The 71,729-nt window shown below is 39.2% G+C and overlaps 5 protein-coding genes and 1 pseudogene across 7 annotated transcripts in view; 2 read left to right on the top strand and 4 right to left on the bottom strand.

Moving 5' to 3' along the window:
• LOC116250414 (putative kinase-like protein TMKL1) overlaps positions 1-230 on the bottom strand; it is a 1,947-nt gene extending 1,717 nt beyond the window's left edge. The window contains exon 1 of the mRNA XM_031624038.1: positions 1-230. This exon is cut by the window's left edge and continues 1,717 nt beyond it. Within this exon, the coding sequence (XP_031479898.1) occupies positions 1-230 (230 nt within the window).
• Positions 231-9,601: 9,371 nt separating this feature from the next.
• On the bottom strand, positions 9,602-11,309 carry LOC116251101 (transcription factor MYB36-like). Its single transcript, XM_031625176.1, has 3 exons — positions 11,095-11,309; positions 10,541-10,670; positions 9,602-10,401 (listed from the first exon to the last, which is right to left on the bottom strand). Exons 1-3 carry the CDS (start codon positions 11,228-11,230, stop codon positions 9,657-9,659), a joined length of 1,011 nt encoding a protein of 336 aa, XP_031481036.1. The 5' UTR covers positions 11,231-11,309; the 3' UTR covers positions 9,602-9,656.
• Positions 11,310-30,603: 19,294 nt separating this feature from the next.
• On the bottom strand, positions 30,604-42,671 carry LOC116250137 (uncharacterized). 3 transcript variants are annotated; one of them, XM_031623572.2, is made up of 10 exons: positions 42,458-42,671; positions 39,458-42,335; positions 39,255-39,341; positions 39,034-39,186; positions 37,713-37,876; positions 37,460-37,607; positions 33,589-33,711; positions 32,890-32,977; positions 31,065-31,495; positions 30,604-30,945 (listed from the first exon to the last, which is right to left on the bottom strand). In XM_031623572.2, exons 2-9 carry the CDS (start codon positions 42,056-42,058, stop codon positions 31,329-31,331), a joined length of 3,531 nt encoding a protein of 1,176 aa, XP_031479432.1. In that variant the 5' UTR covers positions 42,059-42,335; positions 42,458-42,671; the 3' UTR covers positions 30,604-30,945; positions 31,065-31,328. The 3 variants fall into 3 exon arrangements, with proteins under 3 accessions (XP_031479432.1, XP_031479433.1, XP_031479434.1); XM_031623573.2 differs by having other exon boundaries at positions 39,458-42,296; XM_031623574.2 differs by having other exon boundaries at positions 39,458-42,249.
• Positions 42,672-47,158: 4,487 nt separating this feature from the next.
• Positions 47,159-52,907, top strand: LOC116250798 (26S proteasome regulatory subunit 4 homolog A). The gene is made up of 6 exons (XM_031624734.2): positions 47,159-47,733; positions 50,646-50,891; positions 51,023-51,192; positions 51,296-51,512; positions 51,662-51,802; positions 52,651-52,907. Exons 1-6 carry the CDS (start codon positions 47,257-47,259, stop codon positions 52,732-52,734), a joined length of 1,335 nt encoding a protein of 444 aa, XP_031480594.1. The 5' UTR covers positions 47,159-47,256; the 3' UTR covers positions 52,735-52,907.
• A 6,177-nt stretch (positions 52,908-59,084) lies between these two features.
• On the top strand, positions 59,085-59,219 carry LOC126409967 (U4 spliceosomal RNA; annotated as a pseudogene).
• Positions 59,220-64,800: 5,581 nt separating this feature from the next.
• LOC116251600 (F-box protein AFR-like) lies at positions 64,801-66,509 on the bottom strand. The gene has a single exon (XM_031625960.2). The coding sequence runs from the start codon at positions 66,301-66,303 to the stop codon at positions 65,218-65,220; it is 1,086 nt and encodes a 361-aa protein (XP_031481820.1). The 5' UTR covers positions 66,304-66,509; the 3' UTR covers positions 64,801-65,217.
• Between the last annotated feature and the right edge of the window lie 5,220 nt (positions 66,510-71,729).

The raw sequence follows: 71,729 nt of genomic DNA, 5'->3' as shown, positions 1-71,729 counted from the left end.
GAAGATGACTGGCAATCAAGAATGGTTCCATTCTGATTCAGCCATTGGATTCCTCTCCATTCGCAGAAAGGAAAAGAGAGATTCCATGTGGACAGCAGAAGGTTCTGTCCACCACCAGTTTTTCCTTCCAAAATTTCCTTTATCTGAAATAGCAATTGTGGGTCACTGGAAAATTGAGCAGATGCATGGGAGAGAAAGAACAAGGAGAGGAAGAAGACAGAGGTAGCCATGGATCAATGAATGATGAATGGATGGGTGGTAGTGAAGAAGAAGATGAGGCTGATGCACAGATGTGATGACAACATGAGCAGGAGCTTCCTAGAGATTAGGAAGGTAAAGTCTTCTGTCAAACTGAGGATTTGAGGTTCTGTTGAGCTCTTTTGGCAGCAAGAAACGTAAAGGAGGAAGCAGGGACTGATTGAGAAGACAGGCTCGAATTGTTTTTTCCCCTGTGAAGCAACAGTGGCACCCCATTAAAATCTCTCAGAGCCATCTCTGAGGCTGGTCAGCCAGAATCAAGGGGCTGGCTATCTTCGCTCTACCTTCCCCCCCCCCCCCCCCCCCCCCTTTTGGTCGTTTACTACTTGAATCATTCCTTCGCTCCTAGTCGTCGCAGAAGATAGGTGATATCATTTTCTAAACACAGCATTCTGGTTAACTTTTCTGGGGCAAAAGATGGCAACAACTTTTTCAAATCGTTTGACAAGCCTCAAACTAGGGGCAGCTATGGTTGCTTCTTTTTCGAGTTTGCTCTCCTGCTTTAATGAAGCTAAAAGTTGTTTTCACCACCATAGCCTGCAACTGGTGCATGCTTACAACTGTCAGTATGGTATCACGGAGGGTGAGGAGGGGGCCCCTCCTGAAAATCTACGGTGGCGGTCGGTGTTGCTTCTCTAGGCGCTCGCATGAGCTGTGGCCTGAAGTTGTGAACCGGCTAAACGGGATCACATGTCCACCAGAACATGAACCCAATGCTAGTCTAGGAGTTCCTAGATTGTTTAGCTGATTGATAGAAATGCAGGCCATCTTCAAGAACGTTCCGATCCTGTCCGATCAATCTTTGTCCTTCCCCATCGTATGTAATAATGTATTTGATTTAGGAAAGTTCTTCGAGAAATGCCAATTAATAAAGAAAACGGGCAACCCTTGTTCCAATACAAGTTCATACTAACAAACGATGAACCGGGACAGGACAGGTGATCTTGTACACACCCATTTTGTCTTGAAGGTCGAAGGAGGGCAAGGGACCACCCAAGAATGAATAATTTCTGAGTTCCATAAATTCTCATAGGCAGTGCAAAGGAAACAATTGCAATTAAACCCTGGCAACCAACTGCTTCCCGATTCATGTCTTTTAGATATGCTCTCAACTTCCCATTAAAAAGGAGAATGATCTCTACCAGATGCATTATTTAGATGTCAGTGGTCAGCCATTAATGTTTGTTCCCTTTTGGGATTTTGGTGCAGTAACTTAACAGTAGGGCTGCACAACGAGTCGAGCCAGCTCGGGCTCGACTCGAACTCGCCCGGTTAAACTTGGCTCGAGCTCGACTCGTTTATAAACGAGTCGAGTTCGAGCTTACAATGAAACTCGAATGAGTAAACGAGTCGAGTTCGAGTTTTAAGAACTCGACTCGTTTATACTCGACTCGACTCGTTTATACTCGATGAGTAAACAAATTTCATCCCACGTCATGAAATTTACTAGATATTTTAAAAAGAAGGATCATATTTTATTTAGACGAGCTAATCGAGTTAATCGAGTCGAGCTCGAGCTCGACTTTATTTAATCGAGTCAAGCTCGAGCTTGTGTTAGGTAGCTCGACTCGAGTTCGAGTCGAGTTCGAGCTCGAGCTCGTTGAGTCGAGTCGAGCTCGAGCTGGGCAAGCTCGAGCTCGACTCGGCTCGTGTGCAGCCCTACTTAACAGGCACCCGTTGATGTTAATGCCCATGCAGCGACGGTCGGTGCTGCATGCTTAGTCTCTAATACATAACACACCTTGTCATGTCAATGCATCATATTATCTCTCCTTTTATAATAGGGTAAGTAAAACTCGTATATATCAATGCCCGTTTTCAGAGAAAATATTGCTTACTATATTTCATGTATCTTTACAACTTCAGCATCCAAGTTGTGCTTCCTTACCTAACTCTGGACTTATCGTATCAAGATTTCTCCTTCAAGTTGAGTGGGACATTTCTAGCCGTGGAATTAGCATCCTAATCACTTAATTAACTATAAGGAGATAATGAAAAACGCGTGCGTGGAAAAATATCACGTCCCCAATTAACTTTTTTCGCCGAAATTTTCGCTTTCACAGGCTTATATATTTATTTTTACATTGAAAAATTTTAGAATAAATTTTTTCATTTACATGTTAATGTCTATTAAAAATTTTAAATTTATTGCCAGTATTTCTTAACCAAAAATTTCTAATTCCGCCCTTACCATAACATGCCCTGTAACGATAAAAAAAGAAGGCTTCAAATTAAAAAAAACATGCATTTTCAAACTCTTCAATGCTATTCCTTTCAAACAACATGTATAATTTTCTAATATCTGCGTTTATGTCATTCAACCTGACTACGAGCAGAGGAGTTTTGGCCTATATGGCAGATGCCAGTGAACATCGGGGTTCCGATAAGAAATAAATAAAACAAAAACTGCCGGAATCTGTGATCTCGGAAAAAAATGTGAGCACTTAGATCATAATTTTTCAAAATTTTACTGGATTTGCATAGAAAACTGGCCGCTCCTGTTTTCTTCTTCTTCTAGGCTCTAGCTGTAGGAAGTTGGTAGATTTCTTAATCAACAAGCCGGCTCGATGTTGTCTGTGTCTAGTCTAGACTAGGCTCCCCATGAGCTAGGTTCCGGCCGCTCAAGTCCGGCTGAGCTACGCTGACCTTGGCCTCGTGGGTGCAGTAAATGGTTGAAAAAAATTACTTTGCTCCTGCGATGGTAAAAAATAAGTAGTTGATACCAAACACTATGCAGCAAGTTGGCATTTCTACAGGACAAATCTGTCCTCACTTTTTCTGTTTGGCTTCTATCCGGGCAGCCATTTGTCCTCAAGTTCGTAAGATTTTTTTATCTCGACATGCTTTATTATCGTCATCACGTTTAACTACACTGAGAGTAAGATCATCTGGCATGTTAGCGATGATGATCTTAAAAAATGAAGATGTAGAAAGAGTGATTAGGAAAGATGTCACAGCGCTGGCTTAGCTCAAAAGGGTTACATTCACTGAATAGAGTCACACTATTTTTCTTGTTCGATTGTGAACCATAAAATTGACACAATTTTTACTACCACAAATAGTCAGAAACTCATTTACAAGACAGTATTAGCAAGAATCTTAAGGATGAAAAATTAGAATATCATATCATTTAACCCAAAATTCCCTGATACTTTCCATTTTTCGTAAGTTCAACGTTCTACCAGATAAAGTCCAATGAGAAAAACTCCTGTCAAGTCGAGAATTTAACTTTAACGCATGGATTGAGGAACTAGAATATCCCACATTGATGAGTAGATTTTTCTTCTTTCTTCAAAGTGACCGGGAAAGCCGCCGCCGGCCGGCACCGGCTCCCCTCTCCTTCTTTCCTTCCTTTCTGCATCGAAGGTCCAAGGTTGCGTTGAGGCCTAGAATGGAGATGGCGTACTATGAACTTGGTGCTGCGATTGTAGTAACAGTTTGTCCCATAAATTGAGGCTTGAAAAGTATGTCAATCACCATGAACGTTATAGAAAAAACCCGCAGCTAAGAGCTGGTACACGGTAAAAATGTCCTTGAAAGTCTTAATTTGTAAGCCAACAACAATGTCATTGTCAAATTTTTGTAGCTCCTACGCAGTGAAATTTTCTACACTCAATTTCCACATATGAGCACAAGATTTGAAGAGGGGCTTCATTTGAATCTGCACCTCGTGTCGTCAGATTCTGCTTTAATTTAGATTTGGATCTATGCTTTTGGCCGGACCTGATTCAGATCAATATGAAACTCAACATGAAAAGGATTCTTCCCACCCAATCTTCGGGCCCAGACTCAACGGTATCATATCAGATGGAGTCCAAAATTGCATCCATATTTGGAGTTAATGCGGGTTGGAAAATTTGAACCGGACCTGTTGTGGTCCAGGCTTGATTTGTTGGACCCATTATTACTCGTACCAATCAAAGCGGGTAGCCACATTTCGGATATTTCCAAAGGAATATTGTACAGAAGAAACAAAAGGTAAATCGTTTTACAGTATTACGGCATCCGCTGCTATTCAGATCTGGATTCAGATAGCGGATTGAGAACTATCGAGTTCACTCAAGTGAACTCGAACTCTGCTCGATTAACTAATTGAGTCGACTGGTCAACTCGAGCTCGACTCGTTTAATTAATGAAGCATTAATTAATGAAGCAGCTCGTTTAACTTGCGAGTCGAGCTTAAATGAGTCGAGTTCGAGTAACTTGACTAGTTGTGCACCCCTATGCACGGCTACCCGGTTCAAATCCTTGGCAAATCAAATCACCGGCGAGAATTCTAAGTTCCTCGGCCCAGGTCCTTGAAGCCGGACAAGAGAAAATTGAGCATAGGCCATGGCCCCGTTAAAATATATATTTTTTAATAATTTAAATGTCAATTAAAAAAATCATTCATCTTATATAAAAATTATAAAAAGTATGTTTTGCCTCTTTGATTTGAAACAATATTTGGCCTCTCTTATTTTTTTCTCCCATGCACGATGGGCAAGATAATAACTTAAAAGATGACACTTTTTTTTTTAATTTTACATGTAATTTTTTTAAAAAAAAATTGAAGTGGGATCAGAGCCCATACGGCCCCCTTGGCTCCGCCCCTGCTCGTCAGGCAATCAATCCGACACAGGAACAAAGAAACTTGATCATGAAGGGCTTCGGATCATTGGCTTGGCTAAGCAATTCAAATCGTCAAGATCTCATCGTCTCCTGAATCTCGCGACTTCTTTACATTTTTAGATCATTTAGAAAAATCTGTATCAAAGCAAAAGTAGATATGAAAATGTGAATGATGTAAGGAAAGTGAAAGAAACAGCTTCTTATGTTAGAACAGACGGTTTTGTTTGTGACAACAACCAATGACCTTTTTATGGATATATACAACTTGAGAGTACCATACCCGAGTCGCGATTTAATTGTGTAACGGAGATCTAGATCCATTACTATGAATGTCGTACATCACCCAGCCCGAAAATATTGAAGGCAATACAGATCAATCTTACCACTTTGATAAAGCTAGCTAGCTAGCTAGTTCGAATTAGAAATCCGGCAGCCCGTCCCTCATCTCATGATCCATGTGATATTGTTAGATCTTATTTCGCTTTTGTGGATCGGGTTTGAGCCTGAAATTTTATTTACCCGAATGCTAACCAACAAAAGGGATTTGAACACTAAATTAACTTGGATTCGAGTTGGCAACCCGACCTCATTTTTCCGGGGCAACCACCCAGCAACAGTTCTCCGGAAAATCTATATATCCAAGTCATCAAAAACTAGGTCCAAGTAATTATGCTGGTCGGGTCTGAGCTTCGAAGTTTTCCAGAGGTTCTGAAATATTTGTGCTCTAATTCGCTTTATCTTTGAAAGTATTTACATTTAAACACTGTTTTGATTGCTGGGAGGTAGCTAGAGAAAATAAAACGATGATGCCTATCATCCGAACAAGATTAAACTGGTAATCATCACACAAACAAACCCACATTCATAAGAAACCATAACAAAAAATATCAGCATAAATGGCTTGTATCAACTTGAAACCTGACCCAAATTGCACTCAAATTTAACTGTCTATTATTTGCACCGGGCACTATTGTTGGCTGTTGTTACGATCGATATATATATATATATATATAAAGTATCTTAGGAATAGTTTGGAAGCAAAAATATTCTATGAGTGTCCCAATAACTGCCCAAAGATTAGGGCAGATTCATAAAATATTAGTTCTAATGTTCCATGAACCACACACTCACGGAATGTCTTTCCTACCAAATGATCCTTGTGGCGCCACATTTACCAGTTCTTTCGGTTGATGCTTTAAAGGTTTCAATGCCTTAGTTTGGTTGATTTTACAAAACAGAATTTAGACAAAGCAAAATCTAAAAATTAAGGATTGGTTAATTCGTTCGTGCCTAGTAGATGTCACTTAGGTGCCAAAAGAAAAAAAAAAAACAGTAATGGAGGATATTTTATGTGGACCAAGTGAGCTAAAAATGGGCAGAATCGAGGAAGACGGCCATGGCATTGTTAGCTGTTTACAGTTTGACGTAGCATTTGGTTGAGTAGGAATGACTTGTTCTATCGAGGAGCTCGGCAACCTTTCGTTGTTTCATGTTACTTTGTACTGGTTCCAATATCCGGTTGGAGTACTACTTTACTAATATTAATCAATATTTCTCTCACTTGCACACGACCATAGCTTCGATTTCCCTAAGAGTTGCAATAGTAGTATCTTTGCATGTATTTAGAAACCATTGCAAGTGGAACTCGTTTTCCCTATTTGAATTACTGTAGAGAAATTAAAGGAAACACTTCAAATTCCAGGCTTCTTATAACACTTTAAACTCCAACTCTCCACCTGTCACCACAATCACAATGCAAATAAAGCAATCCTTGTAACGTGCCATATATATGACGAGTAAACAATATCTGTAGAGAATAATCTCCTTTCTGTGGTCTCCTGCTCGTGAAAGATATATTCTTCAACTTTTGAACACATATACTCAAGTTCTTGAGAGAAACTTATGATCTATCTTTCTTCTATGTAGAAGCATAAACGGAGAGACGGTTCGCATCTCCCCTGGCAGGCGAACAGCCTTAATTCGGATTGGTTCAGACTACCAGCTTTAGCGGATCTTACTTGTTTTCACTGTGTACATATAGACAAACCCAGAAATGGTCCGACCTATCTAAGCTAACAAGTTGGGGCTCCAGTACCGGGCCAGGGAATTGAGCTGAACATCGTTAGGTATTTGGAGGGCGAGAACTCAATACTGGCTGTGCTTCTCTCTCAGGATAAACTGGTGATCTCCTTATCCTAGATAACTTATCCAAGAAAAGGAAAAGAAAGAGAGAGAGAGACACACACACACACACAAGACGGGAGAAATGGACCTAAGACGACGCAAAGTAATGGACAGGGGGGGGGGGAGAATATTGTCGCAGCTAGCAACAATGTAAGCTGTGATCATCATAATTTTTTCCTTACGTATGTACTAGCACATCGTTGATGTGAAATTTTGGCTTCTATTTCCCTTGAGTATGATGCCGATTCATCTTTGACATTGGTAAAATTTGCATCCAAAAGCTGAAGTTCTCACATGCATGTACCATGAAATTTTTTAACTACGTACATACTAGATATGAAATACTTAGAAATTTGAGACCAATTCTCTTTATGATCTTCAATTCTCAAGTAAGAAACGCATACTCTAAGTGAGGAATAATGATGCATGATGTGTTGTTAAAACCGGTCAGTTACGTGCATGCTCAAATGGGTGAGCATGCCTGCCATGAGAAGGTATAAGAGCACTGCCACATTTCCTTGGCATCCTGGCGAGGATTTTAGTTTCTTTCTGTCAAAGTAATAGACCATAAGGGATTTCCACTAGCTTTCTCACACATTAGGTTTCATTTGCCTGTGCAAGATCAGGTTATACATTGGAATTGAAAAGAATGACAGTCTTGCTTTTATTGCTTTTCAATCTAGGTTTCCTTTTGGGATCTTAGTTTTTCTATTTCTAGATCTAGAAAATGCATATCACTTTTTCTTTATCAAGCATGCATGTGCAAAGGCTCATGGAAAAGTGATACTGTCAATTCATGCAAAGCAACACTATTTTCTACACAAAAGATATATACCACCTTGTGCAGGAACAAATGAGAAAGTACTTGTACCAGATTATTGAGGGAGAGACCCCGTTACTCGACCTGTAGAGGTAGAAACCCTGTCAAAACTTTTGTAAATTCAGATTCCATGCACAGTCAACCTGATAGAAGTGAAAATAAGTGAAACATTTAGTCTTCTTCATTAAAACGAAGAAATAAATGATTAAATGAGAAGCAGCCAATTAAGAATCAAGAAAGCTTCAGTCCGGTAAAGGAAGTTCGTCGTCGTCATCTTTCAACTCTAGCATCCACTCTTCTAACAATATAACCCTGTATTTTTCTAAAATACAGGTCCAATCTTGATACCTTGATTGATTAAGGAAATTATACACTGGTATGTCAGGTTCAAGAATCGTTTCGTTTAATTAAAAAATTAGATAAATTGGCAGTTAAAGTTATATGGTGCAAGTCAGAGTTCCGCACAGTCCCATCTTCTTGAGCAAGTGGGTCAGAGACAAACAGCATTTTAGCTCTTAGATTTGTCCGAAGCTGAACACTTTGTAGAGCTAACATAAAGAGATCTATCTCAATGGAGGAAAGTCGATGGTTTTTAAGGGCAGAAGTTTGTTGTATGTCGAACTATCAAAATTAACCAAGAATTTATCACGAATTTGTAGACCTGAAGTGTTTCTTGTAACTTTGAGAGATTGGAGCAAACCTATCAGCCGCAATACTAGTCCTATTTGTGTAGATTCAAAAGGGCACACTCTTAGTCCACATGCTTGTCTCTTGGCAATAATTTCAATTCCTAGGTACCTACTTTCTATGATAACCGTAAAAGTAACCACACGGTAAGTAGGAAACTACCAGATGCATCATTATTTTTAAGCAATTTTAGAGAGCAGACTGACATGAAAAATGGAAATTTGGAAATTTCTGTCTAACATTTAGTTGTTATATGGTGGAAAGGAATATCACCGCTTAAGTACCAAATCAATTTAGACAAAGGTAACAAATACTGATCACGAAAAGATGAAAATACTGAACAGTATTTTATGCAAACTGCGATTCCTTGTTCAATTAGCTAAACTCCAATTCCCTACATGTGTAAGTCCTGGAAACGCACTCACAGAGGGTAATCATCTTTTAGTATTTGAACCTTTTCATTTGGATGTTGAAGGAAGCACCTTCTAGCCCTAGAACCTTTTTATCGCAATCATGTCTGCACCCATAAGGCCAATGAATAAACAAAACACATCATCTGACTGAAATTAAATAGAATATGCAATTATTAAAACCAACATACCTTGCATGTGGATGAAATTAATTAAAATGTGTATGCCTTTCGACTTTCAGTTTACCGTCGTCTGCATTTCAATAAAATAAACGAATCAGATACAGAAATTCGCAAATGAATTACCTTTTATGAGCATTATCTGTTTGTTGGTCTCTCTCTTGGTGCAACGACAAGTTTCTGATCAAAGCAATCCGTTCAATTTCTGTGGGAGTAGAAAGAATGTCTCCTCGTTTACTTTGTGTAACGCTAACTTCAAATAGAGTCAAGAACTCTAGATGTAAAAGAAGAAACGAAATGAATAAACACCATACTGACATAAAAAATTAAGATGTATTTTGATAAAAAGAAGATGAACCACCACCAATCGTAGTATCCATAAATTGTACAAACTCATAAGATAGTTTAGAGTTTTATTACGACTTTGATACCAACACTGCATTATTCACTGGATTTACATAATGACTGTCAGACTTTAGCTATCAGACAACCTAATAATCTCACTGACTATAGAAGACCATACTCCATTCCAAAATCTTGGAAGTGGAAGCCTTCCGGTTGCAGAATGGAAGTTGAATCCCAAGAAGCAACATTCTTTTGATCAGAATCACTACCCCACCACATCATGCCGTCATTGGCGCCTTCTATTTCCTTCACGTATTCTAATCCATCTATGTGTTCGTTGTTGGGGTAGACCAGGTCCTGGAGCTCTGCAGGAAACCCCTCAATCTGTTCGAAGTTTTGGACTGCGTCCTGAGAACTGCAGCTTCCATTGTGGGTGGCAGAACTGGATGACGAAAACCCATTAAAGGAATTCTCTTTAGCAACATTGTTCACGATCTGTTCTCCTGAAGTTGCACTAAGGCTCTCGAACCCATCTGCAAAATTGTGGTTCTCAACTAGTTGGTTCTGCAGAGTAGGAAGATTTGCATCCAAGAATGGATTGCTCCCACTCGTGTGGAATCTCGAGAGGGGATTGAAGAGGGAATATGGGTTCTGGAGAAGTTGCATGTGGAGTTGCATCCTTTCCAAGGCAGACGAGCTCAAGGATTGCATGCCTGTCTGTGCCACCACTGAGGATAGGTCGGTGAGGGCATCATCTTCCTTGGAATCTTGGTTAATGGCAGATGAGAGACGACGAGACTGAGAATCCTTGCGCTTTCCAAGGAGTTTCTTCTTGAGTCTGGTGTTCCAGTAATTCTTGATGTCGTTATCCGTCCGGCCAGGCAATTGAGCAGCAATAATTGACCACCTGCACTCGTGAAAATTAGAACCTTAGAAGATACAGGAAGCGAAGAGCAGGCAAAGAGTGGAGAAGATGGCTCGAAACTAAAGAAAAGTGAAAAAAGTTAATGCAAAATTGAGGGAAGGGAATGAAACGGGATCGCAACCTGCTGCCGATGCTTATGTAGAGGCTGCAGATGATGTTGTCCTCTTCCTCAGAGAAGCCCCCGTGCTTGATGTTGGGCCTCAAGTAATTCAACCATCTAAGCCTGCAACTCTTCCCGCATCTCTTTAGGCCTATGTAAGCAGAACGATAGTGATCAATGCAAATGATAATGATCTATGTGTGTGGCGTGGAGAGAGAGAAAGAGAGAGAAAGGGAGAGAGATTAGAGAACTGCACCACGACCAACGAGGAATCAGAAGCAAGAAGGAAGACGAGTAATTGATTTCATCGGTATGACTATGAGCACATAATCACTGGAGATTGAGAGAGATTGAGAGGGGGAGAGAGAGAGAGAGAGAGAGAGAGAGAGATTCTATTTGTTTCTTTTTTGGTCTAGAGAGAGGGGGGAGATCCCTGGACGGGAAAGGCGACCATAACCATGTCAAAAACACTTGGAATAAATAAAGAAGAACATGGTGTAGGAAGAGTTTGAGGAGGCAGTATTAGAAGGTGGTGACTGCTGTGGATCGAATATCAGAGTTCCTCTCCTCCTTACCAATCTTTTGAGGAAGCGCAATCCAGTTTCCTCCAGTCCCATACTGCTCAATGTAAGCCTTGAGCTTTGCGTCCTCCTCCGGCGACCATGGCCCCTTCTTAACGTTCGCCTTATCACAGCAAGGAGCTCTCCCCATCTCTCAGCGATCTTCCTCTCTACCCACCCTCCTTCTGGCTACCTTCTTTCTCAGCTTTCTAGGGTTTTTCTCAGGCCGACTCCAGGATGATCCTGTAAAGGCAATACGCAGCGACCGACTTTTATAGGAAAAACTTCAGCAGCAATGGCTGTAGACCCCACTGAGTTGCTGGGGACAACTTCTCTCACCACTGACAGTCCCCCTTTTTAATGCTTGTGGGGTTTCCCAACTTGTGGACCCTACAGACCCAATTCCCTTATTCTCTCCTCTTGACCCTAATCTAGCTACCTGACTGGAATGAATGTTTTCAACCTGCAACCTTTTTCTTTCTTGTTTTCTCCTTTTTCCTTTTCTTTATCTTCCACACTGTGGAACTTTCAGAACAAACTCCTCTCTCTGTCTCAAAGCTTGTCCCCGACTTAGCGGTATCAACTTATCGATATGTATGTCAGTTTTCCAACGAAAGAATTTGCTTGTCCTTTTACAAATTCAGCAGACACCATCCATCCCCTTCTCTTCTTGTGTCTCATGAGGGAAATTGTATTTAAACACTCCGACAAAGTTGCTGAAACGCTGAATGGCCTCCCAACGAAATGAACTTTGCCGATCTGATTTTTTTTTTTAATCAGTAAATCATGATCATGGTCTTCAATACACATGAAACCAGTTACATGCATGGACTTTGCCTGCTGAAATAATGATAATTCGCTTTTACCACGAGTTCAAGCTGACTGCCACGCATGTTGGTTAACTCATGAACAGCTAATGTCCGTAGATTTTGATCACCTTAAATGACGAAAGGATTCTTCCAGTTAGGGTTAGTGCAGCATTCTGGTCATGTGAGATTGATTGTCATCTCGAGAGTGAAAGAACGGAGCTGTTAAATATGCAGAAAAGTGAGACATCCAATACTATGCAATATTTTCCCCTGGATTTGAGGGTAGTACATAACACGTCGAAGTGACCAAGATGTCCCTCGTTGGCTTTAGCCGACCTCTCCCCGACTTTGGTTTTCAAATGACACCTCAGTCTTTTCCCTAGGTCAAACTTGTGGAACCACCACATCGCAGAACATCAAAGAGACGTTCATAGCCCGTACTTGAAACCTTCTGAAAAGTGGAGTACCCCAGGATATCCAGGTGCTTGACAAGCGTCTTACGAAGGAACATATTCAAAGTTCAAACTCAGAAAAGAAGTGGTCTTTTCTATGATATTTTAGGAAAAATTTGAAAATTCTGGAGGATTCGGACGACGCCATGCTTCTAGGATTCTGAAGATCTAGCATTGTCCTTGACTGCAAACACGCGCCCTTGCCTGCCCTTAACTTCAGATGTAATCGCAAAATGGAGCCACGCATCCGTCAACTCATGCATGCCGACATCCCATCAACGTGTAGCATTCTGCAGATTCTTTTTTGATCCAAGGGAGCTAAGTACAGGACTGATTTAAATAGCACGAACAACGTAATTCAACAAATTAAGTACCCAATTTCCATAAATAGTGTAGAATTTATATCTGGCCTTCAAGTCGTGATCTTTTTTTAGTTGATTTTGCTGTCCAGTTTTATCTTCGCTTTTTCCTGCGCGAATTCTTTTAATCTGTTGGAATAGTAAACTTTTTCTGTTAGGATATGGATATTTACCATGTCTTATTTTGGTTGCTTGTCGGTCCTTTCTTGTCTGTATATCAAGGGATAATAAACCAGCTGGACATAATCAGTATAAGAAGCGGGCATGATTCATACGCTTATATCTGTGATGGGAAATGGAAAGGCAGAATTGAGGATTTAGCCTTGGATCAGACACTGGAATTCCATTTTTGAACTTTTACAAGGCAGCCGGCAGGCACATGCAAAAAGGGAGATGTTAACAATCAAATTTCAAAGCAGAAGGATATGATCATATCAGAAAGAAGATGAGTAATAGCAGAGCTGGCTTCAAATTAGAGAACATCTGAGATGGCAGGGGAGTCATATCCTACAGTGGTAGTTGCGCTTCTGGTTGACGAATTATCCCTGAGAGTCCATGAGAACCTTTATTTCATGGACGGCACCTTGCTGTCAAAAGCATGGTCGTGGATCTGGCTGGTTATGTGGTAATCTCGTAGTGATCGATGCCATGTTAGCGATTTGCATTAAAATTCATGTCAACCAAAAGAAAACTAGTTTCTGTTTAACTATAGCTAAAAGCATTCCTATGGCTACTTTGATAGTTGGCCGAACCCGTTTTTCCAAATGCAAACAAAAAAAAATTATAACATCATATATATATATATAGGACGCCATGAAAGTCCAAACATTTTGAAGAATGGATCAAATGGATTAAACAACTGATCACAGGTTGTCCTTTGAGGCGGTAACAGCCCATAATTGCCTTTTCTTACCAACATTTTAGATGGTAATATGAGAGTCATCAAATCTGAAGCGATATTGATGCGATCTCAACTTCCTCTATATTATTATATCATATGACTTAGAATATGTGCATTGAGTAAATATTAGATTTATGTAAATTAGTTATAAGTCGTATGTGCAACTTGATTGATGGTTTGCCATGTGTAAAATTATCTTTAAAAGGGTAGGCTTATATAAAATCTTATAATTAACATTTTTAACGTTATAAATCAACTTTATATGTAGCGAGCTTTGAACCGTCAAATGAGTTTATCTGTTAATGGGCATAATACTCATATTATTTATCTTGAACATATGTTATAGACCTACTTACATATATAGTATATAACACAAAGTCATCCTAATTACATATATAGTATGCAACACAAAGTCATCAATAAGTAGGTAGAGACCTAATTACATATATAGTATATAACATTTATGGTTCCTGCCGGTCGATTATAACAGAATAGCAAATGGCCGAGATCTAATTTGAGGGTTTTGTCATTTTTTTATCAAATGGAATTCTACTTGGAGTAAGTGTCTAATTTTTCTGGTTTGCAAGATCCAGCAGCCCTCGAAGTGGACATGGTCAAGCACGAGAAATTCTGGCAGAATACAGATTATTTTACGAGGTTTTGTGTCAATGTCTGTATGCAGATGCGTGTCAGATAGAGAGGAGAGAATTCTGTGTCCGGCATGTCGGAGTTTCCTCCGAGGGATATCATTAGTCAGTAAATTTGGAAATAGCCACGGTATACAGCTATTGCTGTTGCTGTTTTTTCTATAAAGCAGGCTTGACTTTATTTTCTTCGACTTTAAGCAACAAGTTTTTTTAATGGGACGTAGGAAAAGTACAGAAGCAAAGGGAGAGGCTACTTGTCTTAAAGAAATATGATGGAGGACAGAGGGCGAAGGCAACGAGCATGAGAGGAAGGGGAAGAGTGGCCGGGGGGTCCATCGAGAAGCAAATCACAGAGTGGAAACGGAATAAAAGAAATGGGAAGAGTGAGATCATGGTGGAAACACTGAAACAGAAGACGCGGGTTCTTCTGCTTGTCTTGCATGCACCAATAGAATCTTCCATTTTATACGCTAAAACCCCCGTATTTTCTAATTCTTTTCTTCTTTTTCTACCGTTCCCGCTAAGAAATTGCGTTTTCCTTTTCATGGTTTCATTTGAATTAATTCGAAATCCCCTCTCTCTCTCTCCCTGTGTCTCTCAGTAGCACTGACAAATGAACCTTTACAAGGAATTCCTGCAATTGCCCCACTGCATGTGTTATCTCGTATGAGTAGTAAACTTTTGATAAATGGAGTCGCACCTCTCTCTCTCTCTCTCTCTCTCTCTTACACACACGCACAGACACAAAAATGCCCGTGGAGGGCAGCAGGGAAGCTGCCTTCTTAGCTCGGGCTAGACGGCAATCCCCTTGTCATTCATCCACCACCACCATCCCTCGATTTTTCCTTCTTTACGTCATTCCAAGCCTTTATGATCAACCTCCGCAGAAGAAGACGAACGAAAGAGGACAGCCACCCTCCTTATTTCCTGTTCTTATCACTTCATCTAAGAGTCCGTGCCCAACAAAAATTACCCTTCTCTTGACAGAAATTGCTCTCCCTTTATTATCACCAATCTAGGAACAGAAAAAGGGGAAAAAGACTCGGCCATAGAATCTGTTCATTTGGTAGGGGCAACTCGTCGACGTCACCAGCCAGAGAGGTTGTCACCAGTTCGAATCTCGTCACTGTTTCTCCTCAACCAAAGTAAGCAAAACGTTCTCTCTTGTGTGCAAGAACGACCAGACATCATACAAGTGAATTCATGTCACATGCATGGTTTTCCTTTATTTCGAGAACAAAGGATCAAAACGAAGAAAGACAGGTTTTGAGCTTTTAGCATATGGGTACTACTGTTATTGATTTTGGCGTTCCCAAAAAGTTTTCCGACAACCATTTTTGCAGCACTTGCAACTATCTTTCAAATTTCAATGCATCTCGTTTGGAACAGAAACAGAAAAAAGTGGTGCTTCTGTTGTTATATCTCCACAGTTCTCTATCTGAGTACTTCATTTTGGACTGGGGAAAGAAACTGTTCTTCATCTGTTTTGTTCCTTAACCTTTTCCAGTGTTGACTGTTCCCCTCTGCTGTATGGCTTCTGACATTGAATTGCTTATAGGCTGTCAGGATTTTCAAAAGGGGATTAAAAGATCGTCAGCCCAACCCAATCTGGCTTACTATTCAATAAGAAGAGAATAACATTTTCTCTAAGTTGGCTGGTTTCTAATTAGTAAAGTCCCATGACAGGGACCAAAGTCCAAAATAATACGGAAATTCTGTAATTTTTACGGATCCGGATCGAGCTCCTTTTGTGCATAGCAGTCTCGTACCCAGAAGATACTTTTGGTAAGTAAACTCCTTTTGCCCCGACTGTTTACTGGGGACTACGCCAGCCTTTAACCTTTTCACACGAGGCATGGTGCACACTTGTCGAACTTATAGTCCCACTAGCTTCATGAATTCCCAGGTTATCTCTTCAGTGGGAGGTCCAATTCATATGAATGGCAGGAAAATCCAGAAACGTTGGAAAGTTCATCAATCTTTAGCATGAGAGTGTATCAGTGGCTGCTCTTCCGAGCAGTTTCTCAATTTAGAACTCTGGATAGCAGGATTTGTTGGCATCCAGGGGAGTAGTTTCGGCCGGATCCATCAATTTAGGTTGAAGTTTATATTTGTAAACGGATCCTACCTCGGAAGTATTTACAAAAATCAGCATATACACTTCTCTTTCTTTTTCTTTTTCTCTCTCTTGCTCCAACCTCCCCACCCTTCAAAAAAATTGAGCAGGAGGCACGAGCATGTCATTTGTTCGATTTCTCATTAATTTTCTCCCAGCTTTTCATCTTGAAAAACCAACAGCTAAGATGATTTTTTGTAAGTCTTGTACTTAAAGGGACACACACATATATATATATATGGGCTGAAATCTTTGGGCCATCTTGTCCTCTGTCTAATCACGATTGTTCGACACAATGTATATGGTGGATATAATCAAACACAATGCATGCGTTGTGAGAGGAATGAGTATTTCTCTATCCAAACCCAAATGAAAAAATCCACAAGCTATATAATGTTAATGCTAGGTTTCTTAGTCCGACATTTCCTTCTCGCATCCAAAAGTTCATTTGTAACAATAGGATTGCACGGGCGCCCACAGCCACACATGCACAGGCACAAACACGAACGTACACGCACAGAATTTGGTTCTTCTACAAGCTATATTGTATGGGCGGCTGTTTAATCTTGAAAATATAGAGATCCCTGGAGTTTTTTTTTTTTTTTTACCTTCAATCTAATAGTGGAATCCTGTAAAATAAAATATGACCTAGATCACATTCATGTCGTCAAATTCAAAAAGTTAAACAAGGGTGCAATTAAATTTTGAGAACATTATATTTATATATATATATATATATATATCGTAAAGGATGTTAAAGAGAGAGGAGTATCCAAGGTTTGTGGTTGGCGTCTTTAGAGGCGGGAATAAACTTGGGTTGCGTCCACTAGGTAAAGAAGATAAGGAAGCGCTGTCCTCGGTCATATTGAATTCCCAATCGTGGCAGGACGTACATTCAATTCTCTAACAACCAATATGAAGACGCCACCGCCACATTAATACTTGCGTTTCAACGCCACTGACGTCAGGTTTCCTTCGTCTTCGCGACCTGCCGACGTACTAGCGAATCTCTGTCTTCGGAAATTCTCGGCAAGGATTTTCTTTGAAGATAAATATAATCATTTCCTTCTTTGATATATATATATATATATATATATATGTGTGTGTGTATGTGTGTGTGTGTGTTTTGAAGCAAAGGCAATCTGCATATGACATTATATTTTAGATACATGGAAATAAAAAAGGAAACAAGAATTTCAAAGATCTAGATAATACCCAACAGCATCATGTACAACTGCACAACGAGTTGAAATACTAAATGTTGATTCTAACTCGAATTGTCTGACCTCGGGTCGAGCTCATCGTATCCATTAAACGAGTCGTGAAACTAAACGTATAAACTGGCCTGCCTGTTTAAACAAATGAGTGGATCCCGAGTTATGTATGCTCGGGTCATATAAGCTCGATGATATGGACATTTCAGTTATCATGCACCAGAAGGAAAAGTTTCATACTAATTGCTTGCAAATTCAAATTCATGTAACCCGGAAATGCAGCCTGCCCTTTCCACATACCAAATCTTAGCTTTAGATCCACTTGTTTCTTAACCTTACTTGACTGCATTAAAGGAATCTAGTTCAAAAATGTAGCTTTCATATGAATTTTCTGCTGAAATTCGCATTCGAATTATATACGTACTTATACGTACAAATTTTAAAGCTTTGGGATCACACGCATCAATTATGGTGTGTTTCTTATAGATGACAATAATTGCCACGACCAAGCTTGGTGATAACGATGACGTTCTTGGTTACTTTATTCATCATATAACATTGGTCAGAATATTTAAGCTCTACCTGAAGTTTGAGCTTGAAGCGGTTGAATTGTTTTTAGGGTGCAGCGGTGTACACTTGTTTTAAGCTCTAATATTGTGGTTCTTCCGTTCAAACATATCTGTACTTTTTTACTGTAGTAATTACTTTGGAACTGTTTATATTACCTAGTATTTTTTTCAAATTTTTTTATTTTTTATTGGTTTTTTTTCTTTATTTAATTTACATCGCTCGTAACATAAGTTTTAGATTTCCTAAAAAGATCTGACTCCTTCGACTTAAATCCCAAGGCCGCTGAGATGCGCCAGAGTTCGCCTACTGACGTCTTGTCAGAATATTAAATCAGAAGTTGGTGGCTCGACTTAGATCTGAAATTTCAACGCCAAAACCAGACATATTCCACACCCATACAGGAGCACCAAGTTTTTCATATATAGCTAGGCCTGGCAGTACTTGTTGCTAGCTCGATACGGACGTGAAGCAGTCATCCCAACCCTAGGCGTCACCTGTTTGACCTAGATAAACTATTCTCATTCTTTTGGTAGAGAAATTGGTATTATATATATAATGCACACGCACACTATATATTATTGCCTAGGAAGCGGCACTACCAACTAAAGAGGTTATGTGTTCTCCTTTCGCTCAGCATCAATTCAAGCAGGTCAACATGGAAAATCTTATTCTAGTGGCTTTGATTGTTTATGAAAGTATGTCATCATGTTTTAAAGGTGGAGGGCAATGTGTGTCCTTTGCTGTCATAACATGAACATATGCTTTTGGACAATGGCGATAAATGTATATACGTGAACCTTTTATAAAGTTGATTTTTCTTTTCTTTCTTCATTGTGAAAACGAAAGTGAAAGCTGTGATCTAGAGTGGAATGATGCCGGAAGGCTATTTATTTATCATGTTTTCACTCCCCACTCCCCCAAACAAAATTTTTGCTTAAATTTGGCTCTGCATTAGACATGGACCGGGTCGGTTACTATGATTTTATTTTTCATCCAATCTTTTTGCTATTTATTAGTTGGGTTGGAAGGAGCTGGGACTTAGGACTGCGACAATTCAATCAGTTAACTTGTTGAAGGTCTATATATAAGTTGGAGTTGGTGATTTATAACTACCAACTCAATTGAGTTAACTTGCTGGTAGTCTACACTTACAAAGTTGCATCTATGTAAATTTTGATGTCTCTATCTCTCAACTTGCCAAGATAATTCCTACAAGGAAACCATATAGAACATTTTGAATTAATTTCTTTTATCTCTTATACTCTTATTCCATTTACTTAGAAGGTGGCTTGGTACGTTGATTATCTTATCTTGTTTTTTTCTATGCACCTGGTATATCAAGTTGTCCATTTTTGCCTTTGACAGGTCATGATTTGTCAGCTGGAAAAAGGTTAATGTAATTTTCTAATCCAACTGCTGTTTATATATATATATATATATATATATATATATATATATATATATATATATATATATATACACACACACTTTTCAAATCGCACGAAGAGATGCATATACGAGTGTCTGAGCGAAATTTTTGGCATCCTTAACTCGAAGAACTTCTCGATCATGCCAACCAGCTACATCTTCCTGCCACCTACAATATGACATTAATGTTTTGCTCTGGACATCGTCTGGATGATCATATATCACATTTTTTTAAAAGTCTGCTACTTATTCCCTCCTTTAGTCCTATCCGGATCATGCCACATGTTCTCTATTTTTTTCCTTTACAAGTTGGAAGTTTTCCTTGAACAGAGGGCAGGGCCAAGAGGACGCCATCTTTGCCGGGGGAGGATTATTTCAACGCTTTCGTGGAAAGTTCGTTTTAGGATGAGGACGAAGAACATGATGTGTAGCCCATCAAAGCTTTTTCATAACCTAAAGTTAAATTTGTCACCAGTTAAAAGTTCGTGAATTATTGGTTCAGTTATTTACTGCTCACCTGGCGTTGCATTGTTTGCTTCTGTTTTGACGGTAGGTCGTTCGTATCGTTTCCATGACATCATCTTGTTTGACATACCAATTTGTCAAAGTTTTGACAAATCCTTCTTCTTCTCCTTTACAGCGTCCTTTTCTCCTTTACTTGTTCTGCGTATTTATGTAAAACAAACAGAAAGACAAGCACATGGACTTTGATAGAAGTTTTTTGTGTTTTTCTTCTCTTCTTGCCTCCCCAGTTTTTAGAGAAATCAAGACTAGATTTTCTTTTTTCTTTTCTTCCAAGAAAGTGACATTCAAACACAGAAGTGGCTTTTGTTAGATAGCTAACCTTCTCTCCTTCTTTTAGGAACTCAAAGGGCCAAACTGCTTGTCTCCAAAATTCTCTCCTAGATTCTTGCATGACCTGCGCAGCAGGGTAGTTGAGGGTTGTTGATGTACAGAGTCTTCATTGATTGATTTTCCAAAGTAATGCATTAATTTTCTCATGCAGTCGGAATATGCAGTATTAAAGATGACTAATTACAAGATATCGTCCAAAGAACTTCAAGTATAAACGCATCTAAAAGGAAGAACAGAAATTTGGCCTGCCCACATCGAGGAACTCGTTTTTTTTTTTTCATTTTACAGTTCAGTCATTATCCTTTTTTAAACTTCGAACAGGTAATGAGAGCAAAAAGAGTCCAATGACATGCATTCCATTGCCAGATCTCGTATTTCCATATGAAGATCAAGTTCTGATCACTAGAAGACCTCCAAGAGAGGTCAGTCCTGCAATTTACTCGTCTATTGCTTTTAATCTAAAACAAGGGAATTAGTATGATTTTATGTAATGCTATATATATACGACTAAGAAGTGATCTTTTATGAACTGCCCCCATATGATTATTGACTAAAATACATTATCTACAAAATTCTGGGTTGACATCGGTTAGCATAATATGGTCCTAGTGTTTATAGGCTTTTCCTGATGCTGTTCTCAACTTGGCTCTGAAACACCTAAAGCACTATACAATTAACACAAGATTTTGTCACTGGCACACGTCTCTTGTTTGAACTCTAAAAGTCAAGATCTCCCTCAATAATTCTCCATTTCTTTAGTTGTTGACTTGTTAGCATCCATGTCAGACATATGAAGAAGTTTTGCTTGTCATTGAGGTTTGGTAAGAAAGTCTTCTTTATCATGATTTAAGAAAAAAGAAGACACTCAAAAGTAATTAGATGGGTATCAGAACGATTGTGTTAGTTGGCTTCATGAACCAAAGCACTACACATCAAATGGGTCAGCTCATCATTTTGGCCTAAACAGTAGAGTCCATGAACAAAGGGTTGATCATGGAATCTGATGGAAGGGAAAGGAGAGGAGGGTAGATTATATAATTAATTATTTGAAGTATTTTAACTTCTTTTGCTAAAAAAAAACAAGTTCAGTGCCAGTAGACTTTTGACTGATGGTTGACAATTATTGGTACTTATCTTCTTCTCTGGAAAATTTTTATGTATGGGATGATGATCATGATGTGATCCTCCATATCAAACAATCATGTCATGGTTTCTCCAAAAAATAAAGTTTGGTCAATGAGTTGTGTTCATATGAAGAATCCAAATCCATGTAATTGGTGACCCAAAAATTTTGAGCAAAATGCAAATTTATTTAACTTCTTTCTTTTTCTTAACAGGAAAACCGCAGTCAAGTTAAGAGACTTCGTCGCTTGCCTGACAAGGTGGATTTTTTACTATCAAAACTAGTCATTTGCCAGGAAAATAATAACTTTCCTGCATCGCAGGCAACAGAACAGATTGGAAAATATTTCCGGCGCTTACATGAGTACTGCTAATTTTCTTCGACACGCCATTTTTACGGGAAAAGTCCACCTCTCTCCCTTTCCCATAGGTTTGTCATTTGACAGCAAATTCTCCGTCCTTTTTACAGCGGCATCTAACATAAACGAATGGGGTCTTAGAAAACCAGCCTCATCAGTTAGAGAGGGTTAGATCCGTTTGAACCAGTTGATTTTAGAAATTTGATTTCACATGAACGATTTCAAAAGAAGAAGTTGGAGCAAGAAAAGTGAAAACTAAAGTAAATGATGACTTATAGGTCCAAACAAATTCTAATGAATTGTCCATTTACTGCTTAAAATATTGCAGCCACCTAATAATGTATATAAAATAAAGGTCAAATTCCTTCTTTTCAATTTTAGGCGAGCTGCCGATTTTAGTCGAATCAAATGTTGCTGCTAGGTCGGGCAGTCTCTCTCTCTCTCTCTCTCTCTCTCTCTCTCTCTCTCTCTCTCTAATATATATATATATATATATATGCGTACCGGGACCTGTTTTACTTTTAGCAAAGCGAATAGTGTATGAAATGACATTCAAAATACTCTAACAATAAACAAAAGGAGAATATTTATCAGTAAGTATCGTCCAAGCAGAAGAGCACGGAGAGATAGTGCAGCGGGTGTCACGCTACTTTGCAGTAACCCCAAACCTGGAGCAGAGACAGAGATAGAGAGAGACTAAAGCCTTCCTGCCAGTACTGAATGAAAATCCTATTTTATGCCTAAATTGCTACTTTTCCCCTTTCCCCATCGAGGAGAAGGTTGCCCTTCGTACCTGCATTCTTTGCGGGGACAAGTCTTAGGTGTCCTAAACCAACATCCAATAATCTTCAGTGCTTGTTCAACGCTTGATTCTTGAGTGCTTGTTCAACGCTTGAATCTTGAGCTAGCCAGGGGTTCGGATTCGGCCAGTGTCTTGTTGACAGATATGATTTCACGATATCGGCTTTACACCTCGAGTTTACCAACATGATCAACTTCATTCAAGAATATATATATATATATATTATAAACTGAAATCCTCCAGTCAATTTGAGCTTCATCAAATCACAGCCCCTCAATGCACATACAGTGTTCTATGAGAGATGAAGGCAAAGGCACAGTCAGGAGGCGGTAGGGGCCATGGCCACTGCATCAATTTTTTCAAAAAAAAAAATTACATGTACTTTTAGAAAAGATCATTTATCCTATATAAAAAAATTGAAAATTATACTTTGTCACTGTTAAAATTTTGAAGTTATAGTTCCGCCCTCCTAATGAAAAATAAAAAATAAAAATAGTCCCACTGTTAGTTGGAGGATCTGAACTGAGAAATCCACAAATACATATACATAAAGCCTCTAGTTTAGATATACTCGAATTCAATGATCAAGTCGAATTTTTTCAAATGAACCAATCAACCATTATTGGCTCTAATTCATTGAGGATCAAGTCAAATTTTTTTCAGATGAGCCAACCATTCTCGGTTCATTGGGCCCTTAAGTAATTTCTCCGACCTCCATCCGTTGCCTCCTTTCTAGGGATATAACAGGTAAGAACAGGTAAGAAGGTGATAAAATTCTAAACTAAAAGAGCAAACTTTGAAAACGGTAAGCATACAGGGGTTGGTATTTCTGGGAAGCAATGCAAGTTGTCATTTATTTTGCCTATAAATCATCAGTCCCTAATATATTACTTTTACTTTGTTCGGTAATTTCCATGGAGGTGAAAAAGAAGTTTTCCAATTGGTGGCGCTTTTAAACTTTGAAAAGCTTGGATTGACTATCAGGACAGCAAGTCAAGTGAACGAGGCCCTCAAAAGCATTAATTATGGGAAGATTAATTGTTCTCCACACAATCATTTAATATTTTCGACATTAATCTGCTTGGATTTAGTCATTAATATGATTGGCATTAATTTAGAGATTTGTTGGCTGGTTCAGTTATCAATGATATACACCAGAAGCTTCTTTTCACGCGTTTTTTGAGCCCGTCAAATTCGTGAACGTTCTTTCCAATAAGCGGCGGTTAAATAAATTAATACCCAAGACACATGTGGTCTCAGGCTTTCGGATAAAGATGTCTTTCGGTTCTCCCCCGTTGCTTGTCCTTTCAGTTGGCGAAAGTCGAAGCTTCTTCAGGTCGACAGTGATGATGAAAAATGGTTCGGTTTTGAGACTAAAATACGCCGGAATTAAGTGACGATGAAAAATGGTTCAAGTTTGAGACTGCAAAATAAGCCGGAGTTCAGGCCACAGTCAGATGCCCCCGTACAATAGAAAATGACAAAAACCTCATACAAGTCCACATTTGCAACCCTAGTTGTTGTTGTTTTGTTTTTTTTTTAATGAAAAAGAGGTTAACAACCCACGACCTGAAGAAGACCCGAAAGCTCCCCAATCCTCTTAATTCTAGGGTTTTTAAGGCCTTGAACTGCATCACAACATGAATGGAAACCCTAACTTTTTTAACAGATCAATTTGGCTGAGTCTTTCTATCTAAGGTGTTCTCTCTCTTTTTTTTTTTCCTTTACAATGCAAGAAAATAACACACACAGAATAAGCCTTCCCGGTGCAGCAACATGTCAAAATTCTTCCATAGAATGTCAAAACTTTTTCCTATGAATATGATTTCAAATGCAAGTGCGTGTCTGAGTCCCCGGGGAGGTAGAAATATGATAATTACTTGCAGAGTAAAACTGCAAAAAGTCAAAAAGTTATTTTGCCATCAAAAGAAAAGAGACCCGCTTTTGATGTTGGAAATCAAAAGCTGGATCCGGGAAAAAGAGAAAAGTATATTATCACCACCCATTTTCTGCTGGAATCAATCTTTAAATTTGAGCATCTATAGGAAATGAGCGAAACAGCAGAATCACAAGTACAAGGACTGAAGAGAAGGACCATCTGACACAGCCACTGGTTGCAAAATGAAATCCAGACCTTAAAAGTTTCAACCTTTGACTCACTACTTACAGTCTGTTTTGTGGAAGGGAGGCTTTTGAGGCGAATTTTCATGTCCTTACTGTACTAAGTGCTGCAAGAAGCACAAGGTACAGATATGTCTCTGACTTTCTTTGACTCGAAGTAAAAAAACTCTCAATCTCTCTCTCTCTCACTGACACATACACACACACATTATCCATTTGCCCTGAATCAGCTGATTATTCATCCGGAAATGAGAAATCGATTCATTTCATCAGCCCATAGAAGGGTGTTATTATTGTCCAAATATGTTAAATTTTTTTCTTTCTTATTATTTTCAATATTTTTTATTTTTAAAAATATAATTATATTCACAACCCAATAAATTTCTGTTTTCTATAGCACGGTTTGAAACAAATAATGGCTTCTTATTCAGAAACAAATAATGGCTTCTTTTTCAAGAAATACCATGTGCCGTCTGCAAAGTGCAAACGATTCAGCTAAGAAGAGCATTGTCTACGAACCACAAGGCTCCAATTAATGTAGTGCAAGAATCAGAGAATGCGTCACTCAGTTCAAGGAAGTCATATAACTGAAAGGCCCAACCGCATTGCTTTGGCAGAAACAGGAAAAAGATAAAATTCATGACCAACAAACAATAGGCACAATAATTAGCAAGATTTTCACAATTGATTCAAGTAGACAGCATAAAAACTTCACCTTCTGCCGCTTGACGATGAAGGTCACGTTAAACACAGAAAATGAAAACAGAAGACCAGGAAGGACCACATGATTCCAAAGCAGGAAGCAGTAAGTACGACAATGAAATGCTAATCTATCATACTAGCAGTAATGATATCATACAGCTTAAGTTGCAATGCTGCCAGCTTATGATGAAATCAAGAAATGTAAGAACAGAAAAAGCCAGATGTTCCAAGTACCTTTTTCAGGAAAGAAGTGGATCCTCCACTGTGCTAACAATCACAAATTCAGACTCTTACCACTGCCAGAACTATGTTTGATTTATTTACACTTTCCCCAATTCCGAAGGCATATCTTTAGCTTTAATAATAAAAGGTGAACGCTACTATGATCATGTGTTTCTCACTAATACAAGGAGAAGAAATACTTTGTACCTCACAAAAAGCTGGAGCTCATGGACCTGTTTCAGTTTTAATGCTTTCCAAAAATTTCCTGCAGAACAAAGTTAATCCCAACATGGGGAGCATCTAGCAAGACTGAAATAAAGCTCCTTATGGCACATGGCTCCAGCTTCAGAAATGAGAAACCATGAAGTCAATAGACGTGCATAATTACGAAAGCTTCAGCAGATGGAAAATAGCACTATCTATATAAATGACCTCGGATCAACTCATGTAGGGAAAATGACCACATATGGACACATCCTTATACTATGTATAATGGGTCAAATAAATTGGGATTAAAGTCTATTCAATACATGACCACTAATCTGAGTGACCTGGGAATTCTATTGATGACATATGCCCAAGAAGACGAATTTATCAAATAAATTATGCCATATGCCCTAGAAGACGAATTTATCAAATAAATTATGCCATCAAAATGTGTATAAGTAGCATTTCTGCTCTGAGCTCTCCTGCAAGCCAGACTAATTTCAAATCTAGAAGCATGTCAAACATTTGGTATCTAGCAACTCAAAATGTCCACAAAAAGTTCAAGGACATTAAGTAATGCCAGAACCAAAGAAAAGTCATTTAAGCAATCTAGAAATTCTAGACAAAATAATTCTTTGAAAGCCAGGACATAGTTCTCCAGAGCATACTTCTAGTGCTCCAAGTATAGCCTGAGATTTGTTCATAAGGAACAAAAAGACCATGTCAAGAGCAAGTACCGGGTTTTGGTATTGGTCAAAACATGCACTTCCTTAGAGAGTACCAAGTTGATGAATCTGTTTTGGGCATCTATTTGGCTTTTTCAAGAGATGCTTCCAGGCAACTTCACCTTAGTTCCTGCTCCTGCCTGACTGATCCAAGGAATCTGGGTTACTTAGCCATCTCTCTGGTAATGTCTGTTGACTGTCATTGATTTACAAAGCTCGTGATGGTGACTTCACACTGTACATCTAATTATTCACTAAACAAGTTGCATGTTACTAAACATGTAAATATGCCTAAAAACTAACCAGATATGGATCACTCTCAACAGTGAAAAATGAACAGATACTCCTTAATTGTCTATAAAGAGAACAAAACGGAACTTGATGATAAGACTTTAAAGTACTTTCAGATTCCTGAGGCAATGAATTACATTTTTAGTAGCTTTGAAAATAGAGGACCATAACGAGGAACCAGGTTCAAAGAGAATAACAATAGACCCAACCCTCCTAGTCCACCAAATAGTGTAGACCAAGAATCCTGGTCACAGTTTGGCAGTGCTTGGAAAAAAAAAAAAAAAAAAAAAAAAAAAGGACACCTTACATCTATTTAGTATGTACTTCATGAAGCACTTCAAGTAAGACAAACTTTGCATTTTCACATTGCTGCGTTCATGAGAACATCAGCAAGTTGGATATGCCATTTGCATATATAATTTGCTAATTGTACGTATTGAACAAATAAGATGTGAACAGAACTTCCATTCATAAATGTGTAACATAAAAGTTCAATTTTACTTAATTTTTATTTGCATAAGCCATTCATAGGGAATTCCATAAGTTGCCATTCAAAAGTTGCTATAGGAATTAAGTGATAACATAATGTATCCCATGACACAATAATAACATAATGCAACCCACTAAAACTTCGAAGCAAACTGGTGTGGCAGCATGTGCCCGTGCAACCAAGAATACATGTACCTGAGTAATGATTGATCTTAGTTATAGCCTAGAACCATAAAAGTTTGAAACATTATGAGAAGTAAGACTAAGCAAACAACACACGCACAAGGAGCTCAAATTAAATACATCCACATTCAGAATGAACTAACAAAATGCTGCTGAAACTTTGACGGCTGACTTCATTGATAATTTTTTCCAGATTCTTAGTCAAATGAAAATGCCATTTGCACATATCAATTTCCAACTGTAGACATAGGAAAGAATTACATATGGAAGAACAAGATGCAAGTGTAACCACTAGGTGTTGTTTAACTCATATAGGTCATGCACGTGAAGTCAACATTGAACTCAATTGCACTAACCTCAGTTTATGTGATGCCAACGTAACAAAATACCTAACTGGTGAAGCTAAGATAAAAAATTTAGTAAAAGTAATTTTATTTACTTTTGTTTGCATAGGTCATGCATACAAAGAATAATAGGTCGTTATAAGAAATAGGGCCTAGCATATCCCATGACAGAAGAAAAACACTCAACCCACTAAAAACATGCAAACAACTAGGGCTGGCATCGGGCGGGGTACCAGGCCCATTCGGGCCCAGGTTTGGGCCAGAATAAATCACCCGCCCGGCCCAGTCCGGGTCGGCCCGACGGGGCCCAATTCGGCTGGTATGTTAGTTAATATTATTTTTGTTTTAATAATGATATATTTTATTATTAAAAATATATTTTATATTAAAAACTTTATTTTATATTTAAAAATTTTTCTTTTAAACCGGGCCAGGCCCGGGCTCGAGTTTGGGGTCTCGGGCCGGCCCGACACCCAGGCCTACAAACAACTAGAAAACTCCAAACCAAGCTGGTCTTGCAGCGTGTTCGCATGTAACCAAGGATAAATGTACCTGGATAAACGACTGATCTTATGCTACCACATAACAAATATCATAATGCTACAAATCATTGAAAATTATTAAAAATGAAGTCCATAACGAAACCGAATTTAAAAGCATTCACAATCAGGATAAAGTAACAAAATGCTGCTCAAAACAGAGCACTTGACTTCATTCATAGTGTTTGCCAGTTGCTCTTCTTACACAAATAACTACCTGTCAATGCTTAGGGCAACTGGACAAGTTAATCTTGCATAGCTGAGGGTTCATGTCATCAACATTGAAACAGCTCAGCAAAATGGTTCCTTCTGTAAGTGATGAGGCTTGGGGTTGTTGTGACTTGCATCATCACTACTTTAGGATTCAAAGAAATCGTGATTTGCTGATGGAAAATCCACATTTCACTTCCCAAAACAGAGGAAAAACCATCTGTTCCTTGACAGGTCCTTAAACTCAGACCACTAGGAAAAAGGGGATCATGTGGTCATAGTTCATTCTTGCACCGTCACTGGTGAACAGTTATGTATTGTACATTTATGCCAAACTCGGTGCACAGAAGTTTACAGAGCATGTCAGGTTACTGCTCAAATCTAAATTCCTTATAAAAATGCCAAAACCAACTTGAATTTCTGACAAGTTCAGAAATTTTCATGAATAAACTAATACATTGTGCTTTTATGAAGACAGGCATATGCAGAATGTTTTTTTTCTACCCCACCCTTCAAGTCAAAGCCAAATAGAACCTCCAGATAACACCAGCAAAAGCCACTATCTCCCTCAGAATTCTCCACCCCTAACATAATAATCTTGTACATTTGACACATATCCTTGAGTTAAATACCGAAACTTTCCTTTGACCAGCCTCAAACATCCCCATTCTCCTCATTCCATGCTGTCCTTCTGGAAAACACCTACCAAAACCTTCTTTCCCTTCTTGTAGACTTCTTTCCATGCCAGGTTCCATATACTGGAATACCAGAACAGGAGAATTGAAGCAATTCAGAAAAGAACCAATTTTGGTTTAACTGAAACAAACCTCAATTCTTTCATTTTCTTTTTGGTCTTTTCTTTCTGAATGGGTGGCTGGGTAGGAAAGAGAATAGACATGCAAAAGATCCCACCTAATTTCATAGATGTGTAACTTTCAAAACCTGAATATGCTGCTAAGAGTCTGTCTTACCAATTGTAGATTATGGATGGAATATGGAATATAAGACAAAAATTCCCAAATATAGCACTTCATGGGCCACCACAAAGACATGTTCTTACTCTGAATAGATTCACTTGAGCAAGAACTGCAAGCTAAAGGCCAAACTGCATCGACCAAGTGTCAGAAATCATATTTTCTTAAAAACAATAGCACCATGATTATGTATCTTTATGCTTCCAAATCATTTAGGATCATTCCAGATACAATTTGTGTCATGTCAATGACCCAATAACCAATCAGTTTCTTTGTGAAGAAAAGAAGCTATCAGGTGCAACGATGAAAGTTTAAGATTATATAATGATTATAATCATCTCATTTTCTTCCAATATAAATCAAACTTAAGTGCAAAACATCAACCTGAATGACCCCCAAGTTCCATCCACTCAAATTCAAATCCTGTGCCATAAGCAAGAAAAAACATAGAGACACTAGACAAACTAGAACTGTAAACAAATTCAATTCTTATTCGGTTGTCCATGCACTTTTAAGCCTCTTATACTAAATATGCTAAGATAATGATAGGATTTATTAAATGACTCCAACGATCAAGGCCCAAAACTATAACAAGCTATTGGCAACCCAAATAATAAGTCAGATTAATTTATAAATACTTCAACAAAACTCAGCAGACATGCAATGCTAACTTGGAAAAGCAGCACTTGATCTGAGGGACAATTCATCAAGTCATAAATATGAACTATATAAGCAACTAATAATGTCATAAAAAATTGCATACGCAAAAAAAGAACTTGCTGGAGAATGTCCCATGGGCACTCAGGGCTATTTGACAGCATAAAAACTCATCTACGGCAAGAAAGGAAAGGAAAACAACTGAGAGAGAGAGAGAGAGAGAGAGTTTTAACTTCAAGAATGTAGAAACATATATATTAATATTTATGTCTAATTTTATACATCTTCACCTGAAATTTTACTCAGAAAAATGAAAACTGTTGTAGATCTGATTTCATTGCAAAAACTGGATTACACAAAATTTTGAACCAGATTTCCAAGTCCAGACCTAACATGATGCAGGATACCATTCTCTGCATGGCTGACCACAACCAACAGAACACAAAATTGATTTACATCTTCAGAAACAGCTTCCACCAGTACTGAACTATGCTGCATGATATTTTGAATTTCAGAAAACTGCACATGATCTATACAACTCCATATCCACAGCAATAAAGATGGTTTTCTGCAAATATCACATGGAAAGAGTCAATCAATTACTCATACAAATGGTGATATAAGGTCGATGTCATGGAACACAACAGACAATTAACAGGGCAAAGAAAGAGGAAAGAAGTAACTCACATTTAGATTGAGCACTCATATCTCGTGATTGAAATTGTACTTTACAAGATAGCTGCAGGGCATCTAGTTGCCCAGATACTCTACTAGACAGTACCATGTAGATGCATACATGGCGCATCCTAAACAAACCTGAGTATGCATGTCTTTCAACAATGAAGTATTCAATACACAAGCCTAAGGTTTTCTGAAAACAAAATGTGGATATACAGGGAAAGGGAAAAGGAGAGTGAGACTTCTAGAATCTACATAATCAGATGTGCCACATCACTTTCCACTGAGCACTGCAAACATTTTCCTCAGTGCCTGAGAGATTTCTGCAAATGATGGTCTCTCACTTGGTTCTGACGACCAGCACCTCTCCATCAAAGATCTCCATTCAGGATCACACCAAGAAGGTACTTGTGGACGTAATGAGTTATTCACAATCCCACCTGATGAATCGCATTATGAAATCAGCACAAATTATTCATAACAGAAAAATAGCCATACAATACTACTCAGAGTTAGTGCAGCTGTTCTAGTCAGTAAAGTGAAGAAATTTAATATGAATAGAGCAAAATTTGAGTATAATTATGGCCAATTCCTTTTTTATTTCCACACAACTTCATGTATCATGAGAAAGGTGTTTTTCATTGACCAACAATCATCCAGTTCCAAAGGGGAACACCTTTTTTAAAGAATTTACAGAACTGCAAACAGTGAGTCATATAGACAATGTAGGTTTTATTGCTGAAACTGTCACAAAAAATATCATTCATTCTAATGAGAACCATATGCAACCAAGAGTGAAGACACGTATATGGGCAATAAGTAAAACCAGTCCCAAATTGGGATGGGATGTTTATGTCCCTTTTGCTCCACAGGATCCACCAACCCTAGGGTGGAGAGGATGGTGGCCAGAACAAAAAGAGAAGAAAGATAGAGTAGAAGAGAAAGTGAGGGAGACAAGAGGGGTTGGAAAAACAACTCCCCTTCTCCCCTAACACACACACACACATATATGGTGATGGCAGGATTCCGCAGAAGGGAAATAATGCACAAAGCATGATAGTACTCAAGCTTGTTTTCCCATATAGATATGTGGCTCCTATCAATCAGGATTTTCGTCAGAAAAGTACTCCAATCCTGGCTTCAATTGAAATGTATGATGGTCTTGATTAGGTCCAGTTTTGACGAAAAAAAGCCCATCACAGAAGAAGTGGCCATCCTTTTTATTGGATATGAAATCAACACACCTGTGATTGTCTGAACTTCGATTGCTACCTCATGAGCCAGCAAGAAAAATGCTTTTGGAGAAAAAGGGAAAGAAAATGAGAGGGAGAAGGAACTTATCAAAAATGGGCATACAGAGCAATTTTTTATGGTGTGTTATGTTCCACACCAAGGATGTTCTTTTGATTATGCAAATGATCTTGCAGAAACAGCGGGCAATATTATTTTTCTTCTTGTGTAAATTGTTGTTGTATTTTGATTCCTTGATCAATTCTCTCAACATGGAGGTATTTAATGAAAAATGACAAGCTGAAAAAAGGCAGGAGAAGACTGAGAAGAAACAGTACTGCATATATCCACTTAATCATTATCTACAGAGACATACATGCATGTCTAATCTACTTGTCTATTATCTGTAACATGTGCAACATGAATGCATGCCTGCTCCTCCCCTCTCAAACAACATGAGTACATGTGTACAGCACATGCAAATATGTGCATATAACATGTGCATACATATATAAAGAAAGAAAGATAGAGACATTACAGAAAATGGAAATGGAGGGATGGAAGTAACCAGGAGAAGATACACGATCTATAATATAAGAATTACCAATTATAGAGGCACAATGCATATCTGCATAAGGTTCTTCTCCTGTAAGTAGCTCCCACATGACAATCCCAAACGAGTATACATCAATCTAAATCAACCAAAAGAAACACATGTAAGAAGCACACAATTCATTTTAAAATAAAATAAAGAATAAAAGCTGGAGATTTACTCCTTTTGTGTTGAAAAACACACTCATGTTTAACGAGGCTAATTAAAAAAATATTTTTTCCAGAATGTTGAGCAGCTGTTTCCTTTCCTTAAAAGTCTTTGTCATTGTCCTTAAATAGAATTAGCGGATCTTTTTAATCTAACAGGAAACACATGTTTTTTTCCATTATCTCATCCCATACCCATTTCTCGCTTCCAACTCCAACGTTTTCATTCTTTTGCAGGAGATTCTTCATCAGGAAGATTGAAAGATGCTATATATGTGTGTGTGCACATGAGAGAGAAAGTGCATGTGAGAGAGAGAGAAGTCGAACGTGAAATTTTTATATAATAATCAATAAAATAAGCATGGTACGTGCAGTGTCAGGTAAGGCGTGGGAATGTCATTTGGACAAGAAAATGATGTAGAATTTTAAAAGACAGTATCCATCGATCATTGAGCACGAATTTGAACTGTACAAAAGAAATTAGTTTTTTGTGGAAAAGCTCTAGCACCATTGGAGAAGCAATAATTTCTCATGGCTTGCTTACTTTTTCCGTCACCATGTTGTTCTTTCCATTTAGAAGCTCAGGTGCCATCCATGGTAAAGTTCCACGAATACCGCCAGAAACTAAAGTATGTTGCCGTACCTTTGATAGGCCCAAGTCTCCAATCTGCAAATAATTCAGAAAAAAATAAGCATACAAACTTGGAATCATACATCTAGAGGACTAAAGGACATGAAAGTTGAAACAATTTCACCATAAACCAAAAAGCTATCCAAGAAATAAAAGCCATGCAAACAGAAATGGAAGTACCAAGATAAGAAAACAACCATTAATGAAAGAAAACAAATACTCATGCACATGCAGGTTCAATTTTTTTCCCTTAATTTCATAGTTAAGCTGGGGATCGTCAAGAATAAGGTTCAAATTTCTTTTGGTCCAGACTGGAGCACAGAATGAACCCTATCCTAGACATCAGGCTCAGTGCCCATCAAGATATTTTTAGACATAAATAAAAAATTATACGAATTTTCCCTTTAATGCAACCTGACAATTTTCCCTACAAGGCTTGCTCCTCTGATCAAGAAGACTTGTGAACATCACGAAGTTGGCACTCTGGTGCAAGTTGGGGACACGGAATGTGCATCCCTTAACATAAGGTTGACTTGAGTTTTCTCCCAAGGCAGTAGAAGAGCCTCAAGTGTAGCCCTGCCAACTTTGAGTGCACTCCCAATGCAACTACTTGCCTCACTGCCCACGCACAGCCAACAATGCAGAGTTTTTCTCTTGGCCTAGCCCCCATGAAGCATTTATAATTGTGAATTTAAAGAAATAAAATAGTCTTGAAAAAATATAAAACTTAAAGAATTTTTACTTCTTAATAAATTGAAAATAAAAACATTTGAAATCTAAATGCACTAAAAATTTAAAAACAAGAAGTCATTTGCAAAAAGAACTTTTAGTCGAAAATGAAAAAAAATCTTAGCACATAGTAGGCAAATGTATGTAACTTCCAGAAGAATGATTAAATATATCTAAAATACCTTGTGCAGCTAATATATCGGTATTGCAAACTCACAGGAACATTTATGTCCATTGAATGCACAACTACATCAGCTTTGTAAACACGCACCATTTATAGCACACAGTTGTGCATGCACAAGTTTCGACAATTTTTATTTGCCCAATCATCCTTTGAAAAGGCCATGCAACTATTGGCTTATTCCAACAGTATGCCAAGGATAACAAATTTATATGTAATTACTCTACTCTTAGAGAAAACATGCTTGAAAACATCAAGTTCAATATGCAGAACTTTGGATAATATTACAAGAAGACCGCTTGCTATAGTTGGGGAAAACTTTTCAACATTTAAAAAAAAAACTGTATCAAGAATACACAAAAATTAGTGGCAGGAAATCTAATAATTAGTAGAATCAAGTCTTTGAACTTGTTTAACAAGGTTTCAACTTTCAACCAGCTAAAGTAAACAAAAAGGGTTTAGACATGGTGATTTTCTACCACTCTTTTAGTTACCAACAACCTTCTAAATTTGCCTCGTCTCCAAAAGCAATTTGGGAAACAAATGTAATCTAAGCCCTACTAAATATCAGCTTAATTTGAGGATACTCTGGCAACAAATACGTATCATCAGTAATGTCCTTCCTTTTGGATGAAAGAAAAATTCCTTTGCCCCACTTATTAAATAGGAAAATGACATCTGTCTACTTAGATTAGTTGCACATGCAACAGTTCAAGATGTCATGGCAGCCTTCCTAACCTAAATAAGATGCCACTGTTTTTGTGAAAAAAACATTACAACCATGACATTTTTAAATACATGCTCATTATTCAACCAAGAACCAAGTCCACAGTGGAGCATTTTTTTTTGTGCTGAGTTGTTTTAGGTATTGATCAATTACATTTGCAACTTAAACCAACCAGAGTCCTAAACATCGCCCTTTGGACTTACTTTGCAAGAGAATTCCTTAAGAGATTCAAGAACACTTGCTTTTCTTTTGAAATTTGACGTCTCATAGAAAATTGCCTATAGTCTCCATCCTAGATTTATTTCCTATAAAGTAAGGAAGTGAGGATCACTATGGATGATTTCCTGAAATCCACATCCAATATTAAAATATGTTTTTTGGGAGAGAGAGAGAGAGAGAGAAGAAAAGAGATTCCACTAACTTTGGATAGGATAGGAGAAAGAGTTGGAAGCCTTTCTATTAAAATAACTTGACTCTTTTTCCCAAATTATTACTTGCCAAGAGCAGGAATGGAGAAAATGCTTATACACACAAGTGAACATATACTCCAGGGCAAGAAATACCACACTTCCAAAGTGCCGAAGGAAGTGCACCTCTAGAAAAGGAACTGTGCCTCCCAAATGTAGCATGTGTATTTCTGGTAGAGAAGCACACTTCCACAAGACGGAAAACTAAGCTTTTTTTTATGAGGCAAGTCTACTTAATGTGTGCCATTCCATTTTTCACCTAAATTGGTAAAGCATTTTTACAAGAAAAAGTTTGACATAGAGATTAATACGGACAAGAAAAGTACCTAAACAAACACCAAACTCAAAGCAAAAAGAACTGGGCCCTTTCTTATTGGGTTTAAGGCTTTTTTACTAAAATTGGATCTCATTATTGAGCATACTTGTTGTCCACATTGAATTAACTAAATATTTGTTCTTTTTCTAAAATGTGGTTTTCATATATGATATAACATATTAGTTGATGACAAATGTAAGTTACTAATCAACATACAAATGCTTGTCACTTGTCAGCAGATGTCCATTGTTAAGTGATGGCATATGACTATAATGGATTTGATTTCTCTGACTTTAGTTTCTCAATTATAAGTCCTACTTCTTTGTTAGTTAAAAAAGTATTATAATTTTATCCACTTCCCAGTCGCTACTTAGTTTCCTTCTCAATATGTTTCTTTCAACTTCTCAATATGTATCCATTTGAACTTTCTGCATTGGCAGTTTCAGCCAAAAGTACATAGAGAAGGCTGAGGAGCCAATGCCAATTCAAGAGCAGCTCACTCCAAATAAATCCACAATGGCAGGCAACCAAGGAGGAGAGATGGTGGTTGCACCGTGCAAATGTCACCAATATTGTACTAACAGGTATGAGCTACATGATATTGCTTGATCCAATGCTTATTTTCTAAGAAGCTCCTTCTGTAGACCACTATCATAAGCAATTATGATGGTGGTTGGGCAACTGAAGTTCCATAGCGGAAAAACATAACACAGACATCTGCATCATGGTACCATCTTAAAGTTAACGCAAGGACAAGCTCCAGTACATCTTACCCCATAAAAGTTTATGATGGTGCCCTTTCTAGGGTGATTACAAGAATTGATAAAACGTAGTAACATTAATAATATCCAAACAATCACCAGGGATGCAAAGGACTTCTGGTTCATAGACAAAAGGAGTCCACCAAATTTCAATGGAAAATACGGCCTCAAAACTGATTTCTTCACAAGCATCCAATAAACTGTATATCCACATGACAAAAGTTATAAGTAATGTATAAGATCAAACTCTTTAGCACTATCCACAATAGAACTCCAAGTAGCCAATAATAGGACACATGCAGGTAAACATGGGACAAGCTAAACCTCCTACAAAAATATTAAAATGTAGCATCTGCAATAGGTGACAAACAAGGTAATTATATAGCAACAAAAGATCATGTGGAGCAAGTTCTGATCATGGAAACAAGCAAAAGAAGAACTAACATACGATTCTCAATGGAAACATGACGTTACAACACGGCAATATTCTGACAAGATGAAGCAAGCTTGCAAGACAGAGTTATAGATGGCTGAATCAGGACCTCCTCTAATTCCTGAATAAATGTTCTTTGCAAGCCTAAAACATGTAATGCTTATTCACACCTTACATACAGGCCGATGAGGGTCCTTCATGTTCACCAATAGGTTTTCGCACTTCAGATCAAAATGGACAATGTTCTTCCCATGCAAATATTCCATACCAAATGACGCATCCATGGCAATGATTAAGCGTTTACGGCGATCAATTGTTCTGCCCAATCAAGCTAAAGAGGTTAGATATAGAAACAAATATTAGGTGGCATCTTGGCAAGTGATTTTATTTGATTTGTGAGGAGGAAATAATTAAATGACCTACCTATCTTTCTTTTGTAGGACTTGTTTTAGGGACCCATTAACCATAAACTCTGTTACAGTAGCCAATGATCCTTCAGGGCCATCACGGACAACACCATAGAATGATACAACATTTGGATGGTGCAAGGAACTCAAAATCAAAGCCTCTTTCCAAAAGTCTGCAATCTAAGAAAACATAACAAAAGAACGATATAGGATTAATTCTACTACACAACTAAAAGAAAATTCACAACCAGGGTAAAATAAAGGGGAAAAGGCCCAATAGCAGAGGTGAACATGACTTTTATGCAGTTTTCTGAAACTTAAAAAACTAACAAAAACCACAAAAAGAAAGCTCCGCAATATCTAAGTGAACTACAGATTAATAGTTTCTGAATTATATTCATTTTTTATTTTGGAATATGTGCAAATAATTGGTGTTAATGCAGAACAGATCCCGACTAATCATATGCCCTTTCAAGAACTTTGAAATGTTCCTGTTATTACGGATTAGAGAAAAATTCACAATCATTTGAGGCATGGCGACATTATTTCAAATTACGAGGTCATCAACCGCATTGTTACCCTGAAGAAAAAGATATGAAGTGTTTTCTCTCCCCAATTAACAATACATTGAAGTCTTGAATTAAAAATCCATTGAAGTTATTTTTCTATTCAATAGTTCTACCATAAAACAAGTGTTAATTCTATTATAATCCTATCTAAATAATGGAAGAGGTGCCCAGCCTAACCTATGTCAGTTGGTGAAATTTAATATTTGCAGTGTGCTTCTTAAAATTATTCAAATAGCTCTCAACTCTCAAGATATGCAGTTGCAAGAAGGCACTGAAGAAGGATGTGGCCTTCTATCATTCCATTTAATGAAGGAACAAAATCAAAAGTGGAAAAAGGATCAGTAACAGACTCTATCTTCCATCCAGGAGTAAGATAGAGAAGGAAAATGTAAGCAAAGACAAAACAGAGAGAGGGGATGATTGTGTTAGCGACAAGAGCACAGAGAGTCGGAGAGGTGTAATCACAAGTCACGACTATGAATAGCTTTTTCCTTGTTCATTATCTTCGAGAGTTGAAGTCAAGGAAACAGAGTACAAACCAGCCCAGAATTTGGGTCAGTGTGTACTCCCACCTTTGACCTGAATGCTGAGTTGAAATACCTTAGTTACCAAAAGTTATCGCTTAGGAAACTAAATGGACTTTGAAAATGTCGTATCCTAATTATCTATACTATTATAGTTGTAACTAAAGTATTTGAAGCTAAGCTTCATTAACTGCTAATCACAAAGCATGCAAACCAGGTCCAAAGCTGCAGCAGGAAGAGTTACCAATCGTTCTCGCTCAGATGGTCTTCCAGCAAAGCAGCTAGGTTTAATCCGTTTAATTGCAACATCAGAACCTTTCCATTTACCATGATAGACAGAACCATAAGTACCAGATCCTAGTTCACGGATCTCTTCCAGATCATTGTTTTTAATCATCTGCAAGATAGATTAACTTGCATCAAGAGGAATGCAGCTTAGATTACAAAATAAAATAATATAAGTACCTGTAATCCTCTTTCTAGAGCTTCTGCTTCTGCACTAGTCATCTCAATCTTAGATGCTTTGGGATGATCACTATTAAGATCTTCATCCTATTTCAGAAAGTGGACAAACAAAAATAAGTAGAAAACACCATAAAGGTGGACCTGCATTAATAAGGAAATTTGAAACATAATCCAGTCACAAAGATAGATAACCAGCATTCAACCTCATGGAGGGATGATCTAAGTGATTCAGCGTCAGGTGCCTCCCCTGTATGATTTTGCTCTTTGTGAAGATCAGAGCCATCACCTCCTCGGCCTTGAATCTGTTGTAGTCCTTCCAGTTTTGCTTTCTTCATTGATGCCATCAGCTCGGGTATTAAACTCAAACATTCAGATGAAAGTTCCATCTTTTTTGATGAATCAAGAGCATCCCCAGGACCAGGTCTTACACCATCACTACTGTTAGGAATATGAGTACCACGTGCATCAGGCTCGATTGAAATTGCTGCTTGTTTTGGCTGGTACACCTCTTGGACTGTCATTTCTGTTTCTGATAATCTTTCTGATCCAATGGCATCCATGTTGTTCTTGAGTGGGGATGCAGAAATGGGAGAACCTACTGTATCATGATTCCGGGATATAGATGAAAATGTAGCGTCTTGAGGTTCTTTACTTTCAGCAAAACCAATCAAATCTCCTTGAGGTTGGATAGATATTGGAGCTAAGAAATTGGAGCCCCTATTATTTTGTGACAAATTCACAGGCTTCTGACAATTAGGAGAATCGCACCCAGCATCCACAACTGCCTCCATACACACTCCAGCAGCACCAGCATTCGGCTCTTTGCCACCATCAAAATGAAGCATGGTGTAGTTTTGTTCATTAACAACGTTCCTGTTCATATATAGAGCATGATCAGCTGAAGATGCATCAAAGGGATTAATCGAATGTGGACTTCCAGATTGCAGAATCCTAGCATTGTCATTATCTGGTGGTACACAAGAAAACCTTGGACTTCCCACCGGTGCAGTATTCAAAAACCCCGAGTTGAGAGCACAATTTGGCTGTTGCTGAAAATCTGATAACTCATAGCCTGGGCTTCCACAAACAACCGCCGGCCCAATCTTGTGCAATGTGTATGCAGGCCCAACTGGACCATGGAATTGATCGTCCTTGCTAGATACAGCAGCAAAATTTCCATATCCCATTCCAATGTCATCAAGAACTGGGGATTGCATATGAGGAACAAGACCTACACTGCCTTCATTATTGAATTCCCCGATAGAATTGATATGGTTGGGATCTTCATGGTTCATGTAGTTCAGAGGCAAAGGAAGGTTGTCATGACAGCTGGGTGGGAATGGAACATTTCGTTCATTATTTCTTCGTGGTCCAGATATATGGTTTCTAGACTCATCTGGCCAATTATTTAAGCGATGTGCAATCCATCCTCTCTCATGGCCATAACATTCACCAAGGTTATGATGAGATTCGTTTTGATCTTTGGAGTAAACCCCATTCTCCTTTGCATCACCATTGAACAAGATTGTCTCCTTTCTTGAATAGTATTCTCTACAGCGATCACAGAACTTAGTGCTTTCACTTGCCTGGTCCAGCTGGGTATGGACGTGTTTCCAGCGACCATCTGGATAATGCGACTCAAGAAAAGCTTGATTTCGCATGAGAGCAAAATGACTAGGCTCGCATTTGCTAATTCCATCAAACACAGGCTGCTGGTTGCCTGCAGGAACTTGAATCCCATTGCACTCAGCTGCCACAGCAGTGCCCTGTTGCATCTGAGGCAAGTTATCGACAAGAGCTACAGGGTGGTCGTAAGCAGTCTGATGGTTCGCTGCAGCAAAAGGACCAACATTTTGTCCATTACTGCATTCATCAAACGCTCTCTCATGAAGATCAAATGCCATGCGATAGCGGCCAGTCGAAGGAGAAGAGCAGAATTCTGACACAGCCCTCGAGTCACTAGAAGGCTGATGCCCAGACGAATAATAAGCAGGACTCCATGGCATCTCCATCTCATTATACCTCGGTGTGTGCATCTGCGGCTGCACTTCTCGTCCACTAGCCACTCCCAGTGGCTTTATTTGTGGCAAGCCTTGAAAACCAACCTCGTGTTCTTGGTACACAACCGAGCCATTGCAATGCCCGATAAGTGGCTGATGAAGAACACCGATCGGGTGGGCGTTATATTGTGGAACGACCACCTCACAGTTCCTCATGTTATCAAAGTGCATCGAATTGAAGAACTGCTCCGCAAGCTGGAGCCTATCACTCTGTCCACTGACCTCGGACTGCCTAGTGAAGTCTGACGGATCGCTCAAGCTGTTTAACGCGTCTACGTACCGACGCTGCGTCTCTCTCTCATCCGTATCAAATAAAGAAGCATCATCATCAGGATGAGAAAATAGGAACATCCTAAGCCGAGTAAATCCATCACCTTGTCCAAATTTGTCGTACTCCTCCATCATGTTGATCACGTCGTCATCATTCACGACCGATACCAGGGCGTCGAGGTCCTCATCAGGCTGTTGATACTTCAATAGTGAGACTGAATCGAACAACTCCTTCATCTTCGCCATCAATTCCACGAATTTGATGTCCCGAGAGACGCTGACGATGCGCGTCTCTCCTCCCACATACCTCAGCTTCCCATCCTGCGGCCTGGGGAGGATACTACCCCCGAAACTGCAAAGAAACTTCACTCGGGGAACGTCATCGGCCGTCGCCAAGGAATTCTCCATCCCGCCCACTGCCTGGTTCTGACTGTTCAAGGACTCCGACTCCAATTCAAGCCCCTGCTTACACATGAGGGCGCCAGAGCCCTCCTAGATCAAAAGACACCCGAAAACACACTCTTAACCATCCGATTAACTAAACGGACAACGCCTGAATTCAAAACTCAATTTCTCCAACAGCATAGATCGCGATCGAAATGCCCCCGCTCGAAAATCACCGCCATCGTCATCTATCCAAACCCGAAAAGGCACGACCAATCATACTGCGAGCACAGCCACGTACAAATACGAAAACGAACAAAATCAGCAGCTGAAACCGAAACAAGAAACTGTAATCGATGACCATACCCTGGAAAAAAGAAAAACATTAAAAACCAAGAACGAGCTAATTCTAACCCAAAACTGGGAGCTTCGATCAATCCAAAAGCACCAGAAAGAACGGAAAACCTATCAGTAAAACGACCCAAATACCTGAAAGAGCGTCGAATTCCGGCGAGAGAACGAGAGCGAGAGAAAATTCTCCGATCCCGAAAATCCTTCGAAAAATCTTCCTCGTTCTCCTCCGCTTCTGCAGCGAACCCTAGACCAAAAAAATAGGGACAATAAAAAACCAAAATTGTCGTTTTTTTTCCTAATTATTTCTGGTGCCGAAAATTGTATTTTTCCTTCCCTCGCTTTTGGGTGCCGATAAACCTCCGTCGTGGAATGCAATCCATGTTAGCCATTCCCACTCCGCAGAGTTTTCAACCGTCAAATCGACGTTCCAGTATTTTGCCACGTGTCCGAAAATGCAACGTGGCATGCAATAACCATCGCCTTTTTTATCTGTGCACTCCAAAAATCAGCCTACTATTCAATACTTTCTTTGGCATTTTTCTTATTTTGTTCTGCCTGATTTAAAAACGCGAAACGAGGCGAAATATCATAGGCAATTTTCCATGCCCCCCAACAAAAAATGAAATTGAGATTTAAAATAAAAATAAAAAGTCTGCTCCTATGTCTAATTTGGAATTTACAACGATAATTATTCTTATAATCTGACGATATCTGCTTAATATTTATTTTTTCATTAATTGGAGTTGGCATTTGAATTCGTATTTAATTATTTTGGAGAATTAGTTAAAAAGTTTGTATAAAAGGGCAATATTCTGCGAATGATGCCTCCGCGAATAAATTTTTGCTCGCTTCGGCCCTTTCTTTCTAAGTTTAGGATTTCGGTGGAGGTAGGAATCTTTCAGGATTATTCGCTCCCGCGAGGAGGCCCTGGCTGGCTGCCAAGTCAGCACCACGTGGCACGAGCAGGCTGGAAGTTACGTTTCGCTTTTACGGGGGCCAATAAAAGGACGCCACGTTGCGATCTAAGGCGGTCACTAAAAAGCGTGCCGATCCGGTTACGTGATCGCGATTTGCCGGTCCGTGAAACGGAGCCCTCCATCTTCTTTCCCCTTTTTCTTACAAAAAAAAAAAACAAAAAAATAGATTGTAAGTTAATTGTAACAAGTTAACAGGTTTATAAATAGTAAACGAGTTAATATTGCAACGTTTTAGGGGAACAATGAATCAACCCCCAAAAAATGAGAAAAAACGTAAATTTATTAAAAAAAAAAGGTAATCAAAATTCGGTGAGCCAGATTCTATCCTCACCACTCAAACTTTCCCTTTCCTAATTACTTTCATCCCCTAATGTTGTTTTATGGTGTCACCACCTATCATACTTTAATTTGTATATCAATATCATACTTTAATTTGTATATCAATGTATTTCTTTTATAGTACGAAGAGATAATGTTATAAAGATTCAAAACTATAATTATTCGCCTATCAATCCTCATCCTAATGTTTTATATGAGGAGCTTAATGAAAAACCATTAGAATCTCCTTTTAGAAAAACGGGTGCTCCAACAATTTTATGCAATATCGTTTTTCAAAAAAATTTATATAAAATGAGTTAATTTTTAGGGTTAGGGCTCATGCAAGCTCCTGCTTGGCCCATCTATTTTGTAATCTCTTATTTTTTGGAGGAGCCCTCCCAATCCCTGCTTTTCTTGTACATGTATGACCGTAAGAATACCTTATTCTCTCTCTATATCTTGTTCACCTTTAGGTGGGCCTGGATCGGCCATGGCTGGTGCAACCATTTCTTGTTATAAATATCAGGTGCGTAATAACGTATAAATATAAATAAAAAAAATGTGTTCACCTTGAATCAGACCAGGCACCAAATCAGATAAGTCCAATTTCATTTGAATCGGTTGGTTTTATATATATATATATATATATATATATATATATATATATATATGAATGAACAAATAAAATTTTCTAAAATTCATATATAATTTTTTTTTAAACGAGGCAGGCTCCTATGGGCCCTCCCTTGGCTCCACTCCACTTCTTATACTCTATATATAAGAATGTATATATTGACAATGATGAAATTTTTCGAGAGGGAAGAGAGATCTGATCCAACATGGTGCATATATGACCTAATACCTTTCGACCCTATTTTCAGCTCAAATAGATTCTAATGCCAAGTAAGTAGTTAAAATGTAAGTGTATTAGATACACCCTTATCACTGATCCAATTCTTCAGTTGGATGAAGTAAATGGATAGTGAAAAAAAAAAAATAGACCTGATTTTAAATTGGACTCTCGTCCGGTTAATTGAATCTGAACTTGAGTTCAACAAAGATTCGACAAATCCGTTAAGCCTGAGGCTAAAGCCAACTTTTGTGCCCAAGCTCTGCTCGATGTTTTTTTTAATATATTTCTTTTTAACATCAAATGGGCAAGTTTTTTTCTACTCAGCCAAGGACCAAAAAGTTTTAACGGAAATAGTTGTCAGCGCATTTTTCTGTTGTACTTTTACAACGAAATTGATCTAAAGAAAGAAGGAGGCTCACCTGCACCTTGACAAGTCATTATTGTAAAATGAAAATAAAAGATCAAAGAAAAAAATCTGTTTCCACCTGACCAGGGGCTAAGTCAAGATTTTTTTCAGAGACGAGCCAAATCATTGGCAGGCAGACCAAACTAAAAGAATTTAATTTTTTCAATATAATTTTTTTTCTTACGCTCACCTGGGCAATGACCCAAGTGGGCCCCCCTCCCTCCGCCCCTTGGCCTGACAATGTCTGAGCAGAATGCTGTGACGGGGTGTGGCTCATTTATTTGTTGGGTTGAGCTCGGCACAACGGATCTCAGCCCACTAGACTGATTTTCATGCCCAGACTCAACCTGATCAGGCCGAGTATACAATTGGCTGGTTGGGTACCCAGGCCTGATGCTTAGCATTATTGAAGGGTTGCCCTTCAAACTGGTTCAAGTCTTTCTATTTAGAACCTATATAATTTTAATGTTAATATCTAGTCTTGAGCAGCAGCTAGCAGTGCCCATATTAGCTCCAATTTGCTAATTGAAAAAAGAAAAAAAACAAACATCACTAGGCAAATGTTTTTGTTATTCGTTTAGTATATTTTTTCCTACCTCCAACTTCTACGTTTTTCTTTACTGGCCCATAGTTGGAACTGTGTTATAACATGTTACTGGTTACGCATGCTTAGTTTTTCGCTAATTCTATAAATATAGATTGAGTTTATTTATAGTAAAATATTAAATAGAAGCTATAAATCAACAAGAGGTTTTTTGACAATAGCAACAACTTGTTACTGTTCATTGAATCTACAATAGATTGGGGTGGATCCATAGTATTATAACATAATATTTTGTGAATTTACCATAATCTTTGGAGCATATTTACGAAACAGTATCAAACTATTTTCATCGCCAAGTAGCTCCAAACAAGGGAGTGGCAAAAAATTTCTCATGAATGGCCAAATTATAGTTTCAAATTTTAATGGGGGTAGAAATATAATTTTTCAATCGACTGTATAGGTATTATATAGCATGAACACAACAACGAATGTATAATTCTATGCATATGGTAACAAAACATTCAGAAAGACAACATCGTGTCAATCCAAAAACATATATGTATACATCATTATCATATACATGAGGATCACAGCAAAAAATGGGTTGTATATACGTTGTAAATACTCCACAACCAAAAGATAAAGGTGCAAAATTTGCATCATTACATTCACCCCTTGATCATTTTCATCCCATTTTCAGATCGATGATCCGATCAATTAAGTGCTCTCGCTTGCTGGGTATATGAAAGAAAATTAACTCAAAAAAACGTGTAAATAGTATATTACAAGTGATCAAATATATCACTGATCATAACAAACTATCAAATGAAACACATATAATGCATGTGCGTTATGTGGATGGAACATTGCACAAGTAACATAATACAACACATCATCAACAATATCAGACATTCATTGTGGGCAGGAATGCACGACACAAACAAATTGAGGTCAATAACAAGTAGCAGCAACGACATAATCCCACATTCTGCCCTGCCACGTGATAAGGGCAGGGTTCTCCCTAGTAGCTAGCTTGTATGAAGAATACATTTTGTATATAGCCCGTTCTCTGAATTTAAACCCCTACGCTGCCCAATTAACCTATGTCACATGGACTCTTCAAAAAAGAGGCTGCACCTGTGTCGATACGATGCTGGTGCTGTTCCGATACACACCCCAATCACGTCATTTTTTATGCAAGTTCAAAATATTTTTCATTTTTTTTCTTCCTGTCCCTTTTTTTTTATTTATAGTAATAAAAGTAAAAGGAAATGACACATTAAGCTAAGAAACAAACTAAAATTATATATATTATCAATACTTATATTTATATATACATAATAAATATATTATATATATACACCCTCGCTTCACTCTCGCACTCAAATTTTTGGGATATGTCACGATGACACCCGCACTCATATGACATACCACTTAACTCCATTTATAGTGGGCTCGATTGACATTCAGTTTTTTTAAAACTAAGGCATTTCAAAATAAAATTGGGTTTTGAGTTAAATCCTAAACGGAACTAATTTTGAAGAATGATTCAACGTAAATGTCACTCATCGAATACGAATGCACCTAAATATTACATAAGAAAATCAATTAAGCGAAAGAAATACAAAGCTCAAGCGTGTCAATAAATGGTTTATTTTGAACCGTGTATGGAACAGAAACCGATCCATTTTGCCCCTATGCGCGACCGCACCAGTATAGATACCTCGGTGACCTCTTTCGCAAGCAAACCAAGCGACTGGATCGTCGCTTCTTGCTTTCCTTTTTCCCTTGCCGCACCTTCCTTCTGCTCTTTCCGTCCACCTAACCTGCTCAGGGATGGGTCAGGGTTCTCCCGGCGGCCTGAAAGGTCAGGGTCTCCCCGGCGACCGGAAGCACGACGATAAGAAGGAGAAGAAGTTCGAGCCGGCCGCGCCCCCTGCTCGCGTCGGCCGCAAGCAGCGGAAGCAGAAGGGGCCTGAAGCTGCGGCGAGGCTGCCTACTGTGACGCCGCTGACTAAATGCAAGCTCCGGCTTCTGAAGCTGGAACGGATCAAGGATTATTTGCTCATGGAGGAGGAGTTCGTTACCAACCAGGAGCGGCTGAAGCCCCAGGAGGACAAGAACGAGGAAGATCGGTCCAAGGTCGACGATCTCAGGGGCTCCCCTATGAGCGTCGGCAACCTCGAGGAGCTCATCGACGAGAACCACGCCATCGTCTCCTCCTCCGTCGGTCCTGAGTACTATGTGGGTATTCTCTCGTTCGTTGATAAGGACCAGCTCGAGCCTGGTTGCGCCATCCTCATGCACAACAAGGTAAAGGGGTTAATCTTTATTGGATTCGAATTGTGAAGGTCTAGTCTGAATGGATTGATTTTTAACGTTGTGTGGTTTGGGGTTTCTGTCCATTTGGGGATCGATCAAAGGGATTGAGCCACTAGGGTTCAGCTGGGGATTAGAAATTTGGGGTGATTTCAAGGGAGTGGAGATTATGTTTTCCCATGGGTTTCAAGAGTGATTAGTACTTGAAGATGCTAGAGGACTGGATGGGAGCCCAGGGGTTACATCTCGAGGTTTAAGTTCTTTCTTGATTTTGAGGAAGATCATGTAGATTGGAGATTAGGGTTTTTACTAAATTTTCATTTAATTTGTTGGTTGATGAGTGAGATTTAGTCATTTTCGGATTTAGTATTTTGGTTCTGTGTTGAAATAATTGATTGGATGTTCTGGAGATAGTGTTCTGTGATAGTGATGCCCCTTACTACTCGACGCAATCTTACGGAAATCTGATAGAGACCATATTAACTAGTTAGGAAGAGAATGCAATTGTTCTTCCCTTCTTTCATGCCTTTGAACCGTAGGGTGGACATTCACAGCTTGTAGGCCATAGATTTTTACGCCGAGGATCATTGAAGGTGTAGTGAGCATTAATTACTCTTTGTTCACAAAAATGGTCTCCTTACTTGGTTTGAAAAGATAGAAGATTCAGGAATGTCTATTTTTCAGGCGTGAGTAGATGTCTGCGTGGTCTATTTCGAATAAAAATTATTGTAATTTATGCAAATAGTTGTCGTTCGAGTTGTTTCCAAAATCGAAGGATTAAAATGATTGCTGTGCGTCCTTCTACCTATACTCTTTTCTAGTTAGGTGCATCATTGCGGTTTTTGGAAACCCATGTTTCCTTAAAGTGAGAAATTTTTGTACTGAGTTTCTGATTTATGTGGATTATAATGTATCCTTCTCATGTCGGATCCATTTCTTCTTAATTTGTACTTAAACTTTTACTGTTTTACCGAATATGATGAAAGAGCAATGGGGGTTTGAGATGCTCTGGCAACCTCAATGGCTATATGTTTTGGAAAATGAACTGGAACATATTTTGTGAATTCAAGTAGATCTTCAAATTTGTCCATGTCTTTGCTTCATATTCTTTCAAAGAGTAAAATAGTGAAGCTTTTTCCTCTAAGAAGCTGTGTTGAAAATTTGAAATACTGCGCTCAAAATTCATGAGTTCTAATTGGAAAGGTCAGTATAGAGTCATAGACTGAAAGGTTAATGTAGACTGATAGGAGGACCCAGGATAACCAAATCATAACTTTACTATGATTTTGTTCCCTTTTGTTGTCTCAGTGCATCAGGAAAGTGCTTTACATTACATTGCATGTCCAGATTCCATTTTTGGTTATGCTCATATTAACCAAGTTTTTGATGAACATGTGTAGTATTTCCAGTGGAATGATTGAACACTAATGCTCATCTCTTAGTTTTTACTTCTGGAAGAATTACTGCTTTATCTATTTTTGATATTTTTTCATGCATAGAGATGGCTGGGTATTTTCTATTTCTTTCCATCGTTCGTCATAGGCTTGTTTTTCAAATAGATACCTGTGCATCAAATTGTAAAGCAGCGAATACTGATTATATTACAATTTGCAATTAAATGTTCGTAGATGCCACTGCTTAAAATGATGCTTTCTTAATGGAGATTTGCATAATCTTAATTTCCAAGTCTAGATTGAGTTATGCCACCGTGTCTAGTTGCAGAGAACACAGTTTATTGCTTCTTTTACATATTTTGAAAGATCTGGAATGTTTGATTGTACTCCAATTGTCTCCAAAGTATATATAAGAACTTTGATATGCTCTCTTTATTTTTTTCATTTTAATTGACACTTGAGATCAATCCAGGAAGTATGTTTTAGGAAATTTTAGTCTGTGTCTGTCACATAAAAATCTTAGATTTCTGTGTATTGGAAATTTTGTTTTACTGTACCACAATCTGTTCTTATTTGGATTTTCCAAGTGCAATTGTTGAAATAATGTGTCGTGCGTCAAAGATCTATACATTATACAAGTTTTTGCTGATAATCTATGTATTTGATTTTAGTGTTCTGTTTGTGTCACCACTAGAAAAAAAAAAGTAGGCCTTTTAGCCTTCATTCCATAAAGGTTTGGCTTTTATACTGAAAGCTTCTTTGAGTATTTAAGATGACCTTCACTTTTGGAACATAGCTTCAGATACTCTTCAGTTTTTTTTCTTATTTACAAAATGTTTTTTTACTTTATCCTTTTTTTTTTTAAACTTGTGCTTATGAACTGTGCATGGAAGCTGCATTTTAGATGTACTTGGAAAAGCCAAATTCCTGTACAACGATAATAATGGTGTGTGGAGCAAACTGTTGGTTGCACTTTTCACCGACCTTTTTTAACTTTCTTTTCCCAAAGGCTGAATGAGCTATTCAGGTATGTTTTTTTACTTTTGCAAGTGTATGGTTCCACTGCAGGTGCCACAGGTATTTGAGTATTCTCACATACCCTGCGATGGTGTTTGGATTTGTAGAATGACTTTGGTGCAGCATTGCATCCATGAGACCTGACACTTGCAGAAAATCATGTGTAAAAAAAAAATTATATGATAGAAGCTCATTGGAGTTTGGTTGATTTTTCTGCTTAATGAATTGGAGGGATTTACATGACAATAATTTCTCTTATTATGGATTCTCACTTACTTTCTCTATTCAACTTGCGGTTCCATGTGACTGGAAAGTAAATTCTACGTCCAAGAATGGCACGTTTTAGAAGTTAAATTGTTGGTATTGGTGCTACATACGTGATGTACCTGTTAATCTTTATGCCTATATCAATTCCAGCATCTTCTGCTGTTTTGCATGTATGAGACTATGAGGTGTAGGTAACATTCTTGCTTTGTTTGTGCCTGATACTTTCAGGTGCTTTCTGTTGTTGGTCTGCTGCAAGATGAAGTTGACCCCATGGTGTCAGTAATGAAGGTCGAGAAGGCTCCTTTGGAATCCTACGCTGATATAGGTGGGTTGGATGCCCAAATTCAAGAAATCAAGGAAGCAGTGGAGCTTCCTCTCACCCATCCTGAACTGTATGAAGACATTGGCATCAAGCCACCAAAAGGGGTCATACTGTACGGGGAGCCTGGAACTGGCAAAACATTACTGGCTAAGGTGCAGTTGCTATACCGATTTTATTGTCATCTGAATTGTTTCCACCATTACTGTCTGAAATGTGGTCCAGAAAAGAACCTTTGTGCACTATTCCAGCATCAGTTTAGTTTACCTTGGATATTGCTTTGCAGGCAGTGGCTAATTCGACATCAGCAACATTTCTGCGTGTTGTTGGGAGTGAATTAATACAGAAGTACTTGGGAGATGGACCAAAACTTGTTAGGGAGCTGTTCAGGGTTGCTGATGAGCTCTCCCCCTCAATTGTATTTATTGATGAAATTGATGCAGTTGGTACAAAAAGGTCTGAGATCTAATTCTCAGGAACCCCAAGTAGCATACCTATTGATCAGCAGTTATATGTTGGTTTAATTGTTTCATTTCCCTTTCTTTTTTTGGTTCTTCAGGTATGACGCCCATTCCGGAGGTGAACGTGAGATCCAAAGAACAATGTTGGAATTGCTTAACCAGTTAGATGGTTTTGATTCTAGAGGAGATGTCAAGGTTATTCTTGCCACTAACAGAATCGAGAGCCTTGATCCTGCATTGCTTAGGCCTGGTCGGATAGACAGAAAGATCGAATTCCCACTTCCTGACATTAAGACTAGGCGACGGATTTTCCAGGTGCTTCAGCATCTCAGAACAAATTGATACTGTATCAAATCTATAATACAACTATTCTCAAGATATTGTGGAGTTGGATGTGAATTGTAATCACCATTGTTAAAGCCTTGTGAAGCATGTTTACTTACAAATTTTCTTTCTGGTTATAGATACATACATCAAGAATGACATTGGCGGATGATGTAAACTTAGAAGAGTTTGTTATGACAAAGGATGAGTTTTCTGGAGCAGACATCAAGGCCATCTGTACCGAGGCTGGTCTTCTTGCCCTAAGAGAACGAAGAATGAAGGTACTCTTTTTTATGATCTTATTTTACACTTGTCTCTTTGCTTTAGGTTATCTATTTTTTATCAAGGTGAATAACGTTTTGTGCCTTATAGAAGAGGTTGTTGCTTCGAGTTTTTGTAGTGGTTTAAACCATCACATCTGTTTGTTTCTCCTGATTTCCCCCACTAGCCGTCTAGTCTTGTAGCTTATGGTGCCTAGGAAAAAATGAAACATTTGTGCCTTTATTAAGGGACGTGCATTGTGTCCCGAAAAAACCTTGAATACTTTATTATTCAATTGTAACAGTATAAGTGGTCATTGTCGTTCTCTTTTTTTCCCGCCTTCAAAAGCACATCTGGAAATATCTCTATTAAATAAAACTATAATAAACATTTTCTAGGGTTTGCATAATCATCAAAGGTGCATGCAGCTATGGTTCTCTTGGAATAAGCATATCTGGAGGCAGATCTAATATTAGAAAATCATATACATGAAGTGCAATATATGTTCATCACAGTTTATAGCTTAGATAACTACCGAATTAATGTGAAGTGGTTACCAGTTGGTCTTGAAGTTCCAGACATCTCTTGTTTCGGTAGAAAGATTTTAATGTAATATTTTATGAGAAGGGACACTTATGTTTTTCCATTTTGATTATACTTTGAATCTTTGATGCTTTTATTTCAGGTTTTGGATTAAAAAGTGCATTTGCTTTACTTAGTTATTTGTATTCTAATTTTCATTATCCGGAGACACAATTTACTCGGGGATCCAAGATTATTTTATCCATGGTATCTCCCTCTAGTGCACGAGGAGGACAAAATGCTGTGTTAAGTGCCAACTATTTCTCATCGAGTGCCTATCTTGCAGGTGACGCATGCCGACTTCAAGAAAGCAAAGGAAAAGGTCATGTTCAAGAAGAAAGAAGGGGTGCCAGAGGGACTCTACATGTAGAAGAATTTATGATAATATACAGCTGTATGCACGCTCTTTGCTTGGGAAGCATGTCACCTTTTCCGTTTTTTGTCTTTTGGGAACTTATATTACTTCTCTTCTCCTGCAAGTTGGTGTGGGCATAATCAACTTGTATAATTTCTATCAAGCAACTATTCATTTCTTTTCTCTTTCATGGGATTTTAACTGAATTGCTGTGCGGTTGCCATTTGCTTCTTGTCCGTAGGCAAGTCTGGGGTTGGGCAGTCCTTCATCAGTTCGTTCATGCCGAGTGGGCCCCACTCCAGATGTTGGAACTCCTGACTTTTGACTTCGTAATCAGGCAAACGAAGCTCTTGAAAGAATATATATATATATATATATATATATATATATATATATATACGGAGCCACTCCTATGAGTAGATTTTGGACAACTTCTGCGAAGAGCAAGATGTTTAGGATATATGTGCTAAATTTTAAACAATATTCCTGCTCTTGTTAAACTTAAACTATTAAAATTGACAAATCCTGTTTTGATAAAACAAAGAATAATACGTTCCTGCTCTTAACTTCGCTCAAAAGCGCACCTAAGCTTTTCGAGATGAGGGAGAAAACACGCCTGTTGCTGCTGCCCCCAAGCACATTTGGAGTTATTTTGGACTCAAAAAGACCTGGTTTCACAAGCTCTCTCTCTCTTATGAACAAGGAAAATAGTAGCAAGCCCCACAAATCGGTCTCGAATCGAATTTAGATCCCTGCGAATGATATAACTCACCCTCTTTTGGGCTGACATGTTTCAGGTGAACCTAAATTTTATCTGCTTTCCTGTCGGTCTCCCTCGGAAACCAATCAAACCGGGAACGTCTCCAGTGAGATGAAATGAGTTTGACGAAGTAAATTATCGTTGAAAAATTGGTTGCACCGTTGCCCCATCAACAGGATGAAGGTGAAGCCACCTGTTGCATGAGAACCCTAATGTTGCATGAGAACCCTAAAGTGGAAACAGCAAAGCAGTTCTCGCGCTCCTTCAATAGCCTACCTAGCCTAGGATGCATGCAATGCAATTGTGTGTGTGTGTGTGTGAGAGAGAGAGAGAGAGAGAGACTACCGTCTGCTTCGCTCCCTCGACAGACACAGTCACACAATCACTGCGGCTTGCCTCTGCCGCCCAATTTAGTCTCCCTTACACCTCCTCCCAGCAGTCCTCTTCCTCCTCCTATTGGGTAACCCGTAACCGCTTAAAGCAAAGCGCCACAATCTCATTTAGATAATGATCTAGGCCGACCCCCTCGACAGAGCTGTCTCAACGCTCTAATCGCCCATCCTTTGCTCTCGCGTTCACCTGCAACGCTGAGATGAGCGCCCGTACTCCTTGACGACGTTCTTCCGCTGCCATGGTGACCCTTCTCCTGCTCCCATCTTTTGGTATTTTATATATTCAAAGTTATCTGCAGTATGCGTTTCCCATCTTGTATTCCCAGTGGTATTTCATTTACGTCATCGAACATTCATCAGCATCTAACTTTTACTTGGGTGGGCCGCAAATTTCTCACCGCTTACAAGTTTATCACATTGTTTCATCTCAAACCATTTCTTCAAACATTGAACAGCAAGGGATTGAAAACTTGTCTCAATTCTCCGAACACAAAAAATTGGCACCGCGTTCACATCCTTTTCCTGAACGATGATACCTTTTGCAAGATACTTTCACGGTTCACCCATGGACAGTTTTTCAAAGACTACCTTACTTTATATGGGGTTCTACGTTCAAAACTTGTTCAGTTTTACAGCACCGTCAACCACAAGAAAAGGGTAGAGGCCTATGATCAGGGAGATATCCGGAAGAAGCTGAAGCTTCTCCCCCTCTCCCTTTGCAAATGGAGTCCAGAGTTGCTTTAGGCTCTGGGTAGGGAGGGATACACCCGTCAATTAGAATGTTGAGTACCCACCGTGATCTAGGGGCTAGCACAATCTTCTGCATGTTTTTTGATAAATTTGTATGAACTTCTTTTTGCACACTGGTACTTCCCATCTTCTGTAAATATTGAGATGAGCATAGGGCAGTTTGAATTTTCGTCCTAGTAAAACCCACAGGGTGAAAACTGAAACTCAAAATGAATCAATCTTGAGCCACCCATGCAAAAGCGCGTTTGCTTCTCTCCTTTCTCCAGCTTTTTCTCAGCGGACCATGGCCCTACCTTTTGGTATCATGAGATTAGAAAAAGTAGAAAAAAACCAAGGAGATGAAGCATAGCCGCGTATACCAAATATCGCCATGTTGTAGTGCTTTTGTGCTTCATAATTATTCGGCAACACGAGTGCTTCCGTGTTCCATAAATGGAGGACCAGAGGAACTCTGTGATTTTGACGGCCGCAGAGGATGGTGTGGGCATTTGCACATCCTTGCACTTGTTACCGAATCTTTAGGAGAGAAAAGGGAAAAGCTAGCAGTGGATGGGAACTCATTGAAGCAAAAGTTCTCAAGAATTTTTTTTTGGGGTAGTTCCTTTACTAAATGTCTAACCATATATGGAGTGGATGTGAACTACATGATTAAAATCTCATGACTAGACGTTTGAACGAGACTCTTGGATGTAGAAACAAGGGTTATTGGTTTATAAAATTTCGAAGCAAGTTGAAGAACTAAAATCATCTAAGATCGCATCTATATGGATAATATTTGAAAGAAAACACTTTAAACAAACACAACCTTTTGAGCAGCATTAGGCACTTGATTCTTTCTCGAAAAGAGGAGCGGGAGGTTGCAATCAGTGTCTCAATATGTCTCCTGCAACTTTTTTGGGCTTGCCTTATAGTTGGCGATAGTCAGCCACAAGTATTATTAGGGGACCTCAAGTTCTTATCAACTGAAGGCCTGCCAATATCCAGACAGAGATCATAGCCTTTTGGCTTGCTGAAAGAAGTGACATTCGGTAAGTTTTATTCTAATTCATTTTTGCAATATCAAACAGCTGAGAGTACGGCACCATCACTGGCTGTGTCTTGTACATCCACTCTCATGACAAGACTCATTACTTCTCCATTACCAAGCAACTCATTTGTCACAAGAAAGATCGCCCTGCAGTGTCAAAAGGCTTTCCTGTCAAGCACTGGACTTTTGCCAGAAAAATGGAAAGAAGAGTTGAGTGGCGCCCTGCCATTCCCTTTTCCGGTCAAAAACTCCTCTCCTTTGCATTCATAAAGCGAATCGTCACGTCCTCTTCAGGATGGATCAAGCTCGGGTAACATATGGGTATTGTCATCATAAACAGAGTTGACATCATCAAATCCAGAGTTGGACGCAATCGATTAAAAAGCGAATCACTATCTACTTAAATTGAAATCGGGAGCATACATCTCAGGTTTCAACTGTCTGTTTGCCCACTGCCCGAGTAAAAGAACAAGCCCCTTCTTTTTCCCTTACCTCCATCATCCAAATGCTGCTTAGTGCATGTCTGACAATGACAAGGAAAAAGTGCCTTATTATTCGAAGTTGGTTATATGCACCGCCCGCCCAGTGCACAAAAATTTTGCTAATACCCCTAGTCAATAAAAAAAAAGGCAAATCCTCCTGCAAGGATAAAAAAACACAAGTGAAAATGTTAAAAAGTACAAAAAAGACTTTATTTTTTTTGACAAATCCTTAAAATACTCAACTCTCTCTTCCTTTGTTTTTTCTAGTGCCTTAAAATACTCAACTCTCCTCTTCTTTGTTTTTTCTAGTGCAGCGCCTCTTGGTACTGTGCTTCACGCCTTCACCCCACACAACACAAAAGAACAAGGAACCGAAAGAGCGATGCGTCTTATCTTTTCCTGATGCTTTGTCGGACTTCAAAAGTTTCCACTTTCCTAAATCGCAAACAGTTGGATCAACTCATCCTCTTCATGCTGTTTCCGATATTTGATCTAACTATTTTTCTTGGGAGGGAGAGAGGATGGGGATATGAGGGATGCAAATTGGTTAGATAGGAGAAATTGTGCTCACTTTTAGCGGTACAGGATCCAATTAGAGTTCAACTTTCTGCAGTCCTATGTCTGGCTGGTTTGCATCATTAATTGATACTATATCCAGTTCGTATATATGGGGATCTACCCATAAACTTGAGCAGACACTTTGTGTTTTATTTTGCCAATGTGAAGCACCATCAAGACAACGCGCTTTCTAGTTGATTTATTATCGTTAATAATAGACAAAGCTAATCAGGAGACGTGTTGCATGTAGCACTGGAACACCAACAATGCGTTCACTGCCCTTTTCCCATTTTTCCCTTCTCCTTTAAAGTATCTAGCTGGTTGGCTTAAGTGGTGTGCTGTTGATGTGCCGTTAGTTCAATTCTTTTTGGTATTACTCATTTAGAATACAAATAGTAACATATGTTATATTTAAATTGAAGGGTATATCATACAATATATGTTATTATTTAAATTAAAAGGTATACCATACGAACACCTAAACCTCAAAGCTGTTTTAAACCCTTAAAAACAAAAGAAAGAAAAGAGATGATGGGTTCCCTTTCCGTTCACTTGAAAGGAAATGTACTATATTCACCTTCACCCTCTCAGGCCGACAGAACTTTCGCACTCAGTTCCATTTTGAACTAAGGAAGCTCGAAGAATCCAAAGCCTTGCGATATCCCTACATAACAGACATAACTATCCCTCGAGCAATAGACATGAAAGACGCTTGAGTGACCAAAAAAATTGGAAAAAGTCAAATGGTTTTGCTTCTTGAATGATAAGAAATAGACGGTTAAAAAAGAAGCACGTTCAACCGTTTGTAGTCACGATTGTCACCATTATTAACTAAAATCCAAGTTATCAGTCTTATTTATTTTGTCGTTTGTTAGATATGACTTTGAAAAGACGACATTAAGATTAAAGAAAAAAAAAAAGCAAGAGAAAGACAGGGCACCAGAAGCAAGTGGTCGGCTTTTGTGAGCCGACGTTCCCGAGAAGAAAGCCAACTCAGTAATATTATTGATGATTGTCTCGATTACACGGCCACGAGTTACATATCCGTCGCTTCCTTCACCCGATAGATTTACAGCAAAAGAAGATCCTTACTCGGTCTTCGTGCATTAAATCTTTCTATCAACTACTTTTAGAACTGGTGATTTGTTCACCGACATTCAGCGGAAACGGCGGTGAAAGTTTTACGGATACTTGCATCACACTTACAGGTTTTGAGCTATTGACCTTCCTCAATTTAATTGTCGACGTCTAAGTGAAACCTCTGTTGTCATGGACTTGTTCAAGGGGCTGCGGTTGGGCCCAAACACATGCCCTCCTATACCATAGACCCTAAACTGTAAGCCCGAGCCTGGTAGGGCCTCCCTTACCTTACCGGATGGACCATACAGTTCTTGGCAAATGTATCAACTTGCTTGGCTTTGTTTGGACTAAAAAAAAAGTTGAATTCAAGTAATAAGAAGTTAGTGCGGAAGACATGAACAAGTGGCGATAATAGCTGGAAAAGCACACCAGCGGGATTGGACTACACTAGAAGATGCGGTTACCTTCACCAGTCCATATTGCAACAGCAAAAAGAGCAAACTTCGTTTCGTGCAGGACACTGGCAAGATCGCGATCGGTTCGCTATCATTGTAATGTAGCCACCGAGAGGGAGAGCGAGATGGTGAAGAAAAGAAAGAGTAAAGGACAAGGCCATGGAAAAGCATAGCTTTGACGTGACAAGAAAGCGTTTTTGGTGGCATTTAAATGGTGTGGACATGGTGTCCCTATGAATTGAATTAGCTTATCGCGCCGTCTAGTTATGGATATGATAAGGCAGATCGCACTTCCAATATTATTGTAACATCTTTTTACAAGCTTTCTACCTTTAAACGTGAAGAGTGCCTGGGGCGGCATAAGAAGGGTTGAACAAAGTGGAGCGGAGCCTAAACTTGGTCAGTTCGAACTCAACTCAGCTTTTATTTGCACAGCTCGAGCTACGCTCAAGTATGTAATGTTAACTCGAGCTCGGTTCGATCAAGCATGTCAGAGCTCGAGCTTGAGCTTGTTAGCTCGTTTTATTGCTCGAGCTTGAGCTTGTTAGCTCGTTTTATTGTAAACTTAGTAGCCAGCCAATGTACTTATCGTTGTCCACCCCTATGCATAGGGGCCATGTATGGAGCTTGGCCTGTTAGAGTCCACAGTTGGTGTTGATATATAGTAGCAGATCGAGCTCGACTCGAGCTATAGCTGGTGCTAGAATATTGAGCTTAGTTGGCTCGCTAATGCAGCCAATTGAGATTCTCGTTCTGGACAGACTCGCTGGGGTTATGGTCTTGGTTAGTTTTCCACTATATCGATTGGGACATGTTTTAGATTCTGCTTTAGTATTTCATTATTTCAAGATCTTCATACTGATGTTTACGCGCCTAGAACAATGATGCAGCTAGTGAGGTAAAGTCGAGGTGCGTCGATTGCTGGTTGAAAACTGTTTCCAAAATCTTCATACAGATGTAACAATTTGTTTGTATCTTTATACCATGCATTGATATAGCTAGCGAGCGCGTTTACCGTAAAAGTTTCAACAAAATTTTTTTAGCTTTTGTTATTGAATCTACACTAGGTTATAAACTTAGGCACGTTGAGTTAAAAACAACAAACAAATTAAGGAACAATACATTTTTTGAGAGAGAGAGAGATTACTACGGAAACCATTATTTACAAATTAAGAAACTATTGTAAACGTTTATCTTTAAAGTTTAATAAGTTTAATTTAATCCTTCATCAGCTTGTTCTACAACTACCAGTATATACTCTCTCTCTCTCTCTCTCTCTCTCTCTAGAGATTATATATATATATATATATATATATATATATATATATAGTTTTTGTATGATTTGCTTGTTTTTTGTGTTATGGTGACATCTTGTCAGCTATTTGGATTTCCATTTTATCGGCTCCCTCTGCCTTTTTCTCCCTCTTTGTCTGTGGACACGCGAAACGTCAGTGGCTCTAACTTAAATCGACCATCGTTGCCATATCTGACTAACAGTATATTATTTGCCTCACTTGATTGGAATTACTGTTCAAATTCAAATTTAGAAGTAACAAAATCTTATCTGAACTCGTGCATATATATAATTAAATCGGGAGATCGTCAAAATATGTTAACAAACACACGCTCTCTCTCTCTCTCTCTCTCACAAACAACCTTTTTTTTTCCCTCACATTTTTACCTTTATTTCAACTATCTTTTCTACCTTAAAATTTATAAATATTAAATAGTAAAAGAAATTTTAAATTGTAGTAATTATATATAAAAATATGTTATAAAAGAAAGGCAGTATATATGTTGGTTCGATCGAGTTATAAGAATGTCTTAAGGACGTTTGCTATACTAGCTGATGTGGATTCAGACCCTACACCAAGTTTAGACCCTAAGAACAAGGGAAAATTGGAGAGAAAAGCTTTATTTTTCATTTGAGCCGTAGACAAAGAAAAATTGAGGAGAAAAACTTTAATTTTCGCCGGGGTTGGACAAGGAAAAATCAAGGGAAGAGGCTTTGGTTTTCACTCGCGCGGTAGAATGAGGCCGCCTCACGATCAACTAAAAATAGTGTTTTAAAAAAGATTTAGAGTGGAAGGCAAAATCTCTCAAATAATTAGAGTTGAGTGAAGGCGTTGGCGTCCGCCCTTTGGTGCACATTGAAGCTGCCTACACGACGTCACAACGTACGGTGAGACTTTGGGTGCCCGTCTCACTCACTTTCAATAAACTAATGTCGCCACCAACTAGAACACCGCCATCGTCGTCACTCCACATAATTGCACAGATTATGCGCAGCTTCTTCATACATACACTATACGCATATATAAAACCATTAAATTGGTCTCATTTTCACGCACATCACTTTCATGCGTTAATCCCGGCCCCACGTCAAAACACTCCTCCCTTATCTATTCAACTTTCTCATGTCAATGTTCAACTGGTATGAGTATTTGCCTAGTAGCATGCTTCTGTTTGTGTTGAGAGAACCTGCACTCTGCACTCTAGTTGAGAGACTTTGTCACCAGCATTTTAAACATTGAAGCTAGCATTTTTTGACCTATGGCCTATGCTTGCACAAGCTAATGACCCAAGAATCAAAGACAAATAAATATTGCTGAGATTAGGAAACAGTTTAAGAGCTTTTAGCATCATCAATGTGAAAATGTTTTTAATTCTCTCATATCTTGTATCAGAATACAACAGCATGTTTATTCTTGAGAAGGTTGGTGCAAGGGATAGGACAGCGGTTCATAAAAGGAAAGTCTTTGTTTCGAATTTTCATGGCATCAACTCAGTGTGCTGCAAAAGAAAGAGGATCGCTAACACGTAAATTGAAGCATGATGGGGGTGGTGCCTAGTTCAGCAACCCCCTATACCCTATACCTCAGGGAATGAAAAGTTAGGTAGGGCCTTCGGCCTTCTACTGACCAGTGGAAACCCTCCCATCTGGAACTACATGCTTGATAAGAGATACATATTCCCGCGACAATGCCATTCGTGGCTCACTATACACTTATGTAAAGTGAGTTTTGAACTCAAAACGTCGCCTATTCCCTACTGAGCCAAGCCCATACTTCTTGTTGTAAGTACAACTAGGTGGGCAGGCTATGGGGTCAGCTGGAATTTGTTTGGGACCAAGTCACTACAATAAATATTAGAGTTGAACACTTTAATTTAAGGTCCGACATTTTGCAAATACGTTTGTGCTTGAGAGAGGTTGAATGTTGAGATACATGTTTCTAAGACTGCTTAAGATGGTTATTATATTGATCATCTCAAAAACTTTTAAGGTGGGGTTTGGATGACACATTGGACAAAATGATTTTTTAGAAAACCTGGTTTTGTAAAAGATGAGTTTCTTAATGAGTTTTGAAAAACATTGTTTTTATGTTGGGATGGGCAGGCAAAATAATGCTTTGCTTCTCAAACATCATCGTTTTGAAGGTGTTAGGGGCACCTTCAAACTGGGTTTCTCAAAACCCCTTTTTTTTAATGACAACTTTTTTTTTTACTGAGAATCATGCTAGAAGCATTCCCATCGTGTCATGATTAATTATCAAATTAATTTACATACGTGTGATTCTTTTTTTAACCATTGAATACTTCAGATGGTTTTTACATGTGCCTCACATCATCATCAACTTCTACTGAAATTTAAGTGTTCATCGTATATATATATATTTTTATGCGCCTCATATCTTCAACTTGTATTGAAATTAAAGTATAGTGTAGGCAAATAAATTATTCATGGATGAAAACCCATAAGTTGGACGGGCCACTGGCTGGTCAAAATCTGGCCAGCAAAGGCTGGGCGGAGCAACCCAACCATTTCAAAGGGTGGGTGCTTTGCTGGTTTACCATCTTTGTTTATTCCTCCATGGAAATACTGTTTGGCATGTCGTTGCTGCAACGAATGAATCATGTTTCATGCAACCTGCAAATATTTATTTGATCGATGAGTAAGGTGCAGATGTAGACTTAGCCTATAGTTGCTTTAAAAGTGCTGGACATCACCATGGCACTTTTCAGCTCATTTTCATCTCTTTTCTTTTTAAATACTAATAACGATAATGGAAGCCTCGATAGTTTTCAAAAAGCACGATGTAAAACTCATTTTTTGTTATCTAAACAAAAACCAGATTTCAAGAAGTGAAAACTTGGTTTTCTACATATCTTCCAACACATAAAGCAGGTTTTCAAAATTCATTAAAAGATCGGTTTTCACAAAACCAGGTTTTCAGAAAAACCAATTTTTCAAAGTGTGATAATGCGATAGTTAGCATGAGTTTAACACCTAGGGGGAGAGAGAGAGAGAGAGAGAGTTGAGGGGAGAGATAAAGAAGGAGATAAACCAGCACTCAAGCTCAAACCCCAAGAATAATAATAGCGCCCACAGGAAACAAAATTGAGAATCAAATAGGATATGCACTGTCTGTCTTCTTCGTTTCCATCCAACCAGCTACATTATGCCCCTTAAGGTAGTAAAAGAGAACCAATTTTAGTTGCTAAAAAATTTCAAAGAAAAGCAACTCATGATGATTATCATGAAGAAAGAATAAAGCAAAACTGCTCTTTGACACTCTTTTTCTTTTTTTTTTTTGCCTTTTCCATTTTCTTTGTTTCCCTTTTGTCACAAAGTTGAGTTGGACATGAAAAATGGGAGTGGGTGTCGCTTGGCAAGTTGGGGGCTTGAAAAGAATGGAAGAGGAATCCGAGCCCCACCTTCCAAGATAAGAACGGGCAATGGGTCAGATACATGATGGGTAGTTGAGTATCCGGCCAGTGATGGGCTGAGTTTGAGCTAGTTCTTAGACCCTTGAGCCGACCCAATTCAAACAAATCATCGAGTCGGGGATTGGGGGCCCAACTCGGCCTCTATATATATCTATATATACGCTTTTAATCGGCTCACTTAAAAACTTTTTGATGTTTCACTGATGGATCCCCTAAAAACTCTTCATCCTACGCTGATAGCACCCTTGAAAATTCATGGCATCGTCAATAAATATTTTTGAGATATTAAAAATACAAAATATTAAAAGTTTCAAATATGAGTGGACATTTAATTGGGTGCACGATGGGTATAAAGTTGACAGCCGGCCCGGAATCGATTGAAGCAGAGAATTACTAGCAAAAGGGTTCAATTGGGTGGCCGATTCAAGAGTCCCGCTTATGTCTTATCAATTGGGTGGGTGGCCGATTCAAGAGTCCCGCTTATGTCTTATTGTTAATTGTGAAATCCAAGCGCGAGAGATAAAAGTACTTTGGTGGGAGAGAAAAACTGGAAAACTTGCCAACGAATCCAATTGGGTAGGACTAAACTTTTGGCCCCCGCTCTTCAATGATTTCCCACGGCAGATGGGTCCAGTTCAGCAGAAGCGTCAAAACCCGTGGGCTTAGACATGCCATCACGTGAAAGCCCTAGTCGTACACTCGAAGCTCCATGTGCCCTTCTGCTTTACTCTCAACCTCTACCCCTTCGCCCCACCTTGGTGAACAACATGAAAACACATTGAAATATCGGGAGAAAAGAATTATGGTAGATCTTAGAGCTTTCTCCATCACAAATTTCTTCCTGGGATCTAAGCGTTAGGTATATTTGACCTACTTTTTGTAAGATTCATTTTTTTGTCACTGCTAAGGGAGCGTTTGGATGAGACCTTTCAAAAACTTGGTTTTGTGAAAACCAATTTTTTATGTAAACCTCATTAAAAAGCCAGTTTTGTAAACTTGGTTTATGACAAGTGAAGAACTTGGTTTAGAGGTAAAAATAAGCTTTCCTTGAAAAAAAAACCTGAGAGGTGGCAGGCTTTTTAGGCTGTTTATGAAAACCAGGTTTTGCCAAAATTGGGTTTTGACAAAACCAAGTTCTTGTGTCGTCCAAACATTCTTAAAATGGTGTTTTGCTCACAAATCCAAACATTCTTAAAATGGTGTTTTGCTCACAAAACATAGTTGTAGGTTGTCATCCAAACACCCCTAAATCGTGAGAAAATCCGTCCGTATAAGCGTTTTGAGAAATGATTCACGTGAAGTGTTTGGAGAATTCAGCTACGGAACGGGAGTATCTTTAGAGATTGCAATGGTTGGTACAATTTCTTTGGTTCTTGATTTGGCTCTTGTGTGAGATTCAGATGCAAGCCAGAGGCGGTGAGTGGAAGGGCAACCCCACTGCCCATGTCACGAGCTGACTGGCAGGTGCTTTGCGCAGATCGTGCGTTTGTTGGTAGCTTCCTTTCCGAGGCAGGTGAGTGAGACGTCCAATTGCCGCAGGCTGTAATTCCTGATCCGCCATGACGGCTGCGCCAAAGTAAGCTTTATTTTTAACCAAGATGCACGAGCAACAGCCTTCTTCTTTCTTTTGATTCGTTAAGACGAAGGACATGTAACTCGTTGTGTCTTGGACGGCTTCAACAAATAATTGGGTATGCACATGGATGTTCAGTCGGTGTTCACGTGGCAGCTTCTATAATGGATGGACGGAGGACAGATGAGTTTTAGACGAAAAGAACCATGTAACAGCAACTCTTTAGCTGCAGAAACCAAAGCCAGATGTCCAATTTCGCTAAAAATTCACATGGTATGTATTCAATTCCATATTCAATTGCAAAACCAGTCCCTCAATCTTCACTATATACATCCACTTTTACTACAAGATGTTTTGATGGTAAGGAAGTCAAATTCTCTCTCTCTCTCTCTCTCTCTATTCAGTGAGCAGAGCACCGAGATTCTCAGAAAGATGGTGCTCCAAAGACGCAAAGAAATTGTATGATACTGGGAAAAAGATTCAATGATCTACCAAACTATCGTTACAAGCAATTCAAACTAACCACCGGAAATTCTCCCGTCATTGCAAAGTGTTTCATAGTTCCGTCGGAAAGAAAAATAAGAACCCCTTTTTCTTTCTTCCCCCCTTTTCCTTCTCGTCTTCGCCGCTCGGCTGCAAAGGGCCGATTGAAACAGAAACTGGGGAGGGATGCGGAAGAAAGGAAAGGCCAATTCAGGCGTAGAGAAGATGAGCAGCGGTAGGGACCAAGCACTTGAGCAGGGGCGGACTTTCCACCACAACCCACTCGAGCCGCAGCCCGGCCTTCTCCCTCCTTAGGGTGCCCACCGCCACGCTCAGCCCGCTGCCCACCACGTAGACCTTTCCCTCCGCCGCTGTCACGGCGAGCGGCCGCTTCACCTCCCATGGCACCCCGCCGCCGCCCACGTACTCCCACTCGTCCCTCTCCTCCACGTACGCCTTCACTCTCGTGCCCCTGTGCTCCGAGACCACCAGGAGCTGTCCCTCCACCACCGCGCTCGCCCCCGTCCACCCTTCCCTCATACCCGCTTTCATCTCCCCCCACTTCCCCTTCTCCGCGTCATACACGGCCCCTCTCGGGAGGCTGTCGAACGGCCACGCCCACCCTTCCGTCACATACATCTTCCTCCCGATCACCGCCACGTCGTACGGCGAGAGCCGCGGCCCAGCCGCTGTGGTCCAGCCGTCGGCCGAGGGGTCGTACGTATCCACGCAGCCGTCTCCCACCGCGACGATCTTTCCGGCGACAGTGGTGGCGGAGAAGAAGGAGCGAGCGGTGGGCATGGGGGCGGAGGGCGACCATGAATTGGTGGCAGCGGTGTATTTAAACAAGGCGGGGACGGGGGAATCGGTGCCGGTAAGGAGGCCGCCTAAGAGGAATAGGGTACCGTGATGGGGAAGCGAGGCGGAGGCGGAGGAAGGAGGGGATAGATTGGCGGAAGGCGGCGGGGGTATGGAGAACCACAGAGAGGTCCGAGGGTTGAAGGCGTGGCAATGGAGGGTAGCGACAGAGGAGGAGGGGGAGGGGCAAGATGAAGGGTCGAAGGCGAGAACGAACAGGTAAGGAAGGGAAAGATCGAGGGCCTTCTTGGAGAGGGAAAAGGATGGGTCGGAGATGGCCTTGTTCCAGGAGGATGAGACGGAGCGGGCGGTGGCATGGTGGGGGAAGGGCAGGCGGAGGAGGCAGAGCTCCGCCACATCGTCAGGGAGTCCCGGGATGAGGGGCGGCGCCTCCTTGAGGAGTTCGGATCGGTCCTCCGGCGACTTGGGCAGCGTCATCTGGGAGTTTCGTGGCTCCGATCCTACCCCTCTCCTACTGAGCTTCGATCTCCTCGCTCGACTTCTTATTTATCCGAGAACCAGCGACGAACGGGATCGACGACGGTCGTTAGAAATCCCAGCGGTTTAAAAGGGAAAACAATTGCGTATTTCTGCGTATTTAAAAAATACGCTCAACTTTAGAACATTTTCAGAAATGGCTTGCTGTTACTTTACTTCCGCATGAAGGCAGTGCCAAAGGAAGGAGATGACAAATATTTTCCGCATCTTCTTCCTTATCGTTTTCGAATGTTACATTCCGCATTGATTTGTTCTAAAGTTTCATAAACAGAAACCCATTTTCAGTCGCCGTTGAACAGCGGGTCTCAACTATAAGATTGCAAAGACGCGAAAACGAAGTGAAGGCGGCGTTCCACCAAACCGGAAAATGAAAGAGATAATACCAATGCCTCGATTAGAACCGAACTGCATTGATATTTTATCGAAGTCGGCATTTACTTTTGCATATGTATACCGACTCGAACCTAAACTTAAAGTACCATACATATCGGGACCAACTTATACCCGATTTGATATGTACCGAACCCATCTATACCTCACCCCTTGTCAGACCCACCTCTCTCTCTCTCTCTCTTTTTTTTTTGATCAACATTGACGACCAATTCCATATTAAAGCACCTGCAGCAACAAGTAGAACGGTCCAACTGCTTAACTTCTGGCGATAGAGTTAAGCGCTTTCTTGCTTAAGATTAAGGTTGGGCATTGGGCTGAGCTAATATGATCAACAAGTACAATAGTAGGTTTAGTGCCAACATAGCATGCCGGGCCTGACCCTGCCAAGCTCGAATATATGTTGGGCTTGGCTTGGGCATCTATAAGACCCTCCGGTGTGCTCAACGCGATAACATAAAGGACTGGGCCCGGGCATGTTATGAGGGCACTAAGCTGGCTAGGTTTGTGGGACCAGGGCTGAACCAGCTTTATGCTTAGCCACTTGCCATGGTTTTTTTTTTTTTCTTTTCTGCCTTTATATATATTGTTTAAGACATTAACGTCTTCAATTTGGAATTTATGCTGTAAAGTTGAATTGAATTTGTACTATCGTCGTATAAAGTTAATTTAATGGCAGCAATTATGGAAGTGACATGGACCCATAACAGATTGATAGTGGAACTAGTTGAATTTGGGTCGGGTTTGGGTCTATTAGAAAGCCGGTCTAAATGAAAAGCTCACTGGTTAACACTTAACCCATGTATAGCCTCACCTGGATGCTGGTGGAATTTGTCCAAGTTTCATAGGATAACTTATCTGAGATAAGTTGTCCCCTAAATAATTTGGACTCATGCTAAGAGTAAACTAACATATATGAGTCAGATTGTCATTATTAATTAATGAGTTAACCTATTTGACATTAGATGTCTTTTGAGGCTTTTTTGAGATCTGGTTCAAAAATAAGATGGGTAGGCTCGAGATCAAGGTTAACACACTTGTTTGGCAAAATTAGTTTGCCCGCCTAATTATGTATGTGAACATATGAGTTTATAGATTTCAGCCATCTTGTGGAAGCGGAGTGGGACAAACGCAATTGTAGCAAAAGAAACTTACATCTCAAGACAATATCATCGTGAATTTGTCAAATTTTGGCAGCACTTTGTATACATGCTGCAACCCATGTGTAACTCAACATTTTTTTGTAGATATTAAATTTGTTATGCAATAAAATTATCGTCAGAAGAGTTTATAATGACCGAAAGCAAGCAAAGAATATGAAGCATGCAGTTACATGATCAGAATGGTAGCCATTATCAGCAGTGCAAGGAAAAAATAATGGACCAATTATTCAAATGACTCTGAAATAAAATTGAGATATATACTAGTGACATTCCACCGTGTAGGTCCCACTCCATACTCATGAATGGTTCCTCTGCAAGGGATTGGCGCCGACGCCCCAAAATGGGCTCCACGCGGACAAGTGGGCCGGGGGGCGCCTTGCCCTACTTCTAAGAGTCTACTCACTTCTTTGGAGATAGAGCTCTATGTGGCACTACTTGTACTGGACACCGGCCAGAAACTCTATAAGTTGTGGTTAGGATCGCGGCAGTAAGTCACTATACGGTTGTTCAAATTGTCACAGCGCAGCCCACTCCTGCTCTAGCCTTTTTGGCTTCGCAGATTCCCCTGCCCCCTAACAGCTTTGGTTCCTCTCCCAAAAGGCTATGAAGTTAACCTCCTCATATGCTGGTGAAGATTTCTCATGATCATTGCTACATGACTAAACTCTCGTACCCACTCTTCTTTAAGGCACACATCCATGAGTATGAGTATGTAATCCCAGATCTGATTGTTAAACCGGCTCTAATACCATCACGATCTGGTCCACACTAGGCTTATTTTTTATAAGTCTATGCTTTTATGGTACTTAACAATGCGGCTTTCACATGGATGTAGAACCTTTATCGGTTGTCAGTTATTGAGATCTGAATAAGCAAACTATAATAGTAATCAGTAGAACAAATTAAAAGGTGATGGTGAAATAATCTCTGATGATATGTATGAAAGATGGACATCTTGGAGTATGCTGGTGGAAAAAATTATGATGAGGTTCCAGTGAATGGCATAAACAAGTGGAGCTCACATCATTAGCAGAGCTACATGTGGGCTAGTGTGGACCGCCAACCCAACAAAAATTATATTTAAGATGAAGCTGGACCTGGCCCAACCACATGCGGCGAACACGCCAAGTCTTGTTCAGGTCAATTAAGTGCCCGTCAACCAAAAAATTCCTGGCTCCACCACTAGCTCAGATAAGGTTTAGTAGAATTTTTTTTTTGGCCTGACTGATGCTAAAACCTCCATCGTTCCAAATTCAACATCCAATAAATAAACTTTCGATCAAGAACAATACCTTTCGAAGATTATGCGCTAAGCCAACCAAATGATTAAGACACTAAAATGAATCCACATGTGCATAAAAGTTTGTGAAACCAGTACCCTTTAGGTAAGTATGAAGGCTACAATGACTCAATAATAATGAAACTGGCAAAAGAAGTGATTTTCTTACAACTAAATTGCAGATGAAGATTTCTATAGACATGACATAGAAGCTCCATAAAGCTAAAAACGGAAGCCACCAATGGATGCATGGCATACACACACTAAGGAATGTTCAACTATTTATGTAATAATCAACTATAGCTGTTGTGCTGCTCGTATATATAGCAGTTCAATATTGTAATTTTAAGTAGTGGTTCAAACAAAGAAAGTGCACAGGCTAACGAGATATTGAATAACTTATAAGGGAATTCGTTATAAACAAAAGGAAAAAGGTGAAAGATGGTTTAGATACGAAATGTAAAATCTTTGTTCTCCCGGCAGCAGCTACGGAGGTATCCAAGTAACATTCATTTGAATTGACCTACAAAATTAATCCATATAAAGGTGACAAAACTGAACTACATCAAATAAATTCAAGAATATACAATTAAATCGCGGAGATATAAAGGGATTGAGAAGCCAAAGTTTTCTACGTCTGTAAAGCAACAAAAGAATCAAAATATTGATTATATTGAAAAGAACTATTGAACTTAAGGTCGATGGTGGCCTTCTGAGGATTTAAATTTAAAAACATCTTAATTTTTTTTCCTTGTTTTCATTTTTCAACATGGAATCAAAGTGGAAAAATCGTTACATCCCAAGCCAAAATATAGCAAGTATAAAAAAAATAATAAAGTGATGCTGAGGTTGTAAACGTTTTGCTGAATGGAGAATGAAAACATGTGCCGAAGATGATTTCGAGTTCAATATAATTAAGACCTGCAGATGATCAGGAGATCGCTGCCTTCTCCAACAGAGTGACGGTTTGATCCACTTTCAAAAAAACTTCTATGACAAACTTGGAGTTTCCGAACCGACATCCTGTTTGACAGAAGATGAAAATAGAACGGAATCAGTCAGGCAACAAGATTATCACCGGCCGAGATTATGATGATCAAAGCAAGGAAAGAACAGGGAGCAATCATGTGGTCAAAATGGTAACCATTATCAGTAATGCAAGGCAAAAACTTTTGAGCAGGTATTCAAATGAATTTGAAGTGAATTCTGAAATAAATATCTTGCAATGATCGTTCTAATCAAAAGCCCATAAGTATACACTTGACCTTAAAAAATCATGCTGACCGTATCATTCAAATGGACGGAGTGAAAGAGGAGGCGGGCAGGAAAGAGAAAGAGATCAAGGAAGGAGAAACTAATGCAAAATAAATATGTAAATAAAATAAGAAAAGGTTGCCATTGCTGATGCTGATTTATCTCAGGCAGGTCTACTTATATATGGTTCCTAGCCTGATATTTCTTAAAACTGGTTATTTCCTGTCCTAAAATTCTTGTGAATTTGACATGGAAGTGGCATGTCATGTTTAAGGGATCATCATGTGCTCAAAGTCAAGCTTAATGGGCCAGAAAGAAAAGAAAGGAGAATGTTGTCGTTTAATTTTCAGGCAATGAATCTGCACCATGGAATCGAATCGAAAAGGAAACGTCAATCTGAAAGGAACGCATCGAACACGTATTCTTTCGATCTACAGGTTGATTTTTCTTTTCTAGTCTATTGTTCTTTAAATGCCTGTCATCTTCAACTAAGGGTGCATACAAAGGCTAATTAATGATTGTGGAAGCCAGTGAAATTTCACAAAGGCAGTTGGATGGGGACAATCGAATTGGAGAACCATTCGTTTTCGCCTTTTTGGGCGATTCTTATTTGGTGGATTTGGATGTTAGTGGTGTTAAATACACGAAACTTAACAAACTACAGCGAAAATTATGCAACTTTTTTTTTTTTTTTAACATGATCTACAGCCTCCAAACAACATTTAGAGATGAGCCAGAGGATTATGACCGGTCGCCTGTCTCGAAAAGAGCCGAAGCTCGCACCTCTAAGGTTCTGGGTTGTATCAGTGTCAGTGATGAAAATAATGCACCTTTACTTAAGTACCTCTTCCTACTACTTCACATGCAAAAGCATGGTGCGGTGCCTATAAGAATCAAATTAGATGCACTTATTTATGTGCTTCAAACTCGACCAGTTATGCTATGCATCTTGAAGCCCTCCAAACAAAGTTTGCCTTAATATGGTGAAAAAAAGGATGAAAGCATAGCAGAACATACTTTAACCAAACCATCTATATATTGAGAGCAAGATCATGAATACGAGTCATAAATGGATCGAGTACGATCGATATAAAGAGGTTTTGTCGATTGAAATATGGAAATTTTGAATTTGTGTCTAGAACATTTAATTGTTTCAATAGATGTATCAATGTTCTTTTAGGAAATTTGAAACCAGTGTGTCTATGAATTTGTTGAGAATCCAGCCATTTGCCTCTTCCCCCTGACCCACTTCCATGTGCACCCAACCTGGTCAACCATGA

The sequence above is a fragment of the Nymphaea colorata genome, chromosome 3, assembly GCF_008831285.2.
Source record: "Nymphaea colorata isolate Beijing-Zhang1983 chromosome 3, ASM883128v2, whole genome shotgun sequence".
Taxonomy (NCBI): domain Eukaryota; kingdom Viridiplantae; phylum Streptophyta; class Magnoliopsida; order Nymphaeales; family Nymphaeaceae; genus Nymphaea; species Nymphaea colorata.
Note: the sequence above shows the minus strand (reverse complement) of the source record. Positions and strands in the feature narration are given on the sequence as shown.

What these genes read in the sequence shown, in the direction of transcription:
- LOC116251101 (XM_031625176.1), bottom strand. Translation starts at nt 11,230, where the DNA reads ATGGGGAGAGCTCCTTGCTGTGATAAGGCGAACGTTAAGAAGGGGCCA. An exon ending in TGCGCTTCCTCAAAAGATTG is followed by an intron (nt 10,671 to 11,094) that starts GTAAGGAGGAGA and finishes CTGCTTACATAG; the next exon opens with GCCTAAAGAGATGCGGGAAG. An exon ending in TACATAAGCATCGGCAGCAG is followed by an intron (nt 10,402 to 10,540) that starts GTTGCGATCCCG and finishes TCACGAGTGCAG; the next exon opens with GTGGTCAATTATTGCTGCTC.
- LOC116250137 (XM_031623572.2), bottom strand. Translation starts at nt 42,058, where the DNA reads ATGTGTAAGCAGGGGCTTGAATTGGAGTCGGAGTCCTTGAACAGTCAG. An exon ending in TTAGATCATCCCTCCATGAG is followed by an intron (nt 39,342 to 39,457) that starts GTTGAATGCTGG and finishes TTTCTGAAATAG; the next exon opens with GATGAAGATCTTAATAGTGA. An exon ending in ACAACATGGTGACGGAAAAA is followed by an intron (nt 32,978 to 33,588) that starts GTAAGCAAGCCA and finishes TGGTTGATTTAG; the next exon opens with ATTGATGTATACTCGTTTGG.
- LOC116250798 (XM_031624734.2), top strand. Translation starts at nt 47,257, where the DNA reads ATGGGTCAGGGTTCTCCCGGCGGCCTGAAAGGTCAGGGTCTCCCCGGC. An exon ending in GCAAAACATTACTGGCTAAG is followed by an intron (nt 50,892 to 51,022) that starts GTGCAGTTGCTA and finishes ATTGCTTTGCAG; the next exon opens with GCAGTGGCTAATTCGACATC. An exon ending in GATGCAGTTGGTACAAAAAG is followed by an intron (nt 51,193 to 51,295) that starts GTCTGAGATCTA and finishes TTGGTTCTTCAG; the next exon opens with GTATGACGCCCATTCCGGAG.
- LOC116251600 (XM_031625960.2), bottom strand. Translation starts at nt 66,303, where the DNA reads ATGACGCTGCCCAAGTCGCCGGAGGACCGATCCGAACTCCTCAAGGAG.